The sequence below is a fragment of the Lactuca serriola genome, chromosome 3 (genome assembly GCF_051521515.1).
Source record: "Lactuca serriola cultivar US96UC23 chromosome 3, Lser_US96UC23_V15, whole genome shotgun sequence".
Lineage (NCBI taxonomy): Eukaryota > Viridiplantae > Streptophyta > Magnoliopsida > Asterales > Asteraceae > Lactuca > Lactuca serriola.
This window is the reverse complement of record NC_136410.1, coordinates 118,451,812-118,523,900: the sequence shown is the minus strand read 5'-3', so window position 1 is coordinate 118,523,900 and position 72,089 is coordinate 118,451,812. Positions and strand designations below refer to the sequence as shown.

At 39.1% G+C, this 72,089-nt stretch overlaps 2 protein-coding genes across 2 annotated transcripts; both read left to right on the top strand.

The window, feature by feature from the left end:
• The first annotated feature begins 22,537 nt into the window (after window positions 1-22,537).
• LOC145093095 (LOB domain-containing protein 41-like) lies at window positions 22,538-23,873 on the top strand. The gene is made up of 2 exons (XM_079031141.1): window positions 22,538-22,956; window positions 23,046-23,873. The coding sequence occupies exons 1-2, from the start codon at window positions 22,767-22,769 to the stop codon at window positions 23,699-23,701; spliced, it is 846 nt and encodes a 281-aa protein (XP_078887267.1). The 5' UTR covers window positions 22,538-22,766; the 3' UTR covers window positions 23,702-23,873.
• Window positions 23,874-34,181: 10,308 nt separating this feature from the next.
• On the top strand, window positions 34,182-35,185 carry LOC145095659 (uncharacterized). Its single transcript, XM_079033500.1, has 3 exons — window positions 34,182-34,264; window positions 34,369-34,734; window positions 34,813-35,185. The coding sequence occupies exons 1-3, from the start codon at window positions 34,182-34,184 to the stop codon at window positions 35,183-35,185; spliced, it is 822 nt and encodes a 273-aa protein (XP_078889626.1).
• Window positions 35,186-72,089: the final 36,904 nt, after the last annotated feature.

Genomic DNA, 72,089 nt, shown 5'->3' with positions numbered 1-72,089 from the left:
CTAGCTTTCAGCATTCACGAGGTGAGTCTTCTCACTATACTGTACCCGGAAGGGTTTGACTGTGTGACCGGAAGGTCGGATATGATATATGATATGTATGCTATATGTGGTAAGTTATTTGTTATATGTGCTATGTATGTTATGGGCCGGAAGGCGATATGTTGTGTGATGGACCGGAAGGTCGGCGTGGGTAGGACCGGAAGGTTTACCCAGCAGGGACGGAAGTCCCCTGAGACACATGGACCGGAAGGTCAGGGCCTGGAAAGGCGTATGTGTGTAAGTTGTATATTGGGGAACTCACTAAGCATTTATGCTTACAGTTGTTGTGCATGTATTTCAGGTACTAGCGAGGACCGTGGGAAGGCGCCGGCGTGATCGATACACACTGAAGAATGCTTTTATGATCTTGGGATTTTGATTAATCGTATTTGACAGAATACTTAAACTACTTATGCCTTGTTTTGAATGGAAATAAATATATTTTTAAAATGAAAAATTTGTTGAAAATTTGCGTTGTTACAAGATAAGACGAAGGTTTGTGTTGAGTTTGTCTCCGTATACAATTAGGGTTTTGCGATTTGGAAGGTGAAGGCGAACGGCCTTCTCGTGACACATAATCTCAGCATGGTGGGGGCTTAACCAATCCATGCCAATAATCACATCAAAACTCCTAATGGAAACAGGCATTAAGTTTATTCGAAAGACGTATTGGTTCAAGTTTAGGTTACATCCGATATAGATTTCCCCAGTGGATTCTGTTTTCCCATTGGCCATTTCCACCGTAAAGTTTTCATTAAGCTTTTGGGGTTGTTATTTTAACAAGTGTTTAAATTTATTGCTCACAAAGCTTCGTTCTGCTCCGGTCTCAAATAGGATGCATGCATAAGTATGGCTTAGGAGAAACATATCGGTGACAACAGCGAGCTCCTGAACCACTTCTCCCTGACCCATGGTCAACACTCTTCCTCTTCCTCCATTCCCAGGGTTGTTGTTGTTGGGGCAGTTCCAACGGAAATGCCCAGTCTTTCCACATCCATAGCAGGTGTGGCTCGGTCCTGCATTGTTGCCGCTGTTGTTGGTGTTGTTGTTGTTGTTGTTGTTGTTGTTGTTGTTGCGGTTGTTGTTGTTGTTGTTTTCTTGCTGCTGATTCTGCGGAGGATAGGTCCTTCAATATTTTGCAGTGTGACCCTTTCGATTGCAACTAGTGCAATTCATCTCTCTGCATTCTCCATTGTGATGGAGACTACACTTGTTGCACTTTGGGAGATTATCGGAATACTGCCTAGGAGCACTTGGAGCAGCTGAGACTGGAGCATGTGGTGCGGAGGGAACCTGGGTGGTTGCAGCATTGACTGACATTGTTTGTTGCTTCTTGGACAATTCTGAGCCTTGGTGTCCCTTCCTCTTATTATTCTTTCCCTTCTTGTTGTCACTCTCCTTTTTGCCTTCAGCCTCCACCGGTTTCTCGCCCTTCTTGTTATTGTGGTCGTGCAATTTCTTGGCCAATCTGTTGGCACTGTCGAAGGTTTCAGGATTTGCTGCTATCACATTTCCTTGGATTGGGGAGGTTAATCCCCAAATGAATCGTTCGGTTTTCTTTCCCTCCGAAGTAATCATGCCAGGGCACAACAGAGACAGTTCGCTAAATCTTGATATGTATACGTCAATGTTGGAATTTCGGACGGTGAGATTCCACAATTCCTGTTCCATCTTCTGAATTTCACCTCGCGGGCAGTACTCGGCCATCAGCATTTCTTTCATCTCCGCCCACGGCATAGAGTTGGCTACGGGAAGAGTCATGGCTTCTACGTGTCCGTTCCACCAAGTGAGAGCTTGATCAACGAACGTGCATGCGACAAACTTCACCTTCATCTCCTCAGGGCAATCACCTTCTCAATCCATCTTTTCAGGGTTATCATTCCCCCAGTGCCATTAAAGGTTCGTGGCTTGGAATTGGTGAAATCTTTGTAGTAGCATGTCTTGGTTGGTCCTTGATTTATCCCGTTGTTCGAACTTCCAGCCCCTTGTCCATTGACTCCACCATTGTTCCCTTGGTGGATTTGTGCCATGGCTGCAGTAACCGAAGCAGATACAGCTGCTTGGAATGCAGCTGAGTTGACTTCAGGTGGGGTTGGCCCAGGGTTTCCGCAGGTTGGTCGTTGAGGCATCTTTCTGTCATGAAACGGAAAGATGTTGAGTGCCTATGGTTTTTGTGAGATTGTGGTCCTATAAACTAGGTGTGTGGCACGAACTTAAGTAGTTTTACAAATTAGCATACAATCATGGATATATAACACATAGAAAATTACAACATCACAGTAGAACACATAAAATTTTCAATTAATATTATCCGCATTTTGATACATGAAAATTTGCTCGAAAGAGCATACATAAGTGGTGCAAGTTCGGCAGCTTAACGACTCTATGAGTGGTGTAATCACTTAAACATAGGGTCGATGATGCCTATCATAGATCATAGTAGCATAGTACTAAAGACGTATACAACTAGTCCTAGTCATGGTGGGATGTGCCAGGGGGTGGTGTCGAGGAAGTGGACGCTCCTGAAGGCGAGCCACCTGTCGTTCCGGATAACCTATCGCGTGGAACTCCCGGATAACCTCTCGTGTTTCCTGCTCTGCACGCTTGACCCTAGTCCGCATCTGGTGCATCTGATCGGCGGTGCTCTGAGCTAGGTCGCCAGTGTTCCGCAATCGTCTCACCATGATCGGGAGTGCGCGATCAGCCGGTCCTCCTTCCCTCAAGTCATAGAACTCGCGTGACATGCCGAACGGGGGTCGATGTCCCTACTGTCTACTCGACCTCCAAAGGTCGATACCCCGGGAGGGTGTAGGACCAGTGGGGCTCATCCGATAAGCGCGCACCCTAATCGGATAAGGGGGGTTGATGACTTCGGACTCCGCGTCCGAATCACCATCTTCGTCATCGTTGGGTTCCTCCTCGAGACCTCCTTCGGCTTCCTCTTCTTCCTGGTCCACCACTGGCTCAGCAGGTCCGCCCTCGACTTCCGCCTCAGGTCCCCCCTTCAGATTCCTCCTCGGGGTCTTCCTCGGATTCCTCTTCAGACTCCTCCTCGGGGTCCTCTTCAGGTTCCTCTTCGGATTCTTCCAACCATCCGTTATTCCCCTTATTAGGGAAATAAGGATCTCCAGGGTGATGGAAACCAGCCATGCTGTCTGCGAGAGTGTATAAATATGCTAATATTATTCCTAAGATGTTTTTAATTATTGTATAATTTGAGTTGATGTTCTCTTCTTGGTATTAAAGGGGTTTTTTTAGGTTTACCAACCACCCCGATTTCCTCGGGGCATGTGATAGTTGTACCTCAGAGGAAATGTAGTTGATCAGGCTACATTCACTCCTTAATACGACTATGAACAGTCCCGGCTTCACCGAGATGCTAGCATTATCTTATTTGATTTGGTATTATGTTATTTTTCCTATATCATACAAGTAAGGGTGTTTTATCGTTGTGTTTTATTTGTTTTGTTTTGTTCAGAGTTGTTTTGTTCCTTTTTGGTTTATAGTTGTATATCAATGTGTGGTTAGGTATGCTAGTTCACTATAAACATAGCTCTGATACCAACCTGTCACACCCCCGAACCAAACGGCGGAAACGTCCGAGGCCTCGCGTGACTTAAATTGAATATCATCACAATGAATATACATGAATCATAACATAAACATCACCATGCATCAATATAGTACAACTGACATTGTTCCCATCAAGTGCATTGTTTTAACATTACAAATCCATACCATAAATTGTTTGATAGTTTTCAAAAGCACAACACCCTAACATACTTGGTACTACTCCTCACCTTACCTGTTACCTGAAAATACAAGTTATTTTGAAAACGGTCAACATATGGAATGTTGGTGAGTTCATAAGCAGGTTTGATATGAAAATGTTTTGTGTAGTTTGAACAAAAACAACCTAGAAAATCCGATATTTTCTGAAAATACCATTGTTTATAAAAAGTGTGAAGATCCGTAAATATATGCATGATGATTTCAAAACGTGTATAATTGAAAAACTTTGTATTAAAAGTACTAGTGAAAAATGTTGAACTTCCCCGGAAAACCCGATGTTTTCCGAAAATAAAAATATCATATAACGGTTCGAATTGTTATCCCATCACGTGAATGATTTTGACTTACCTTGATTACTTGATTTATATTGGATTTATTCATGTGAGTCATTATAACCATGCATGATAATGACTAGTTCGTCTGCCTTGGTACTCTGGTGAACGCCGAAATTAATCTTAAGATTTTGTCACCCTAGACTGGTCGAGTCTAACTGTAGCGAATAGCTGAGGTGTGGGGGAGTCACCCCCGTATAGATCTATACACAAACTCTCACTCTCCCTCCAGGAGACTTTGATTATAACTACAGACCATGACCGACACACGTTGGTGCCACCCGTTATTACCCACTAAATCCCAATTGACTTTGATTACTATTGATTATCGACTTGTATTTGTTTACTTGGACCTTACTAGCAATACTAATGGGCCACTAAGGCCCAATAGCACTTAAAAGCCATTAAGGGTCCCTTAAATATGAAATTGGGTTGTAGAAGGCCCAATAACATTTATTATTATCCCTTGGGCCCAAAATCATGTTAATGGGTCACAAAGGCCCAACAAGCATGATTGGACTTTCAAGCCCAAAGTTTTGAATGTTTACTTGTTTTAGGAATTGTATAATTGTTGGAAGGTTTGATTGAACGATTGTTATTTTTGTATTGACCCGAGACCGGTCGATTTGTTTATAACGATATTTGGATTATACGTATATTCATCTCTCTATTTTCATGAATTGTAACTTTTGGTATTTTTGACTCAAATATCTTAAAGATAAAATAATTGGTTCAAAATGTTGGTTTGACCCCTTTTTAGCCCTTCTTTAATAAAAATAACCTTCTTTGGTCCTTTATATAAAAAAAAGACATTTTAAGCCCTTAAATCATTTTCTTGACACATTTGACCTATAGACATACTCAATTGATATTATTAGCACAAAACTTATTCTTTGGCAGTTTCAGCCCTTCCAAAAAAGTGTTTTTCGGTTAAAGCCCAAACTTTTGCAACTTTTACAATTTTGGCCCAAACTCCAAAAAGTTTACATTTTTGATCCTCTTTGGAAAAGAAAAGCATTTTAACCCTTGAAATAGTTTTGTTTAACTTTTCATCCCCTGTTTTGAGAAATTTATCATTTCAGCCCCTTGAAAATCTTGCTTTTCGCAATTTTTGGGCTTAGTGGGCCGAAAAGCCCAAAAATTGGCCCATTAAGCTACAATTTACATTTCAAGTCCTTTGAAGAGCATATTATTCATAAAAACATCTATCGTAACTGTTTTGACTCTTTTGATCCTTAAGAAAAACTGTTAATGGCAATTTCAACCCAACTTTTGTTTATTTGACAATTTAAGCCCAAAAATTGGTTTTATGTTGCAATATGTTGATTTAAATCTTAGAGGGTACTTTTCTTGACTTGTTTAGTGTAGTATACATTAGATGATGTTTGTTTTCCTTCTTATGTCATAGATCTCGAGATTTATTTCCTTTTTGTTTACATATTCAACACATAAGCACATAAATTCACACCTACATACATGAAATCATACATAGCATACACATACACATAGATCTACACATTTTACTTGTACTCTCCCCCCATAAAACTTGTAAAAACCGAAAAGAGAGGGGTATGAACTCACCTTGAGGTTTGGATTTGGTTTTGATGAAGATTTGAGGGAAGATTTGGCCTAACAAGCTTCTTTAGAAGTCCTTGAGCTTGGGTTGCTTCTAAGGAGTATGATCATGAAGTTGAATGAATTAAAAGATGATTTTTGATGAGGTATAGAAGTTCAACTTTGGATTTAAGTAAGAACTTACCAAGATTTGTAACTAGAAGTGATTTTTTTTGAATGAAAAACTCCTTGGAAACCTTCTAATTCTCGAAAACTTGGATGAAAAGGAGAAGAGAGTTCTTATGTGTTTGAGAGATATTTTTGAGAGAGAGTGTGTGTGTGTGTGTGTGTGTGTGTGTTTTTCCTTTGTAGTCTCGGCCAAATTAAGAGGAGAAGAGGGGAGAGAAGTTGCATGGGAACATGAGATGCCCTAGATGCATGAGATGTACTATACCTTGATAACCTTTGAGTAATAATGATGTGTCAACTTAGAAGTCAACTCCATTAATCTTCTCTTTTTTTTATGTTGGCCGAGAATGGGCTAAGGAGAACAATATGTTGGGCCTTTTTGATTTTGAGTCCATAATATCGGCCTAATTTGATGGTTTTTGGCCAATTGGCCCTTTTAGAGAAATTCACGGCCCAATATTCATCAAGTATGAGTTTTATGGCTCATTAGGGCTAATTAGGTTAGTTATGGCCCAATAAGGTCCATTAGGGTATTTTATTTCATTGTAGGCCCATTATGGCCCAAAATGTCAAAATAAATGAAAGTGGGTCCAATAAGAGCCCATTTAAAAGTTCTAAGCCCAAAATAGTCAAATTGGAAGCTTATTGGCCCCTTAGGCCCAATAAGGAAATCCTAGTCCACAATGGACTCAAACCAGGGTTTCTAGGATTTCCAATTCTTTGTTAACTATTTAAAGTGCTTGCATAGAGAGTTTGATGGAAAATTTGTTGTTATTAAATAAGCATCATACATGTTTTTACATGTTTTGCCCACAATCTTATCATTGTTGTTGTTACATGTTATAGAATTCCTAGTTGTGACATCCGAAGCTCGCTCCAGCTGCTGCGTATACCAAGCCTCGTAGCCTCGCACCACCTGCCCTCTCCCTCTCGCTTCGGATCCGAACCTCGGCCCTATATAAGGGGTGCGAGACCTCCCGGGTAAGTTTAGATTTTTGCCACTTTTTCACCCCTTATTCCATATTTTGGCCATTTCGACTTCCCCCGAAGCCCCGATATTATTTTTAACACCCGAAACACGCCCCGAAGTTCCCGAGAAGCCCGAAAAATTTATCTTTTTGGTTTTGAAGCTCTACCTTCGCAGAGCTCGGTTATCAAGAAAAATCCCGATTTTCAACGAAGAAAGTTATATTTCGAGCCGAAGTGCTGCCCAAATTAATATTTTAGCCCCCGGTTATTTCACGGTGAGTTCAATATATATGAACAATTGTATGTTATGTGTTATATGTGCTATGTGCTTTTCAGTGTTATTATTCCGGGTTATTTTTCCCGTGTTATTTTTATTCATTATTTTTAATAGCAAAGAAATACCTTTGACCATGTGATCAGTGTAAGAACTTAGATTCACGTTGGTACTGGTATGTAGCCTCTGGCCATGTAGAACATGTCTCCGTAAGAGAATGATTTCTATTCTATGGTATTGGCAGAAGGTTAGACAGGGCTATAAGCCCGAAATCTACCAAAATGTTAATCAGAAGTTGTATGTTTTCTGTGCCATTTGGGCCAAAGATTTATTGATGTATATCAGCTAGGGAAATTGTTATGTCTCATTGATTGTATATCTTTGAATCAAATCAATGATTGATAAGAAAAGTTTGACACATGATTCACATATGCCCTTGTTGTTCCTTGTTCCTCTTTGCTTCTGCCATATTGAAGTATATATGGCATAACGATATATTGTATGTATTATTGAACTCACTAAGTGTCACCGCTTACCCTCTCAATGTTTAACAAATTGCAAGAGATAAGCATCCAGTATAGTTATATACTGGTAGAAGATATTTGAATAGTTTGAAACTATTGTATTGATAGAAGCTTATGAATAGTTTGAAACTATTGTATTTTGCACTCCCATATGTATAAAATTATAGAATCCTGGGAAGTTATGTAATATATAACACTTTAAAATAGTCGGTTTGTATCCAGTAGTTTGTAACCTCTTTATCAATGTAAAATATTGTTTTTATGAATATGCAAGTAGCATGTTTTGGAATAACTATATTGTCAAGTATGAAAGTTTAGATCTTTTGAGGGTCTTTCATTCACCCTCTTCGGTCTCTTTCAACCGGTATCGGGTCTATTCAACCGGTATCGGGTCTATTTCACCCCTTACCACGAAGAATACAACCAAATCAGAAAGAGTCAAAAAGACAACAAGAACATACAAGCATAAAATTAAGTGTCACAAAGGAAACTATCATCCTACACATATAGTCCAGTAGGCCGACATTGGTGCCTTTGACCCACAAGTGCAGTGAAGAAACTCACCTCGATCCACTGATAAACAAATAAAACTCGGGATGAACTGGAAAATCCCCGCACTAAATCAAAAATAATAAAACCCTAATTAACAATTAGGCCATAAACCATAACCGAGAGTCTAAATCCTTAATTCAGACTCCTAGGGTAAAAGACCATTTTACTTTTCCCTTATTGAGCCTAACTAATCACTGACCAAAACAAAAAATGCCCCAAGGCCTAGATATAACTGATGGGTTTGAGCCATAAGAACTTTCCTATGTGCACATGAAAACCCTAATTGCTTGGATCTAGGTTTCTCTAATTGAACATGCATGTATCCAAGACTTTCATTCATAGATCTAGTGTAAACAAACAATTCATAACATATGAAAATCAGATCTAGAAGAATACCTTGAGTTGCTTGTTTGATACTTCTTCTTCTTGGAGCTTAGAGTCACAATTGTCACTCCTCTAATGGCTTACAAACACCAACTAGCAAGAAGATGATTTGAGAGAGAGGAAGGAGGGTGAGAAATCGGCCCAAGGGTTTCTTGCCTTGCATGAGTGTCGATTTCCCTCAACCTAGGGGTCTATTTATACTATGGGATACTAGGGTTTCACCTTTAACCCTAATTGAATAACTTAGGCCCTAAGTAATCCAAGATCCTCCTAGATATTAGGCTTGGACGATTTTAAGGTTCCCAAACCCTAAATTTCGTCCAGCCTGTTATCTATAAGGATACAAAGCCCAAAACATAACTATCACACATTTGACAGTTTATGCCCCTTTATTCAATTAACCTTTTTAAGTCACCAAATTAATTCTTAATTATTATATGACTTATATTAATCAAATAATATTATTAACCCTTTAATATATTATTCTCATAATATATTAACAATAATATTTCTTCTCTCTTAACGAATCATCCTGTCAAGTTGCTATGGTGAAGGCAACCCAAAAGGATCATGCTCAACCGGGTTAAGTACTTACCAAATATAGTTACAGCCTTAGACACTAATCCAACAGTCTCCCACTTGGATAAGTCTAGTAACTATATATGCAAACACAAATCGATTAGCAATCGTAGCTCTCAAAGACGCTGTCAACTCTGATCTTATCAATGTCATGTCCTTTAGATAAGGGATCGTACGGTCCTCTGTTTAGATATTATGCTGACAATTTTATGGAACTTATTTTCCAGCATTTGGTTTCTCGATCTCAAATTCATTTGACATAGAACTCAATTGAACACATCAATTCAGTCCTGACCGGGCCCGGCACATAAGTCAAATCAAATCATCGAGCGGCCGAGATATCGCTTTTATTCTCTTAGAATGAAAGTAACAGATAAACTTCGACTTATAGGCATTTACTATTTACTAATCAACTATACACAACAATGCGTTTTATGACATCAATTTACTGATGTGGATTCGCATTGTCAATGCACAACCAATTAATAAACAACAAACCATATATCTTGGTTTTAAGACCATATGATATTATCGTCTTGCGATCACTTGTGTCACATTCCATAAAGTGATTCCAGCAAGCACGGGTTTATTCCAATGCTTAAAACTTGTTCATAAGCACTCATGAACGTTGTAGCAAACCTTTTCTATGTCTAATACTCTTTTAGACAATCTACACACCAATTCATGACAATCTTCATTCATAGCTACTTCCAACATATGAACAATTGTGGGCCATTCAAATAATTCGATTATTCTTAATAACTTAATTATTCAGGAAGTCAAAACATGCAAAGTGAAACAATAGTTAAACAATTAACATAAGACAGTAACTCTACTTATAAATAATACTCTTTTATTTAATCATCAAATGTCAATTACATTTATCTATTACATGTTTCAAAACTACCTAATCTAAACTAGTATCGTCTTTCAGCCCAATGCTCCTATCGTGCTGCAAATGCTTAACCCTACTCAATCCCTTCGTAAGCGGATCTGCTGGGTTATCCTCTGACGATACCCTCTTCACTACGAGGTGTCCTTCTTCTACTCGATGTCTAATAAAGTGATATTTTATGTTGATATGTCGAGATCTACCATGATCCCTTGGTTCCTTGGTCAAGGCAACTGCTCCTTCATTATCACAGAAAATTTCCATAGGCTCTTTTATAGCAGGCACAACTCCAAGGTCACCAATGAAGTTCTTCAACCACATCGCCTCCTTTGACTCTTCGCTCACTGCAATGTATCCTGATTCACACGTTGAATCAGCTACGGTCTCTTGTTTGGAATTTTTCCAAGTCACTGCTCCTCCATTAAGGGTAAAGACCCAGCCCGACTGCGAATGGTAGTTGTCCCTGTCGGTCTGGAAGCTGGCGTCACTATACCCTCGCACCTTTAAGTCATCACTCCCTCCGAGGACTAAGAACCATTCCTTGGTCCTCCGAAGGTACTTAAGTATATTCTTGACTGCAATCCAATGAGCTCTGCTAGGGTTCCCTTTATATCTACTGACCATGCTCAAAGCAAAGGCCACATCAGGGCGAGTACAAGTCATAGCGTACATGATTGAGCCAGCGGAAGCGTATGGTACTCGGCTCATCTCAGCTATCTCGTCTTCGGTACTCGGACTTTGAGTCTTACTCAACTTGGCATTACTTTGTATCGGTAGTTCTCCCTTCTTTGAGTTTTCCATACTAAAACATTTTAGTACTTTATCTAAGTAAGTATTCTGACTAAGTCCTATTAGTCTCTTACTTCTTTCTCTCACCATCCTTATTCCCAAAATATAGGAAGCCTCTCCGAGGTCCTTCATAGCGAAGCACTTCCCGAGCCATGATTTAACCTCCTGCAAGGTCGGGACGTCGTTTCCTATGAGCGGTATGTCATCAACATACAAAACGAGGAAGCTAACTATACTCCCATTGGCCTTGACATGTACACATGATTCATCTTCACTTCGTACAAATCCAAACTCTTTGACTTTCTCATCGAAGCAAAGATTCCATCTACGAGACGCTTGCTTAAGTCCATAAATGGACTTCTCAAGCTTGCACACTCTATTGGGATGCTTCGGATCGACAAAACCCTCTGGCTGAGCCATGTAAACATCCTCAGCCAACTTCCCATTAAGGAAAGCAGTCTTGACATCCATCTGCCGTATCTCGTAATCATGAAATGCAGCAATGGCTAGCATCACCCTAATAGATTTTATCTTAGCGACTGGTGAGAAGGTCTCATCATAGTCAACTCTGGGAGTTTGAGTAAAGCCCTTCGCCACTAGTCGTGGCTTATACGTGTGCACATTCCCATCCACATCGGCCTTCTTCTTGAAGATCCATTTGCACCCAACCGTCTTACGTCCGGGCACATTGTCAACCAAATTCCAAACTTGGTTGTCATACATGGACTGAATCTCGTTTTCCATTGCCTCTTTCCATTTAGCAGACTCTGAGCCTACCATGGCTTCCTTATAGTTGTTAGGTTCATCTAGATTTACTAGTGTACTTTCACTAATATACGTATCCCCTTCGGTAGTAATATGAAAGCCATATAACTGGGGTTGAACTCTAACTCTTTCGGAACGTCTAAGAGGTAAGGACTCGGAAATTGGTTCAACTGGAGCTTCCTCCTCGGGTTGAGCGCCAGCGTTAGAGGTTCCTGCATCGCTCGACTCTTGAATCTCTTCAAGATCGATTTGCCTCCCACTGTCTCCTTGGCTTATGAGTTCTCACCCTTGGAAAACCCCTCTCCTCGCAACGAAGACAACATTGTCACTCGACCTATAGAAGAGATATCCAAAGGATTTCTGCGGGTAGCCGATGAAAATACATCGCTCACTACGAGGTTCGAGCTTGTCGCGAGTCTCTCGTCTTACAAAAACTTCACAACCCCAAACCTTGATATGTGCTAACGAGGGAGCTTTCCCTGTCCACATCTCGTGAGGAGTTTTGGCAACCTTCTTTGTAGGGACTCATTTAAGGATATGGGCGGCAGTCTCTAAGGCATACCCCCAGAATGAGATAGGTAGTGAAGCACGACTCATCATAGAACGAACCATGTCTAACAGGGTTCGATTACGCCTTTTTTGCCACACCATTCAACTGCGGTGTCCTAGGTGGCGTCAATTGCGAAACTATTCCGCATTCCTTGAGATAGTCGTGGAATTCAAGACTTAGGTACTCTCCTCCTCGATCGGATCGAAGCATCTTGATTTTCCTGCCCAATTGATTCTCCACTTCATGTTTGAATTCTTTGAACTTTTCAAACGTTTCTGACTAGTGCTTGATTAAGTAGATATACCCATATCTACTATAATCATCGGTGAAAGTCACATAGAAGTGGTTCCCATCCTTTGTAGTAGATCTAGAGGGCCCACACACATCGGTATGTATGAGATCCAATAAACCCTCACCCCTCTCACAAGTGCCAGTGAAGGGTGACTTGGTCATCTTTCCAAGTAAACAAGATTCACACGTGTCATCTTCCCTAAGGTCGAATGACTCCAACACTCCATCCTTTTGGAGTTGGGCTATACGCTTCTTGTTGACATGTCCAAGACGACAATGCCACAAGGATGCTCTATCCATACTATTGGAAGAATCCATACACAACACATCAGTTCCTAGGTTATCTACAATCATAACAGTTTCATAAATTCCATTACAAGGCATTGCTTCAAAATATAAAACACCATTTAGATAAGCATAAATCGAACCATTCTCATTATTAAATGAATATCTAAATCCTTGTTTAAACAAACCATGAAAATAAATGATGTTTCTTGCCATATCTGGCGAGTAGCAACAATTATTTAAATCTAAATTCAATCCATTACTAAGAACTAAAGAATACACTCCAATCTTGGTAACAGGCGACGATCTTCTGTTCCCCATGATTAGATTTATTCTGCCGAGCTCCACATCCCTACTTCTTCCTAGTCCCTACAAATCAGAACAAATGTGGTAACCACACCCTGTATCAAGAACCCAAGAAATAGAATAGGATGAATCATTAGATTTAATTTTGTATATACCTGCAAAAGATGGCTTGATCTTTCCATCCTTGATGGCTTGCAGATATTCCGGGCAGCTTCTCTTCCAATGCCCTATTTTGTGGCAATGATGGCACTCTGCCTCTTTTGGGTTAGGGTTGGGCTTAGTAGGATCAACTTTGGTCCCACTAGAAGAGGAACCATCTTGGGACTTTCCCTTGCGGTGGTTCTTCGAAGAAGCCTTCCTCTTCTTGCCCCTTCCCTGCCCAATAGCCACAACAGGAGCAGCAGACGGATTGGGAGATGGTGCAACAGACTTGTCCTTAAGGTTGCTCTCAGCAGTCCTTAGGAGCCCTTGGAGTTTGCTTAGGGTGACCTCTTCCTTGTTCATGTGGTAGGTCATCCTAAATTGGTTGTAGCATGAGGGCAAGGACTGGAGAACAATGTCGATAGCCAAATCTTCCCCAAAGTTGACATTCAACTTGCGAAGACGATCGACATACCTTTGCATCTTTTGCAAGTGCATGGTAAGAGATTCTCCACTTCCCATCTTAGCAGTGATCATATTCGTTATGATCTCATAGCACTCTTGCCTCACGCTTTGGTGGTATCGCTCCATCAAGTCTAGATGCATCTCATAAGGATACATGTCCTCATAGGACTTTTGGAATTCGGAGTTCATGGTGGCTATCATGATGCAATGGACTTTCGTTGCATCACGCTCATGTGTTTCAAACACAACCATTTCTTCAGGAGTGGCAGTTTCTGGATTGATCTTCTCGAGCTTCTCATCGAGAACATACTCCTTGTCCTCCTAACGCGCGATCGTGCGAATGTATCTTATCCATTCACTAAAGTTCGATCCATCGAAAGTCACCTTTTGACAAAGGCTCATTAGCGTGAATGAGCTAGCAGCAGCGTTGTCTGCGTTAGACATCTACCAATAGAAAAGAACAAAGTTGATTAGAGTTAAGTCCCTAATTAACACCCAAAATGGAAATTTAGGGCTAGGACCCAACAACATTATTTACACATTAGAAAAGGGATACCGTAATCCAACATGCAAATAATTTGGAGGTAAGTGAATGACGATTCACTAATTCTTCACCATGAAAAATATAAGCTTTAAGTTTTAAATGTATTGAGAATTCCTAGATTTTGAGATTCATTGAACTTTGCAATGGCATGTTTAAATCTCGTTATGCACCTCTAGTTTGTGACTGGGATATCGAGGATCACAAAGAGGGTGTGAATAACCATGCAAATATACATGGTGCCTTCATTGTTACAATCACTTATTCGATGTGCCGATAAACCACACACGCTCCATCGAACTATGACAAACAATGAATCACCCTTTGCCATCTTTGCTTAGAACCAATTAGTGTGCCGGTTAACCACACACGCTCCACTAACATCTAAACAAGGGTGCAAAGTGCAATTTCATGTGATTACATCAATTCACTTTTCCTAAAGTAACTAAGATTGGGAATTTTATAAAATAGTTTAGTTACTCTATAGTTTCATTATATTTATTAATGAAAAGAGGTTTGCCCTATCCTACCCGTTCGGCTAACGACCCTCCACCAGTCAAGCAAGCGGTAGGTGTGAGTGTACACCCATTAAGCGCAATTTTATAGGCAGCAACCTTATACCCATCTTATAGACCGGCTTCGTGAATGAGGCCTAATAACGGTAAGACTAAAATATTTAACTCATACATATATATATATATATATATATATATATATATATATATATATATAAAGCTTGTAATCATATAATAGTATAGGGTTGAATCTTAAACTTGTAAAACTCTAGGGTTTGAAATTTAAATTATTCAAATTAAACTTTTAATCACAAAACTTAAATTTCAAAAACTTGAGGACAAGTTTTAAACTTTTCAAAACACAAGGATCAAATAGCAAATAATGTAAATCAACAATTAGATTATCTCAATTTGATCTTATTCAATATTACTTGCAAAACAATTCACCAATTCAATTCAAATAATCAATTATTATCACATAAGGAAATTATTATTTAACTAATTGGTAATTATCTTTTGTTTGGTCAAGAATATACTCATATATATATGGTAAAAATCGGATTTTAATGACCCAAAACAGTTAAGGCAAGTTTCCTCAAGTAAAAAAGTAAGAAATCCCGAAACTCCCTCTTTCTGACGCTCGAACTCACCGAGTTCCCACTATGGACTCGCCGAGTTGGAGCTACTCGTCGAGTCCACAGTGGAACTCGCCGAGTTCATTAGGCAGAAGACCGAAAAATGAATTTTTCAAGCAACAAGCAAATAACCAATGCATCAATTCAATAGAAATCAATCAAAGCTCTGATACCACTGATGGGTTTGAGCCATAAGAACTTTCCTATGTGCACATGAAACCCTAATTGCTTGGATCTAGGTTTCTCTAATTGAACATGCATGTATCGAAGACTTTCATTCATAGATCTAGTGTAAACAAACAATTCATAACATATGAAAGACAGATTTAGAAGAATACCTTGAGTTGCTTGTTTGATACTTCTTCTTCTTGGAGCTTAGAGTCACAATTGTCACTCCTCTAATGGCTTACAAACACCAACTAACAAGAAGATGATTTGAGAGAGAGGAAGGATGGTGAGAAATCGGCCCTAGGGTTTCTTGCCTTGCATGAGTGCCGATTTCCCTCACCCTAGGGGTCTATTTATACTATGGGATACTAGGGTTTCACATTTAACCATAATTGAATAACTTAGGCCCTAAGCAATCCAAGATCCTCCTAGATATTAGGCTTGGACGATTTTAAGGTTCCCAAACCCTAAATTTCGTCCACCCCATTATCTATAAGGATACATAGCCCAAAACACAACTATCACACATTTGACAGTTTATGCCCCTTTATTCAATTAACATCTTTAAGTCACCAAATTAATTCTTAATTAATATATGACTTATATTAATCAAATAATATTATTAATCCTTTAATATATTATTCTCATAATATATTAACAATAATATTTCTTCTCTCTTAACAAATCATCCTGTCAAGTTGCTATGGTGAAGGCAACCCAAAAGGACCATGCTCAACCGGGTTAAGTACTTACCAAGTATAGTTACAGCCTTAGACACTAATCCAACAATAACCCAAATCCATAAAGACCTAAGGCCCAACAATGGACTAACCCAAAAAAGACTTATGGACCAACAATGGCCCAAACTAGTTCAAGGCCTAAAAGCCCAGCTGGTGAGTATGTGGAGCGTACCACCATATTATACCCAGCGTACAAGTCAAAACAACGATGTAGAAAATGGGACACAAACCCAGTACATGCAGCGTACTTAGAAGTACGCCCAGTGTATTGGTCGGTAGCTTTTTCTCATCCACATGGCTTAATCCCTTAACACCTTAACGTCCAAACCTCATATCTACTTCTAAATAAGGTCTTAATCCATAAAGTGGGAAGCTTTCAGCCTTTTCATGTCTCTAAGAGGTCCAAATACTAGATCTAGCATTCTTTCTTCATAAAATGACCATAAACTTTTGCAATTTTGGTCCTCAACCATCAAGATGCAAAATTTATCATCAAGGAACCTCAGAAGCATCAAAATAACAACTCAAGACCTATGGAGTATCATTCACTCACAAGAATCATCTTATGGGACCAAAGGGCATAAGATTTTACCCACAAACAAGATCTACACTCAAGATTCATAAAGTATAGAGCTTTATATCTTCTAAGGCTTGTAAAGATGTTAAAGATTCTAGATCTTCAAGCTCCAACTCAACCAATGCTTCACCACTTAGCTCCTTCTTCTTCTAGGTACCCAAAAACACCACAAGATCACAACAAAGGCTCAAGAACACTTAGATGGAGACTATGGTTTCGTGGGAATCTTTTTAGGGTAAGAGTTTGATGAGGGGGTAGCCTCACAGTCCATAATGTTGCTTAAATAGGGACCCAACCCTAAAAATTAGGTTTTGTGTTCTGAGAGAGTACGCCTAACATACGCTAAGGTACACCTAGTAAGGAAGCTATGTGTCTGACTTAAAGAGAGTACGCCATGCATACTGCAAGTTACGACTAGCGTAACAAGGACCAAAATGCTAACTTTTAAAATTTTAATACCAAACTGGAAGATACTTGATAATTGAGTGTCACATGATGGCGGTGCTTGAACCTACATATGTTCTTTGTTCTCTGTTGGACCATTAGTCCTAACCTTCGACTTACAACTCAATCTTCATTTAAGGCTCCTACTATTTCTCTAATTGGGTCATAGACTCAACTAGAGCTGGCAAAAACTGACCCAACCCACCAACCCAAAATTAGCAGGTTGGGTTGAGATTTTCAACCTATTATGTTAAATGGGTCAACCCGTCTAACCGATTTAATTATATAGGTTGGGTTAGGTAAAAATATCAACCCGTTTTCAACCCACCAACCCATTTAACTTTAATTTATATTAAATTTAATAATTATTAAAATATTATCATGTATTAATCTAAGTATTAGTTTATAAATTACAATGTTTGTATTATTATTTATGTTTTAAAAAAAATGAAGTCCTAATTTCTACCTTTTTTTCTTGGCATCGACAACACTAGCCACTCTAAAAAATCTCTTAGAAATTACATATATTTAATGCTATTTGAATAATTTCTTTGTATATGTGAATTGTGATTGTGCTTTTGTCATACTTTGAAATTTTATTTAAGTCTATAACTAATTTAAGTGGTGTAATCCTTAGTTAATTTATTTATTTTTTTTATTTTAAATGGGTCAACCCAAATTTAACCAATTTATTTAATAGGTTGGTTTGGGAATTACATAAACGGATCAACCCGATTACAACCCATTTATCTGAAAGGTTGGGTTGGGTTGGTAATGTCAACCCATTTAAATAAACAGGTTGAGTTGGGTTGAAATTTCCAACCCAATTAATAAATGGGTTGAACCCGAACCCAACCCAGGTCGACCCATTGCCACCTCTAGACTCAACCCTAGATAAGGTATTTACTTTGGCTATAGTAACAAACCGAATGGACACACTCTAATGACCTTTCATTGCACGACGCAACAGATGCACAACGAACTAGACTCTTGTTTTCATGAGTCAAACACCCAACATGGAAGGCACCTTCCTTCATGTTCTAATGTAGTACAACCACATCATCACACGTAGCATCGCTTAGCTACCAACTACTAAATCGAAGGCCGCATTTCTACTGTCTATCACCTCGATCATATCCTTTTTCAATCTCTGACTAAAGTCATTTACTACACAGGTTGTGGTTCTCTGAACCAATCAACTCGCTTCACAAATCTATATTAATCAGACTCGATTATTTATGACCACTAGGGTTAGAACAAAAATCATCTTCCTAGTCATCACCAAAACGATGGTAATAACAGAACAGACAGAAAAAAACTCAACTACCAATGCCTTAGTAACCTTCTGACTCTTCTTGATCCAATTGTGAGTCATGTGATTCAAGTAGTATAGGCCTCTACTACCTTTCACACATACTCAAACTTGTCCCAAGAATTGCTTTGTAGTTTTCCAAGTCACTACACATAATAACCACAAAGTAAGTTAACACATATAAGTGTGTCTAAACAAGCACATAAAGCAATTTTCCTAGACTCTACTAGGATCTCTTTTACGTATATGTCTGGTCTAGAATATTTTATTTTTGTGCTCATTTATTTCAAAATCAGTAATTCGTAATATCATCAAAGAGGTCTTTAGGAATGTCTTTACTTAGGATGTTGTCTTTTCAAAAACATGTCCTCCTTTATTTTTATTTTTTTGATTGTTTAAGACAACATCTCTTCAACAACGATGCCACTCCCAAGCTCTTCGCATTAATTCTTCCTCGTGTAGTGTCCGGTTAGCATGACACAATACATACAATTTTACTCTGGTGGTATGGAGACAAATGTTTCCCAACGACTTATACCACCTCTTCACTTCATCTTCCTTTCGTAACATTTGCATTCCTTTATAGGAGTTGATCTGCATCTCAACACACTTTACTAGCTTCAGTTTGGTCCTTTGTCATTCTTCACACAAATAGCCTGCTTCATGCAATACTACAGAGATATTACTACTTCAGCAAAGCACTCTAGCACACTAAACAAGTAAGTAACTTAGCATTTCACCAAATCATGACAATTATTCACCATCCTAGTCTTATATGTTAAATTTGGCTTATCATATTTAAGGAACTCTCGTAAGGACGTGATGGAAGTCAATCTTCATTCAAAGCAACATGTATAGGGTACAAATCAGCTCTTAACTCACTGATCAAGTTGCATACTGCCTCGCATAAATAGACAAAGTCTCGGCTTATAGAGTCTAAAAACTTTGTCAAACTTACCCTGTTTGTCTTTCTTTAATTCCCCTGAATTCCGCACAACAACTCATATAACCTCAACTTCGGTACCACTAGAGTATTTATCACCATTTTTGGTTCCTCTCTATCCGCAAGCAATCATTGCTTCAATCGGGTCGGTGGTGGAAACGCCTTGCAATGGGACGACTTCATGGATCATGAAAAAAATCATTCATCTTGGCAAATATACTTCGAATGTACAACATTCTTCCAAATGTAGTATTATTTCATCAAACGTACTCTATAGGTTCAATACCATGCTCTAGGTATCATTCACGATATTGCTTGATATGTATCGTTCATTATCATAAGTCTTCTTATCTGCTCAAAAACTTATATGTCAGTTCTAATACAGTAATTAAACGTTTAGAATCCTGAACACATAAAATTTCCTCCTCCAAACCAAGGTTGCCAATAGACCTTAAATCTCTACAAGTAATAGCATTCTAGGTAAGCAACCTAAGGCATGCTATATTACATAACAATTAGCACATATTAGCATATAAGGCATCTCTCCTAAAGTATGTTAGTGTATATCATAGCAAGTAAGGTATTCAACCTAAGGCCTTCTATAAAATAAATCTCATTATCACATAATATCAATTAAGGCCTACACCTTAAGGTATTCTAGTGCTTGTGTCTATTTAGGTTTACAACCTAAAATATTTTAGACACACATCTCACCATCATCACTTATCATCCAAGTTTAAGTCGAGAAATTCTCACAATTCCTAGTTCACTTAAACTAATGCTCTGATACCAATTGCAACATCCCTAATTTTCATAGCCGGAAAAAAAAAGTTCTTTACGCTTTCAAAAATCATAATATCTTTATTTGCGGAAAAGGCCAGTAATGTACAACATTTTGAGTACAAATAAATGTCTCAAAATAATAAAACTTTAAGGATGTCATAATCGATAAACAACATATGTTACAGTGTAACCACCTAACGATCATGAACACTATTGCAGGTCTTCTTTTCAATCACTCAACATCCTATTCAAGTCTACAACAGTCTAAACACCGGTTCCTGTGATGCATATAAAATGAGTGGGTCAGGTTGGGAAACCTGGTAAATTACATAGGGTTTTCAAGCCCACAATAACTTAATCATATATCACAAACCTACAAAACCAATTGTTATTATCAACATAGATATTTCATATCCATAAGACAATCTATCCCATCACATCGATCCTCACACACTGATCCTATGCAATGACCTCATGAGATTTATCCAGAAGGATTACTGTGAACAACTAGATGCTTTGGGGATTCCTTAGTAGCAGACAAGGATAAAAAAGACAATATATTAGAGGAATGGAATAAGTCACATCGTTGAACCTTGGTTCATACCCTAAGATAGTTAATTAGAGGAATGGGACTCGACGAGTGCTAGAACGGACTCGACAAGTCCAAGACAATCTTTATAAGGATGAAGATGAACTCGACGAGTTGTTCATCAACTCGGCGAGTCGAGGACAGAACTTATTCATCAGATGAAGATGAACTCGACGAGTTGTTCATCAACTCGGCAAGTCGGATGAATTTCATGTGATGTTCATATGAGAGAGAAACTCGTCGAGTTGATGGCCCAACTCGACGAGTCAGGTCATGGATGAGGGCGAGTAAAGGGTAAGGGACTCGGCGAGTTGACGGCCCAACTCGGTGAGTCGGGTCAACTTGAAGTTGACTTTGACTAGACTTGGACTGACCCTGTCTAGGGTTGTACTTGATGAGTGTTGACCTGAAGGTTATCGTGTAGGGATCGAGGAGTCGACTTGTGCGCCGAGGATAATTCAAACACTGCACAACATTGAGGTGAGTTACCTTCCAGTAGGGGTGGGTCTGAGGCCACAATGCCGGTCCACCAAAAAAGGGTATTTAGAAGATAATGGTCTTCGTGATAATTATCTTGGTCTGGTTATGTGTATAGTAGGGATTAGTTTCCCTAACAGTGGTCCGTAGGACCCAAGGGTAGGTCAGTACCCGGATATGCCTAACTGTATGTTTATATCGGTAGATTGTATGCTAGTGGTAGGGGTGAAATAGTCCCCAGTTACAGGTTGAAAGATACCGATGTCGGATACCGGCTGAAAGATACTGATGTTGATTACCGGTTGAAAGATACCGATGATGGTTATCGGTTAAAAGATACCGATGTTGGTTACCGGTTGAAAGATACCGATGTAGGTTATCGGTTGAAAGATACCGACGATATTGTATGGTATGTGGTATGATGAGGGAACTCACTAAACTTTGTGCTTGCAGTTTTGGTTTTGGTTTCAGGTACCTCTTCGTCGAAGGGGAATGAGCCGGCGGTGTAGCATCGCATCACACACACACACATGGTTTTCCGCAAGGAGTTTTTGGGACTGTACTCTGATTTTTATTACCTTGACATTATGGTTTGGGACACAACAATATGATTTTGTGACGTGTTGTTTATTCGACAATATTTGGTAAAAATGTTTATGGAATTGTTAATTTAAAAATGAAATTTTCGGCTTGAAATTTGGGTCGTTACAATATATCACACTAAACCTAACATTATACTTAGTGTTGATGAATAGTATAACACTAAATATATTATGATACTATTTAGATACACTATAAAAATTGAATTAAATAGAATATATTTTAAATATTATTTTACCATTAAGCATACTATACTATAGTTAGATAGTATATAGTGATTGTATTTATAACTACAATTATAAATTTAATGTAAAAAATAATATTAAAGTTTTAAAGGTTTAAAATTTGGACATACTCTAAACAAACAAGTCACCACAAAGTAGGGTTTGGATTAGTAGCTAAGGAGTGATCTTACGCGCCGCCCGTTGAAAGTGGTTAGAATTGTGTTGCTTTTGTTATTAAACACAAGTGGGTTTGTACGGGCAATGTTTTGACATTTGAATGCTACAAAGAAAGGATCATTCCATTTCCACAGCATTACATTTTTTATGTTCATGAATGTGGAAAACCGGTTGTTAACTTAAACAATACCAGTCTTTTGGAAACAACTGCGCCCTCCCAGAAATCCAGCGGCCATTTTTGCACATATATATATACACCCACCCACCACCACCACCTCCACATATCTAACTTTCAACCCTCTTCTTCATCTCCCGCTCTCTCTCTCTCTAAATCTTTCTTCAAACCTTCTCTCTCTAAAACCTGCAACAATGAGAATGAGTTGCAATGGATGCCGGGTGCTTCGAAAGGGATGTAGTGAAGACTGTAGCATTAGACCTTGTTTGCAGTGGATTAAAGATCCGGAATCACAAGGAAACGCCACCGTGTTTTTAGCTAAGTTCTACGGCCGCGCCGGACTCATGAACCTCATCAACGCCGGCCCTGAACACCTCCGTTCTGGTGAGTACTTCATTTTTCTTGATTTACAAATCTTTGAAACTACAAACATTGAGATCGAAAGTTTGATGAAATTTCTTTGTGTATTACAGCGATATTCAGGTCACTTCTATACGAGGCTTGTGGTCGGATCGTGAACCCGATATATGGCTCTGTCGGGTTGTTATGGTCTGGAAGGTGGCAGCTTTGTCAAGATGCGGTGGAAGCGGTTTTAAAAGGGTCTCCGATCGTGCAGATATCTTCCGACACGGAGGAGCCGAACAACGGTCCGCCGTTGAAGGCGTACGACATTCGTCACATATCAAAGGACGAGAACTCCGGTGGGTCCAACGAGCTTCACCGGATCAGGACACGATGTCGTTTCAAGAGATCAGGATCGAAAGGAAAAGCAAAAACTAATCGAGTTTGTGTCGGGTCAAGTGATCATGATCAAGAATCAGGTCACGATGAAGTTAACAACAGGTCGTCTAGTCATGAGTCTACCCTGAGTCATCAATCTGAAGCGGCGCATGTGGTGGAAGGTGAAAGCCACGAGACGGCGGAGGAAAGCTTGGTGTCTGTAGAAACAGCCGAGGGTTCCGCCGCTGCTCCGACGATGCAGGATAAGAAGGATGAGATTGAACTGGAGCTGACTCTTGGCTTTGAGAGGAGTCGAAGTCCTGAAAGTTTGGGAAAAGCGGCGGAAGATTCGGATAACTCCGGCGACACAGTTTATAGGATGGAACTGGGATTAGGTTATCCAGTGTAACCGGATTGTATGTATCTAGTGACTTGGTACATTAGTTTTGACGCTTCAGATCAAGTTTTTTTTTTTTGTTGAATTTTATATATAATTTTTTTGGCAAAGAAAGGTTATATTACTTAAGATTTCAATGTATAAAATGCAAATTACATAAAAAAATATATCATATTTTGGTGTTTTTGTAGTTTGCTATACAAAGAATTGTCAAAGTTTATGATAACAAAATATAGTATTTAAATAAAAAAATTAGTAAAATAATAGCTTTTAATTTATGTCAAAGCTGGTTATTTTTTGTTAATAAACTGAATCATAAAAGTTATTTAAATAATAGTTTTATATATTTTACCCGTATATATATAAATTATAAAATGAAACTTGGTGTTTTAATTTAATTTGAATCCTAGAAAAGAAATTGTAGTTAAATTTTTATTTAATTATTAATTAGATTAGATTTCTTGAATATTGGGATAAGAATAAGATAAGCGACATTTCGATGTGGTATATGGCCCATGGTATTTGTTACTTTTCATTCCGCCCACAGACATGTCCTAGTTTTCTCCAAATACCAGAAACCGGACATTTCTTTTTGTGTTTGTTGCTGACTCACTACTTTTCCCGAAAACCAGGAGATTAAACCAGGTGGGCCACTCCTTCTTGTGTGGCGATTCGACCCCCACACTGACAACCTTTCACGTGTAATCCACGCGCATCTTTTCTGTGCTTTTCCGCGTCTCCAAGCCTCGTCACTTTAACACTTGTCTGCCGCTTCTTAAACTCTCACCACCACTTACACCATTCTCTTCTTTAAAGAATCTTTTATTACAATAAGGGTTAATGCCTACTCTTTGGAATTTTTAGGTTTAGTAGAGTTGGAGAAGATATTCTTTTTTTAAGGCGGCTAATGATATTTAATTAATTTTGTTCTTCAGGAATCAGGATTAAGTATAGATTTAAATTATGGTCGTTGCTTGTTTAATGTAATGTTTGCTTCTTTGTATTATGCTTTTAATAGTTATGAGACCCGTATATTATACGGGTTAATTAAAACAAAATGTTAATATAAACGATTAAATGAAAATTTTATTTGAATTTGAAATTCAAAATAACTGAAAATTATGAGAAAAAAACATACAAAAAATAAATAAATTAAAATTATGTGTTTAGTTATCAAATTTGTGTACTAAATGGGTAAATTATAACAAAATGTTAAACACAAAGGTTTAAACTGTAAATTTATTTGAAATTGAAATTAAAATTTAAAATTTGAAATTTGAAATAAATAGTCATTATTGTAGGTTTAATTTATGGAAACTAAATTAATGATATATTGGAAATGAAAAATGAAGTAAATGACAAGTGGAAAATAAATATATATCTCAAAATTATGACAAAATGACATGTGGCCAATTGAATGGGAGAATGACAAGTGGCAAAATCATTTTTATTTATTAGGGAAGATTCTAGCGTCTTTCTAGTTTGTTACCAAATCTGTCGTTCAAAAAAAAGTTGGAGGTTTATAATTTTTTATTTATTTTTATCATTTTTGCAGGTTAAGCAGATTACTTGTTGGTCACTTGCACAAGTGGCACGCCCTATGTGTTGAGAGGGTTAGTTTGGCTGATGTGGCAGCTGACATGATATGCCGCGTTAGTTTGACATTTATAAGAAAAATGAAGGCACCATGAAAGTAACGAGCTGGTTGAGAATCAAACTCGTGACCTCTTAAAGAAAGTGTCAACACCTTCCAAAAAAGACTGTCAACAACGTCAACATCAACATCAATGTCAGTGCCTGTAAGTCCCTAATTTGCCTGTGTATCAGTCAAATCCGTTTGATGGTGCGGAATCCCAATCAAACAGATGATGTCGGATAAAATAAGAAGAGAAGGAGAAGAAGAATATTATGAATCTTGAATGTATTAATGATATGAATGAAATTCCTTACACAAGATTCACACACACAAACGTTCCTTTCTCTCTGGCCGTAAACTCTCTAGGGTTCACCAATCTTTACTCCTCACCCTAACACCTCTATTTATACTAGGGAACATGGGCCGGAAACAAATGGGCCGTAAATGAGTTTACGGCCGTAAACTCAGCCATAAACATGACCAAAAACTCCACAATTATTACACAAAAATACAAATGCCCATAAAAGCAAAGTATAAACCATATTTTGACCCAACAATCTCCCCCTTGGTTTATAGCTTTCTTTTCTTAATTGACCCAACAAGCTCCCCCTAAAAAGTAGTTGACTTTCTTGATAATCTTCATTGGGAACTTGGCTTCAGCAATAATCTTCAAATTCTTCACGACTTCAAGATGAACTTTATGAATCTTCAATGAATGAATTCATCTTGAGCAGTTGGGCTTTTCTTCAGAATTTGGCATTGAACGCACATTGGGTGAGGAGGCTTGACGTACTGATTCTTGAAAGATAGTGCTTTCAGCTTGAGAATCTTTAGAGAGAACATCAGAGAGAACAAATCTTCTGGATCACTTCAGCAGGTACAAAGATAGCAGCAGACTGATTGAGGAGGCTTCAATGCAATCCGTCACATAATCTTCAATTGCAGCTTCACCTTGCTTCTGGGGTTGAAGGATTGAATGTTGAAAGAATAATCTTCATTTCTTGCTCATTCGAATGTGAATTCTTCGATGCTCACGGACGAGGCTTTGACTCAGAAATCTTCAACACAAACTCCATGAGTCTTATCTATACCTGAAATCACTATTCAAGACAAAACAAAACTAAAAGAAAACTTAGCACATAAATTAAAATAGAAACAAAAATATTTTTGGATTTTTGATTTTTTTGAACAAGAAATAAAACAGAAATAACACTATTTTTGGATTCTAATTTTTTTTTTATTTTTCTTCGATTTTTGATTTTTTTTTGTTTTTTTTATTTTTATTATTTTTAATTTTTAATTATCCCCTAATATTTAAATTAGAAGAAACTATGACAAATTTAACAAAAATAAAAATGATATCTAACTTTAAGAGTGATTTGGGATCAAAGTTTTTAGACAACCTTTATCCACTTGTCGGTACCTTTCATATTCACATCTTTGTCTGGTCGATCGTCGGTATTGTTGTCCACTTAAACACGAAAAATTTGTGACAGATTTAGGACATACTATTTGTTACAAGACATAATGAACTTAAAAAGCTAAAATTCATATCTGATTCTAATTCCTTAGATACTATATCTTAAGGACCATTCATCTGACGACGACCAGGGATATTGTTGTCCACCTAAATTGAGCAGCGAGATCTACAGACAATTTTGTATGAGTTCAATTTTAAGTGTACTGGAACGTGTTTCCCGCTTCCTGATATGCCCCAGCCATCAAGAACTTCCAGAGTACTCCTTACACCGGGTGAGCAGACAACCATTCAGAGAGAGAAAAGATTCAGAATTCTATTGCTAACTACTTCAGAGGGGTTGAGAAGAAGAAGGTTGCATATGCTGTGTACCAGGTCGGATTAGAAGTCGCGCAAAGGAGACAGCATATGGCTAACAGATAAGAAGTATTTCACACATTTATATATAGCCTGCAGAGAAATAGAGTTGCATATGTTGTGTACCAGGTCGGATTGGAAGTCACACAAAGGAGACAACATATGACTAACAGACGGAAAGAAAGAAAATGATATTCTACAGACCTAATTTATCGGAATTTACCAGTCGCCCCATCCAACCGGAATTAAGGACAGAATCCGCACATCGAGGAAAAGTTAAACCACGGTTCCAAGTACGGGTTCATTTAATGTGACGAGTAGATTCCCATATATATCTCCCTGCTCAACCTATCCGAGCGTCGTATTGTCAGGCTGAATGGATCTAACTAGGTCAAGATTTGTCAAGTCTATAAATTTCCTAAGTTCAAATCTCCCTAGTCAAGTCCTTTTAAAAATTTTCGTGCCTACCGACGCATCAAACCAGAGCATAGACCCTTCAACTTTGGGTACGTTACGCAGACTCAGGTTGCATGTTATCACATGATCATATGACTTCCCAAAACATCTCTTACAAGCACATTCCATTAACATTATATTTTGTTTTTTTTTTATTTTCTAAAGTTTTTTTTTTAATTTTCTAATTTTTGTTTTGTTTTTATTTCTCCCCCTAAATTTGTGCATAGGAGAGAAACAAAAATAAATGCGCAAATTTAAACTATCTTAAAACAAAAATTAGTCTTTAAAGCGAATCAGGTTAAGAAAAACTTAGGAGTATAGAGAAGAAAACGCAAACCGTAATTCACCGATTGAATCTGCATCCAAAAGGTCTGAGAACAGCACGCATAATCTCAGAACAGATCCGAAAATTCTTCATATCATTAAGCTTTAACCCCATGTGGTCCCTTCTTTTCTTCCTTTCCCGCAAAAGGACACATGTTCTCAAACAATGTTTTGAGTGTTGTACAGTTGAGAGATGTCTCCTATCATGTGCCTGGAACAACCACTACCAACAAACCGAAGTCTGATGATATGCCTCCATAGCTGCTCCGACACAGAGCGGGATTAGTTGGTCTTTGGAACCCAGTCCATTTTGAAACTGGGTCGACCTTTGTCATCAACGCACGATACTCTCTCCCATGACATATCCTGTTTATCACAAACAAAAGATGTAGAAACGTTAGAAGCATTAGGAGATTTGGGAGAGTGAGCCTTTGGAACCCATTTGTAGTTGGGTTTAACCCATTTCTTTTTCGATCCTATGGGTGGCTCAGTACTTGATTTGGAACTTGAAGCCGACTGCCGAGATGACTTTGACCTAACCGGTCTTGGCTTCACAGGAACATCTCTTGAACTGGGCTTGTTGGCCGGCATTCCCTTCTTGCCCTTGGGATTCAAATTCTTTGCCTTGTGGGTTGGATGCTTGGCCTTGGGAGTTACATTCTTGGCCTTCTTGGCATTCCAGTCGTCAATGTCTGAACGTGACCTTGAGGGGTTTCTTTTGGAGTATCTCCCTCTTGGCGCGTTCTGCCAGCCTTGCGCATAGTAAGGAACGTATGCGCGATTTGGACAATTTCGGGCAATGTGACCAGGTGTTCCACAGTGAAAACAAGTCCTTTTCTTCACTAGGAAATTGTTTCTTCCTGCCCCTGGTGGCGTATCTTTGCCTTGTTTCTTATTGTTCCCACATGCACACTTGCGACAGGTACTCTGTTGCGCTGGAATTGGAGGCCTGTATTTACCAACGGCAGGTTTGTTAGAAGCAACAGATTTAGAGTTCAAGGGGTCGTTTGTTTGTTCAGAAGAACTCTCCTTGTTCTCATCCTCTGCTAGTTTACATGCACAAGAAGTAGCAACATTAGTATCTTCAATATTAATAACTCCTCCTGACACAAATCCAGCTGGTTTTCCGTATTTAAGATGTGCCTCCCTGTCAATCTCTTCTTGTTTCATAGGGATGGATGTGTAGTTATGATTGTAAGGAGGAGGTACACTATCATACCCTAGACCCTTGTGTTGATTCCTTTTAAACTGCATGCTTTGGTCTATCATATTTGCAACCACCTCACTTGAGAAATCATATTTTCTAACATCAAGTTTGGCGGTTTCAAAATTTCCTTTCAAAGATTCAACTTCAGCCACTAGCTCAACATTTTGTTTGACTACATAATCATAGTTTTCACATTTGTTACTCTAGTCTTCCTGAAGTTTCCTAAAGTCCTTGGTTTTTGCTTCCAACTCAGCCTTCAGGGGTTTCTGTCCTTTCCTGAGTTGATATCCTTCATATCTCAGGTCCTCAACTTCTCTTTTAAATACATCAATTTGTTCTCGAATAAACTTAATCGTATCTTCACATGATTGAGAACAAGAAACTTCACATGAATGAGAACATGACACTTCATTGATCGGAAGGTTTACAGAACTCTTTAAAGCGTCAAGCTCTTCAATTACTTCAGCAATACTAAGACGATTGAGATCTTTTGTCTTCTTGATGACAACTACGTTTATATCCCACGATTTCGGAAGTGAATTTAGCAGCTTTTTGTTTATCTCTGATTTGGACAAGAAGATCCCGACTATATTCATCTCGGTAATAAGTGTAGTGAATCGCTGCAACTGAGCTTCGAGGGTTTCTCCAGGGATATAATCGAAAATGTTAAAATTTTGTCTTAACATCTCCTGACGACTCTCTTTCATGTTTTCAAATTCCCTCGTAGACCTTAAAATCAATTAAAAAAAACAACTAGAAGCTAAGATAAAAATCAAACGTCAAATTTAAAATGCCTTTATTTATTTATTTATTTATTTTTTAAAAAACAATCTTAAAAGTCAAATTTAAAAAATTAAACTCAAAAGTCGAACTTGAAAATTCAAACTTAAAAGTCAAACCAAAAAGCTAAATTTGAAATTTTAAAAGTTAAACGAAAAAGTCAAAGTTTAAAATCAAAATTTGAAATAAAAAGTCAAAAATAAAAGAGAAAAAAAAATAAAAACAATTTATTATTATTATTATTATTTTAATTTTGGATGAAAAAGGAATTTTAAAATAAAATGAAATTGAATTTGGGCTGAAAATGACAAAGATGCGAAAGATTGGTGCGACTGGGAATGGTTAAGTTTAAAGTATCGGAATGAAATCAACAAGTGATCTGTTGGAGGAGTTGGCAAGGCGCGTGACTGATTGTAGAATGGATCTAGGTTCGATCCTTGCAGCCTTCAAAGTTGTTCTCCTTTTTTATTGAAGCCCTTGCAGGAGCCGCAAACCACTGAGCCGAGCCGAAAGCGTTCGATCCGCAAGCCGCCGAGCCGAGCCGCAAACTCCGGAAACCCTAGCCGTAAACCTGAATCCCGCCGCCGGCCGTGAACTGTTTCCGGCAGTAAGCTCCGGCCGAAAACCCTTCAACAATTACGTGAAAAACATCGATTTTTCGACTTTGAAGCTCCAAAACTCAATCAAAAACCCCTTTTTTATAAAAACACGAAGAACAAACCCCCCTTAATTTTGCGAGATCTATCCAAAAACGCAAAAATATTTCGAAAATAAGATCAAATAATGCTCCAAAATAGAGTTTACGGCCCAAGAACTCGGTGTTTACGGCCGTAAGCTTGGACCGTAAACACAGAATATTCGATTTTTGGATGAAACAATAAATCCTTTTGACTGATACAACTTGGCTTTGATACCAATTGTAAGTCCCTAATTTGCCTGTGTATCAGTTAGATCCGTTTGATGGTGCGGAATCCCAATCAAACGGATGATGTCGGATAAAATAAGAAGAGAAGGAGAAGAAGAATATTATGAATCTTAAATGTATTAATGATATGAATGAAATTCCTTACACAAGATTCACACACACAAACGTTCATTTCTCTCTGGCCATAAACTCTCTAGGGTTCATCAATCTTTACTCCTCACCCTAACACCTCTATTTATACTAGGGAACATGGGCCGAAAACAAATGGGCCGTCAATGAGTTTACGGCCGTAAACATGACCAAAAACTCCACAATTATTACACAAAAATACAAATGCCCATAAAAGTGAAGTATAAACCATATTTTGACCCAACAGTGCCTCAAGCCTTATCAGTGTCAACGTGTAGATAATAATCTTATGTAATCTTTGTATATTAGCTAATTATACGGATATTTATAGAATATATAGCAGATCCGATATTTTGGTGATACAGATTGGTTCTTAGTATAGTTTAGTATATATATTCAACATTAGGTTAAAACCCTAATGTTAATGTCTTGGTGACTATCTTTGTGACAACCCGTTTCTTAGTGAAAGACAATCTTTGATTATTTTGTGCTCTTTACTTTTTATGTTCTTTATTTGCTTAGTTAGTTCGTTCCTGTTTATTATACTTGAAGTGTATCCGATCGAAACAAACCTTCATTTAGTATCAAAGTAGGTTTTTGATACACTCAAATAATTATTTCGACCTCTTACAATCTCAAATCAACTGCTTGCAACAAGATCCTTCTCTTTGATGAACTCAACTTCATTGCTTGGAAATAAAAGGCTTGGATGCTCTCGAGATCATGGACTTTGACATGTTCGACATCATCAACAAAGTTCCCATCGCCGTTATGCATCAATCATCTAATGATGGTGCATCTGATAGTAAGCTAAAGAAGAAATATGTAGCAGGATACAACAAGGAAGAGAAAAGGATGTTGAATCTCGATGTGAATGCGAGAGTTTCTATTGGAAACTCATTCCCTTATTTTATCTATTGTTTGGTTCAAAACTGCTCAACTGATCAAGAGATGATGATCATACTATCATCTTCTTTTGAAAAAGAAAACTTCTCAGATGACGAAGCTTCAAAAGGTAAGTGTCTCATGGCCCAGATCATTGAATCTCACGCTGACACATCAAATGACTGCGTTGGCACTCTTGACCTTGATCCTTCTCAAGCTGCTAGAGACTTTAAGTCAAAATGGGACGCAACCTCAGCGTATTAGGTAAAAAAATATTGTTAACTACTCTTATGTCGAAAACATCAAAAAACATGACACGATTGATCTCTTACGTTTCGATTTATCTGTTTCAAACAAAGAAAAATCTTCTCTCAATATTGAGCTAAAAAACTCAAAGAAAAACTCTCATTCTTCGAAAAATCTCTTAGGAAAACACTTGTATCTCGCTGAGTAACAATTTTCTTCACTCTGAAAAAGAAAAATATGTTGATCATGCTAGATGCATTCAACTTATTTTTAAAAAATTGGGCTTCTTCTCACTATAATGTCACAAGAATTATTGATGGTCAGGTTCCAGATCAGTGTGAGAAAGTTCTTGAAGGCGATATAGAAGGTGTTGTTTACTTAACAAAAGGTGTTGAGACTAAACAAACCTTCTATAACGTCGATTGTTTAAAAAAAAAGACTTTAAGAGTATATTTGTAAGTACTTATTTTATAAATCAAACTTTAATTGATACTCATTGCTCCATTGACTCTAATGGTAACACCAAAAGTGTTTCTTAATTATCTGATCCTTCTTGTCAACCTTCTCATCGTGATTATGTTCTACCCTCCACTAAGATTTTGCTGAAATTTCTTATATCTAGTGGTGAAGTTCATTCGGTAAATGAAATTCTTAGCATTTTTCCTCAGTGCTCCATTAGCAACTTTGAACCTGGAGATCTATCAAAGTCTTCTATTTCAGATGACTCTTAAATATCTCATGAGCCTCATGACAAGGTATCATCTGAGCATACCATCAATGACATTCCTTGTTCCATAACTAAAACAAGAACTCTTAAATCAAATAATCAAAGTTCTTCGAATTCAACATTTGAAAAGAAATTAAAATCTAATGTTAAAGGAAAGAATCCTAGAATCAAAGTTTATTATCAATGTGGTGACGCTTCTCACAAAGTCAATGAGTGCACTTTTGAAAAGAGCTCCATTCACACTGATAACATCATGAATCGAAATGATAAGTGGATCAAAAAGGAAAGCTCTGTAAATTGTCTCCTTGATGATTGTTATAATATATTTTCTTAAGTGACCCATTGCAAGATGGGTCAGTGTATATTAACTGTATATTTTAGTTTCAGGGTAAAGAACATATTTGGTATCTAGATAGCATGGTATCTAGATAGCGGTTGCTCAAGACATATGACCAAATTCAAGTCTCTTCTGGAAGATTTCATAAATAAGGATGGTCTTACTGTTACATATAGAGATAATGGCAAGGGAGCTACTAAGGGATATGGATCCATCAAGTGCAATTTTGTTGTATTCAAGAATGTCTCTTACGTGATAGGTCTTCAGCATAATCTCATTTCGATCAACCAACTGTGTGACACTGGCTTTGAAGTTCCCTTCAACAAGAGAGAAGGAAAGGTTGTTGATCAAAAGAATGTCATTATTGTGACTTCAAATCGACAGAATGACATTTATGTTTTTGATATGTTTTCTGATGAGAACTCTCTTCATCGCTGCTTCTTCCCTCGAGTTCAGTCTCAACTAAATTGGTTGTGGCACAAGAGGTTATCTCATTTGATTTTCAAGAACATATCAAAGATTTTCGAGAATTATCTTGTAAGAGGAATTCCTAAGATGCAATTTTTCAAAGATAAGTTATGCTCAACATGTGAAAAGGAAATAAAATCAAGTCTTCCTTCAAGCCATATTCATGTTCTTCCATGATCAAACCACTCCATCTCCTCCACATGGATCTTTTTGGACCGGTCCTGATTAAGTCAAGAGTTGGGAAGAAATATACTCTTGTTATTGTGGACGGATTTTCAAGATTTACCTGGGTAGTCTTTTAAGAAAGAAGATTCATGCCGCTGATGAAATCATTTCACTCATTAAGTAATGGGGAGTTGTTGATGATCATATAGGCAGGCAATTACATAGTGATCATGGAACTGAATTTAGAAACTCCTCTCTGGAAGACTTTTGCTCAATCTCAGGAATTTCTCATAACTTCTCTATTGTTAGAACTCCCTAACAAAATGGAATTGCTGAAAGAAGAAACAAAACTCTCATTGAAGTTGGAAGAACTATGGCCGTTGAAGCTATTCTTCCTTTGTCATTTTGGGTTGAAGCTGTCAATACAGATGTTATAACCAAAACCGGTCTATCATTGTTAAGCGTCATGAGAAAAGTGCCTATGGGATACTTAAGGGAAGGGAATCAGACATCACTTACTTTCATATATTTGAGTGTGTTTGTTACATTTTAAATCAAAGAGATCAACGCTCTAAGTTTGAATCTAAAGCTGATGAAGGAGTGTTTCTAGGCTACTCTAGTGTATCCAAGGCTTTCAGGGTGTTCAATCTTTCAAGGCAAACTGTTGACGAAACCGCTCATGTCACTTTCCATGAAGACTCATTCATTCATGATCAGATTGATCATCCTTCATTAATTCTGAATGAACTTACTTGCAATCCTTCAGACCTTGTTCCTGATTTCTTGCCAAATGACACTCAACATGTTGTTCCCATTGTTGATCAAATTATCAACTCTCAGCCTATCTCTGAAGATCAGCTTGTCATATCAGAAGAAGTTGAGCCATCTAACCAGGAAGATTATGTTCCAAATAATACGAATGAATGGTCTAATCCTAGAATTCTTCAAGATTATCCTGAATATCAAATCATTTGAGAAGTAAATTCTGGGATTCTCACTTGTAGCAGAGCCAGCGGCAACTTCTGCATGTTTGTGATTTTTGTCTCGATGATTGAACCAAATAATGTCGCTGATGCCCTGAAAGAAGCTGTCTGGATCAAGTCTATATATGATGAGCTGAATGAATTTGAAGGTCACCGTGTGTGGACTCTTGTTCCGAATCCTCAAGGAAAAACTATCATTGACACTCGTTGGGTATTCAGAAACAAGATGGATGAAGATGGGATCATCATAAGAAACAAAGCAAGACTTGTGGCTCAAGGTTTTTGTCAACTAGAAGGGTTAGACTATGATGAAACATTTGCTCCTGTTGGTAGACTTGAAGCAATTCATTTGTTTCTTTCGTTTACTTCATTTAGGAACTTCAAAGTATATTAGATGTTAAGACTGACTTGTTACATGGAGATCTTAAAGAAGAAGTCTTTCTAAAGCAACCTCTAGGGTTTGAAAGTGAAGAGTTTCCAAATCATTTATATCGTCTAGATAAAGTTGTCTATGGTTTAAAGCAGACACCTAGAGCATGGTATGACACATTGTCGAGCTATCTTCTTGAAAGTGGATACAAACGAGGAAAGATTTACAACACTTTGTGTAACATCCCGTTTAAAATAAATAAATAATAAACCCTAAAATCTCGAGATGTATTTTATATATTTATTTTATTTTATACCTAAACCCGTAATAATTTATCAGACTGTTAGCCACAAGGAGTTAAATGTTATAATTTCTGGAATTTTGGGTCTATTTTGTAACAATTAGACTTGAAATGTAAAGAATTTCATAGAGCAGGGGTTGTTTTATGGATCTAATTTGAAAAAAAAAATTGAGGAGAGACTGAAGTGTAAAATGGATATAAGTTTGTATGAAGGAGTCGGGGCTAAATCCTGTCACCCCTCATTGCCTCCCGTTTTCTTCCTAAAACCCTAACCCTATTTTCTTAAAGATCCAGCCACCACATCGTGTTCTCTAGCTGCCACCACCCCATTCTATTGCTATTCTGATCAACCAAGACCACCATTAGACCTCTGTTGTTGGCGAAATCGTATACATTCGAAGGATCGAAATATCATGGTCGTTGTTGCTCTTCTCGGTGAAGGGACGCAACCACCACCTCTCCGCCACAAACACCCTCTTTCTCCATCTGCTTTCGTTGAGACCCGTTGTTAGCCGTCGCCGCCACCACTCAAACGACTCCTCCTTTTTTTGCTCTAGTCGTCGTCCACCGCCCCGAAGGAGGTTGTTGTGAGCACTCGTGTTTGTGTGTGTGTTTCGCATGTATGTATGTGTTATGCTATATAGCTACTTGTCATGTGCGTTTTGTTGGCTGGAAAACGAGAAGAACCACCATGGAATCCAACCATGGTGGTTGCCGTCTTGCTTCCATTTTCTGCCACCACCAGCCACCGTGTGTGTGTAATATTGTGTAAATGTGCGTGTTTTAATGGTGTGATGTCGTATGAACATTTCTTGGTCGGAGAATCGAAGAAAACCTACCACCACCACCATGAGGTGGTGGCTGCCACCGTCTGCCACCATCTTGGTGGCTATTTTGGGCATTTTTGTATTCTTTTAGTGCTAGTGTGTGTATGTATGATGTAGGAACTTTTATGTGTGCTTGGTTGTTGGATTTATCACTCGAAACTGCCACCACTGCCATGTGTGGGTGGTTGCCTCCTCGAACTGCTGCCGACCACCACTGCCCGAGGTGGTAGTGGGTGGTGCCCGACTTATTAAACACTAAATTATCTAAAATTTAACTTTAGTCTGAATGGCATGTGTTTGGGTTGGAAACCCTAATTAGGGTTTATAAAACCCTAATGTCAGGAAAACCCTAGTTTTGGAGTTTTGTCGGGACCCAGGTTAAAATTGTAATTAAACTTTAAAATTATACTCGGTAATGCCCTACGATTAACTTAATGTAGTATTTGACTTAGTGAATTAAGTGTTAGAATAGTGTCTAAGGCTGCAACTATATTAGGCAAGTATTTGACCCGATTGTGCATGGTCCTTTTGGGTTGCCTTCACCATAGCAACTTGACAGGATGATTTATTATGAGAGAATAAATATTATTAATATATTATGAGAATAATATAAAGAATAATAATATTGTTATTTGATTAATATAAGTCATAAATTAATTAGAATTAATTTGGTGACTTAAAGAGATTAATTAAATAACAGGGTATAAACTGTCAATTGTTTGATAGTTACACTTTGGGCTGTAAATCCTTCTTGGATACGGTTGGACGATTTCTAGGGCTTGGGATAAGCCATAAATCGTCCAAGGACTTATCATGGAAAGGATTTGGATTGCTTTGAGTAAAGATTATCCAACTAGGGTTTAAGGGTGAAACCCTAGGAGCCTTACAAGTATAAATAGACCCTTAGGGCAAGGGAAATCGGCACCTCTGCTAAAGCAAAGAAACCCTAGCCGATTTCTTCCCTCTCCTCTCTCTCAAATCATCCTCTTGCTAGTTGGTGTTTGTAAGCCATTAGAGGAGTGACATTTGTGACTCTAAAGCTCCAAGAACAAGAAGATCAAACAAGTGTTTCAAGGTAAGCTTCTAACTCTGATTTTGTATTGTTCTTATACTCTATTAGCCATTAGAAGTCTTGGATGCAATGCATGTTTAATTAGAGAAACCTAGATCCAAACATTAGGGTTTGCATCTGCACATAGGAATGTTCATATGGTCAAAATCCATCAGTGGTATCAGAGCCTAGATTGGTTTCTATTAAATTGATGCTGTATTGTTTGTTTCTTGCTTGCAAAATTCGAATTTTGTGTTTCTGTGTCATGAACTCGACGAGTCCCATGGTGGAATCGACGAGTTGGCCTGACTCGGCGAGTCCGAGCGTTAGGAAGGGCCAAATTCGGGATTTTTTGATATTTATCTTATGGAAACTTGCCTTTATCATATTAGATCAACCCTAATCCGATTTTTTGATATATATGACTATAATCTTGATATGTTTAAAGATATTTATCAATTAATAAAATATTTAATTTCCTTATGTGATAATTAATTAATTATTTTAATTAAATTGGTAAATTATTTTGCAAGAAATCATTAAATAAATCAAATATGGATAATTATGGAATTAATTGTTAATTAAGATTATTTGTTATTTGATCCTCCATGTTTTAAAAGTTTAAAACTTGCCCTCAAGTTTTAAAATTTATGTTTTGTGATTAAAAGTTTAATTTTGACAATTTTAAATTTCAAACCCTAGAATTTTACAAGTTTAAAAAATTCAACCCTATACTAATATAATATTACAAGATTAATATGTATATATATGTATAACTAAAATGCTAGTCTTACCGTTAGTAGGCCTCATTCACGAAGCCGATCTATAAGGTGGGTATAAGGTTGCGGCCTATAAAATGGCGCTTAATGGGTGTACACTCACACCCACCGTTTGCTTGATCGGTGGAGGGTCGTTAGCCGAACGGGTAGGATAGGGCAACCTCATCCTCTCATTAAAAGTATAATATGAAATACAAAGTAACTACATGTTTTTTTCAAAAAATTTCCCAATCTTAGTTACTTTAGGAAAAGTGAATTGATGCAATCCCATGAAATTACACTTTGCACCCTTGCTAAGAAGTTAGTGGAGCGTGTGTGGTTTACCGGCACACTAATTGGTTCTAAGAAAAGGTTGCAAAGGGTGATTCATTGTTTATCATAGTTCGATGGAGCGTGTGTGGTTTATCGGCACATCGAATAGGTGATCGTTACAATGAAGGCACCATGTGAATTTGCATGGTAATTCACACCCGCTTTGTAATCCTCGGTATCCCAATCACAAACAAGTGGGGCATATCGAGATTTAAACATGCCATTGAAATGTTTCAATGAATCTCATCTAAACCTAGGAATTCTCAAATACATTTAGAACTTAAAGTTAGGTTTTCATGGTGGAGAATTAGTGAATCGTGATTCACTTACCTTCAAATTGTTTGCATGTTAGATTACGACATCCCTTTTCTAATATGTAAATATTGATGTTGGATCTTAGCCCTAATTTTCTTATTGGGTGATAATTAGGGATTCATATTCTAATCTATCTTTGTCCTTTCTATTTGTAGATGTCAAACGCAAACAACGCTGCTACTAGTTCATTCACATTGATGAGCCTTTGTCAAAAGGTCACTTTCGATGGGACGAACTTTAGCGAATGGATAAGATACATTCGAACTATTGCTCGCTATAAGGACAAGGAGTATGTCCTCGATGAGAAGCTCAAGAAAATCAACCCTGAAATCGCTACTCCGGCTGAAATGACCGCTTTTGAAACTCACGAGTGTGATGCAACGAAGGTACATTGCATCATGATAGCCACTATGAACTTCGAATTCCAAAAGTCCTATGAGGACATGTACCCGTACGAGATGGACCAAGACTTGTTGGCGAGATACCACCAAAACGCGAGACAAGAGCGTTATGATATTTTCACTAACATAATTTCCGCTAAAATGGGTCATGGAGAGTCTCTTACCGTGCACCTGCAAAAGATGCAAAGGTATGTCGACCGTCTTCGCAAGTTGAATGTTGACTTTGGGGAAGACTTGGCGATCGACATGGTGCTTCACTCTTTGCCTCCAAGTTACAATCAATTTAGGATGACCTACCACATGAACAAAGAAGAGGTCACCCTAAGCAAGCTCCAAGGTCTCTTGAGGGTCGCTGAAAGCAATTTCAAGGACAAGTCTGTTGCACCAACTCCCAATCCACCCGCTGCTCCAATTTTGGCTATTGGACAAGGAAGGGGAAAAAAGAGGAAGGCTTCGTCTAAGAACCATCGCAAGGTTAAGTCCCGAGATGGTGCCTCTTCTAGTGGGACCAAAGTTGATCCTGCTAAACCCTGCCCTAACCCAAAGGAGGCAGAGTGCCACCACTGCCACAAGATAGGACATTGGAAGAGAAGCTGCCCAGAGTACCTGCAAGCCATCAAGGAAGGAAAGATCAAGCTGTCTTTCGCAGGTATATACACAATTAAATCTAACGTTTCATCTCATTCTATTTCTTGGGTTCTTGATACCGGTTGTGGTTACCACATTTGTTCTAATGTGTAGGGACTAAGAAGAAATAGAGACGTGGAGCATGGAAGAATAAATCTAATCATGGGGAAAAGAAGATCGTCGCCTGTGACCAAGATTGGAGTATATTCTTTAGTGCTTAGGAATGTTTTATCTTTAGATTTGAACAATTGTTGCTATTCGCCAGAAATGGCTAGAAACATCATTTCATTTCATGGTTTGTTTAGACAAGGTTTTAGATTTTATTTTAATAATGAGAATGGTTGTATTTTGGCTTATCTAAATGGTGTCTTTTATTTTGAAGCTATACCATGTAATGGAATTTATGAAACTATTATGATTGTTGATAACTTAGGAAATGATGTTTTGAACATAGATTCTTCCAATGGTATGGATAAAGCATCCTTGTGGCATTGTCGTCTTGGACATGTCAACAAGAAATGCATAGCCCAACTCCAAAAGGATGGAGTGTTGGAGTCATTCGACCTTAGGGAAGATGACACATGCGAGTCTTGTTTACTTGGAAAGATGACTAAGTCACCCTTCACAAGTACGTGTGAAAGGGGTGAGGGTCTATTGGACCTAATACATACCGATGTATGTGGATTATTTAGATCAACCACGAAGGATGGGAACCGCTTCTATGTGACTTTTACCGATGACTATAGTAGATATGGGTATATCTACTTAATCAAACAAAAGTCAGAAACTTTTGAAAAGTTCAAAGAGTTCAAGAATGAAGTGGAGAATCAATTGGGCAGGAAAATCAAGATGCTTCGATCCGATCGAGTAGGAGAGTACCTATGTCTTGAATTCCACGATTATCGCAAGGAGTGTGGAATAGTTTCACAATTGACGCCACCTAGGACACCACAATTGAATGGTGTGGCAGAAAGGCGTAATCGAACCTTGTTGGACATGGTTCGCTCTATGATGAGTCGTGCTTCACTATCAATCTCTTTTTGGGGGTATGCCTTAGAGACTGCCGCCCATATCCTTAACCGAGTCCCTACTAAGAAGGTTGCCAAAACACCTCACGAGATGTGGACAGGGAAAGATCCCTCGTTGGCACATATCAAGGTTTGGGGTTGCAAGGCTTTCGTAAGACGAGATACTCACGACAAGCTCGAACCTCGTAGTGAGCGATGTATTTTCATCAGCTACCCGCAGAAATCCTTTGGATATCTCTTCTATTGACCGAAGGACAATGTTGTCTTCGTTGCGAGGAGAGGAGTTTTCCGAGAGCGAGAACTCATAAGCCAAGGAGACAGTGGGAGACAAATCGAGCTTGAAGAGATTCAAGAATCGATAGATGAAGGAACCTCTACCACTGGCACTCAACCCGAGGAGGAAACTCCGGTTGAACCAATTGACGAGTCCTTACCTCTTAGACGTTCCAAAAGAGTTAGAGTTCAACCCCAGTTTTATGGTTTTCATATTACTACCGAAGGGGACATGTATATTAGTGATGGTACACTAATAAACCTTGATGAACCTAATAGCTATAAGGAAGCCATGGCAGGCCCAGAGTTTGCGAAATGGAAAGAGATAATGGATAGCGAGATCCAATCCATGTACGATAACCAAGTTTGGAATTTGGTTGATAATGTGCCCGGACGTAAGACCGTTGGGTGCAAATGGATCTTCAAGAAGAAGACCGACGTGGATGGAAACGTACACACATATAAAGCGCGATTGGTCGCGAAGGGCTTTACTCAAACTCCCGGAGTTGACTATGATGAGACCTTCTCACCAGTTGTGAAGATAAAATCTATTAGAGTGATGCTAGCGATTGCCACATTTCATGATTATGAGATTTGGCAAATGGATGTCAAGACCGCTTTCATTAACGTAATGTTGGCTGAGGATGTTTACATGGATCAGCCAGAGGGGTTTGTGGATCCAAAGCATCCGAATAGAGTGTGTAAGCTTGAGAAGTCCATTTATGGACTTAAGCAAGCATCTCGCAGATGGAATCTTTGCTTCGATGAGAAAGTCAAAGAGTTTGGATCTGTATGAAGCGAAGATGAATCATGTGTATATGTCAAAGCCAGTGAGAGCATAGTTAGCTTTCTCGTTTTGTATGTCGATGACATACTACTCATAGGAAACGACATCCCGACTCTGCAGGAGGTTAAGTCCTGGCTCGGGAAGTGCTTCGCTACGAAGGACCTCGGAGAGGCTTCCTATATTTTGGGAATAAGGATAGTGAGGGAAAGATGTAAGAGACTAATAGGACTTAGCCAGAACACTTACTTAGAGAAGGTACTAAAACGTTTTAGTATGGAAAACTCGAAGAAAGGAGAATTACCAATACAAAGTAATGCCAAGTTGAGTAAGACTCAAAGCCCGAGTACCGAAGCTGAAATAGCATAAATGAGCCGAGTACCATACACTTCCGCAGTTGGCTCAATCATGTATGCTATGACTTGTACTCGCCCTGTTGTAGCCTTTGCTTTGAGCATGGTTAGCAGATATCAAGGGAACCCTAGCAGAGCCCATTGGATTGCGGTTAAGAATATCCTTAAGTACCTTCAGAGGACGAAGCCATGGTTCTTAGTCCTCGGAGGGAGTAATGACTTGAAGGTGCGAGGGTATAGTGACGCCAGCTTTCAGACCGACAGGGACAACTACCGTTCGCAGTCGGGATGGGTCTTTACCCTAAATGGAGGAGCATTAACTTGGAAAAGTTCCAAGCAGGAAACCGTAGCTGATTCAACGTCCGAATCAGAGTACATTGCAGCGAGCGAAGCGTCGAAGGAGTCGATATGGTTGAAGAACTTCATTGGTGATCTTGGAGTTGTACCCGCCATAAAGGAGCCCATGGAGATTTTCTGTGATAATGAAGGAGCGGTTGCCTTGACCAAAGAACCGATAGATCATGGTAGATCTCGACATATCGACAGAAAATATCACTTTATTAGACATCGTGTAGAAGAAGGACAACTCGTAGTGAAGAGGATATCATCAGAAGATAACCCAGCAGATCCGCTTACGAAGGGACTGAGTAGGGTCAAGCACTTGCAGCATGCTAGGAGTATTGGGCTGAAGGATGATATTAGCATAGATTAGATAGTAGCAGAAACGTGTAATAGATAAATGTAATTGACATTTGATGATTAAATAATAGAGTATTATTTATAAGTAAAGTTACTATCTTATGTTAATTATTTAACTATTGTTTCATTTTGCATGTTTTGACTTCCAGAATAATTGAATTTATTAAGAATAATCGAATTATTCAAATTGTCCACAGTCGTTCATATGTTGGAAGTAGATATGAATGAAGATTGTCATGAATCGGTGTGTAGATTGTCTAAATGGTATTAGACATAGCAAAGGGTTGCTGCAACGTTCATGAGTGCTTATGAACTAGTTTTGAGCATTGGAACAAACCTGCGCTTGCTGGAATTACCTTATGGAATGTGATATAAAAGGGTGATCGCAAGACGGTAATATCATATAGTCTTAAAACCTAGATATATGGATTGTTATTTGTTAATTGGTTGTACATTGATAATGCGAAAACGCATCAGTAACTCGGTGTTATAAAACGCATTGTTATGTATAGTTGATTAATGAATAAGTAAATGCATATAAGTCGAAGTTTATCTGTTACTTTTATCCCAAGAGGGTAAAAGCGATATCTTGGCCGCTCGATGATTTGATTTGACTTATGTGCCGGGCCCGGTCACAACTGAATTGATGTGTTCAATTAAGTTCTATGCCGAATGAATCGGAGATCGAGAAACCAAATGCTAGACAAATTATTCCATAGAATTGTTGGCATGATATCTAACAGAGGACTGTACGATCCCTTATCTAAAGGACGAGATTGATTAGATCATAGTTTGACAGCGTCTTTGAGAGCTATGATTGCAAATCGAATTGTACTTGTGCATATAGTTACTAGACTTATCCAAGTGGGAGACTGTTGGAATAGTGTCTAAGGCTGCAACTATATTAGGCAAGTATTTGACCCGATTGTGCATGGTCCTTTTGGGTTACCTTCACCATAGCAACTTGACAGGATGATTTATTATGAGAGAATAAATATTATTAATATATTATGCGAATAATATAAAGAATAATAATATTGTTATTTGATTAATATAAGTCATAAATTAATTAGAATTAATTTGGTGACTTAAAGAGATTAATTAAATAAGAGGGTATAAACTGTCAATTGTTTGATAGTTACACTTTGGGCTGTAAATCCTTCTTAGATACGGTTGGACGATTTCTAGGGATTGGGATAAGCCATAAATCATCCAAGGACTTATCATGGAAAGGATTTGGATTGCTTTGAGTAAAGATTATCCAACTAGGGTTTAAGGGTGAAACCCTAGGAGCCTTACAAGTATAGATAGACCCTTAGGGCAAGGGAAATTGGCACCTCTGCTAAAGCAAAGAAACCCTGGCCGATTTCTTCCCTCTCCTCTCTCTCAAATCATCCTCTTGCTAGTTGGTGTTTGTAAGCCATTAGAGGAGTGACATTTGTGACTCTAAAGCTCCAAGAACAAGAAGATCAAACAAGTGTTTCAAGGTAAGCTTCTAACTCTGATTTTGTATTGTTCTTATACTCTATTAGCCATTAGAAGTCTTGGATGCAATGCATGTTTAATTAGAGAAACCTAGATCCAAGCATTAGGGTTTGCATGTGCACATAGGAATGTTCATATGGTCAAAACCCATCATTAAGTCCTTAAGGGGTTAAGTGTGGAACACTAACCCTAGTAATGATTTTATGTGGAAAACCCTAGAATCGTGGAGCTCTATTTTGGACAATGATCAGGCGCGTATTTGGGATATTGGTTGGATTATTATTACACTCGAGAATGACTAAGTCAAACCTTAATCATCTCGACCCTTAGGTGATTAAGTCCTTAATGAGTTAAGTGTTCTTACTTAACCCTAATCGTCATTTTATATGGAAACCTAATCGTCATTTCAAGTAAAATAGTCACCGTTGCAATTGATTATGACATGTGATCGGGTATTGACTCTAGTATCTTCATGTAGGTGATTGGAAGTGAGTTGAAGAAGGTAGAGTTCTTCATTGCTATAATGGTCACCTATGCACATATCAAGGTGATTTTGCATCACTGTACCCATGGGTCAAAGGCACCAATGCCGACCCACTAGTTTTGGTTATCTGTTAGCAGAGGGATGCCTTAGGGACTATATATAGTCGTGTAGGATAGACTGAGGCTCTTGATCTAAGCTCTCTTACATGTTCCTTATTTGGTTGTGGTTGTTGAGTAGGATCACATGTTCGGGTGACTATCTTACCTCTGAGAATATACGGCCATGCATTTCTTGGATTTTTGACATTTAGTATGTTTTAGTGATCTGTTAGATCTGTGTTCTGGCATCGAGTATGTTGCTATGTTGTAGTGATCTGCTAGATCGGTGCCCTGGTATCGAGTATGTTGTTATGTTGTAGTGATATGTTAGATCTATCTCATGGTATTGAGTATGTTACTTTGATGTAATAATCTATAGAACTGTGTGTTATTTATTCTTGTTGGTTGTCATATATGGAATGCCCTTAGGGATTGTGTGTAGTCATGTAGGATAGCCTGAGAACTCTTGGTCAAGGCTCTCTTGCTTGTTCCTTGTTTGGTTGTGGTTGTAGAGTAGGATCATCTGTTTGGGTGGCTATCTCACCTCTGGTTACTTATGGTTATGTATTCTATGGAGGTTAGATGGTAGAGGGACTTTATGTTATGAGAGGACTAGTAGGCGGTAGTGAGTTGTATGATTGTTGTTTGCTTGTATTGTATGCCTACTTGATCCTGATTTTTTATATGTTGACATGATGTGTTTGGTTTGGATTAAGGTGGTCCTACTTTATGTTGTAAACCAAGATACCCGGTGCGGGTCGGTTGTAAGCCTTAGGCATGGAGGCTCAATAAGTGCGGTAGGTGTCACACCCCCAAACCAGGACAGCGGAAACATCCGGGGGTGGATGACGTCATTGTATAGTATCATCACAATTGAATATAGATGGACATAGCAACCCACACAACATACATTAAGAGATACCAACATACATAGTTTACATATTGTATTTTTTCATCAATTACACAAAAGTGACATAAAGTAAGAAATTCCAAAATGCAGCAAATTCAGTTCTTAGGTACCTGTTTATTGGTTCCCTGAGAATACAAGTCATTTTGAAAATCGTCAACATTGAATGTTGGTGAGTTCATAAGCATATTTGTATGAAAAGATTTGTAACATATTTAATTGTAATAATTTGTATGACTCCAGAAAATCCGATATTTTCTATGAACATTGTTTGTAAGTCTCGTTCCAAAACTGTGAATATATGAATGCATGTCCTTTGTTTTCTTTTGTTTGTAAATGTAAAGCGTATGTTCCCAGAAAATCCAATATTTTTGTTGTATGTAAAATTGTGGTCTTAAACCCTAGACCAGTAGTGGAAACAATAGTGTACCGAGAGGAAAAATGCAATTTCATTTTATAAAATCGGTAAAGTGTAAGCTTTCGATAAATCAAGATAGTATTGTTAATCCCTAAGTGAGTTATTATAACCAGCTTGATGTCACTGTTATGCATGTACGACATTCTTCAGGCATCGGAATAGGTAAGATATTTGTCACCCTAGACTGGCTCCATCTAGCTGTAGCGAACAGCTCAGGTGTGGGGGTGTGAATCCCCATATAGATTTATACACAACCATCTTGCTCTCCCTCTAGGAGACTCTAGTTATAATACAAGACTTAGAATGTACACTAGGGAGATACGGTGAAGATAGTGTCTTACTAGAGCCTTAACGTATTTACGCGAACTTTGACTTCCATGTTGAATAATGAGATGGCATTACTAATGTGAATTTATGACTGAATTTTTATGACACGCGTTTTACAGATTTTATGACATACAGTTTATTACTCATGCTTTAAAAGCTTTATGATAGGCGGATTATGACACGCGAATTTTTGTGTCATAAATTCTGTTTTGTATACCATTTTGGTTAAATTATTTATAATACTTTTTATAAATAATCATTAGTGAACATGTCTAATTGTAACATATGTTGTGAAAATAGCATAATGTCTTAGGTTTTAAGCCATCAAAATAGTGACGACATAGTTACGACTATTTTACTAATAAAATTATTTTTAGCAAAATATCAAGCTTTGTAGTTTGTTTAATACACCATAACCGGTTTGAAAGTTTTGTAACACAAAATATTCTATTTTTCCTTGACTCTAATAAGCCACAAGTTTTACAAAAACACATATAATAACCTTAAGATTTATTATATTCAAATATTTGTGTAAAGTATAAAAGTTGAAAATGAATATGACCAAGAGTTAAACATGTTTGGGCATAACACTAATATTTTCGCCATTTTTGAGTGTACAATCATGACCACGAAACTTCTATATCACAAAGATGTTATCAACATTCTCACAATTTTAACACATGTTAAGAACCTAAGAACTTGTTCCATTTTCAACCCATAACTATGATGCATGAAAATGCAATTATCAAAAGGATAAACGAGACTTGACTTGTATTCCCCCCCCCCCCCCCCCAAGAAAAAAAAAGTATGAAAGACACAAAAAGATGCGGGGTATGAAGCTCACCTTGTTGATTTCGTGATTTGTAGGAAGGAGAAGAAAGTAGTTTTCAAGCCAAGCTTGAGTCTTGGAGAGATTCTCGAAAAGGTTGATGTTTCTAAGAAGCTACACACGAAAGTGTTGTGTAAACATGGATTTTTAGCTTGAAGTGGTGCAAAAATACTTGAAGTTTACAAGAATACTTACCAATTTATGATGAGTTTTTGGAGAAAAACCCTTGAAGATGGCACACAAGAAATGAGAGAGAGAGAGAGAGAGAGAGAGAGAGAGAGAGAGATGGGTGGAATTCTTGAGAGTTAAGTGAGTGGGAAACTTTTTAGTGTATGTGAGGGTGTTTGCGGCCGAAGACACCTTAAATGGGGGGAATTGGTTGACTTTTTGTTATTTGGTGGGTAATTAACCTAGAAGTATGGTGGTCATTAGTATCGTTGTATGGATACATGATGGTTAATTACATTGAGGTTTGTGGGATATAAGTGAGGTATCATCCTTTTTGGTATTTCCTTTTCTCTTTTTTTTGTCTTGGCTCCCAACCAAAATCCTAGGAGGTTTTCAGCCTTAGAGGCTTCTCAAAGGGTTTTCGGTTTTAGGGTGGCCGAAAACACCTTATATTCTCAACTGGGTTTTCGGTTTGGAGTGTGTATGAGCTTTTGGACTTAATTGGGCCCAGTAGGAGAGTTTTCGGTCCAATAAGGCCCAAAGGAAATGGGTTTTCGGCCTAGAGTTTTTGGGCTGAGAATTCTTGGGTCAAGGCCCAAAATTGATTGGGTTTAACTATTGGATCAAGTTTTGGTCTTGCATGAGGCTACTTCAGCTTGATTCTAAATGTAAGTTCATATGTATTTAAATAATAATGTAGTTTCAATTTCACTAATTTGATGTTGCATGGTTACATGGAGGAAATTGCTTTGTACATGAATCGCTATTTCAACCCTAAATTTGCTAGTTGTGACATCATCCCCCCGTTAGAAGGAATTTCGTCCCGAAATTCATTCTAAACTAGACTTCAAGAACTAGGGAAAAGATAGGGGTACTTCTGCATCATTTGGTCTTCGCGTTTTCAGGTGTACTCCGGTCCTCGCTTCGCACTCCATCGTACCTTTACAATGCGAATGCGGCTTTGCTTTGTTCGTTTCACTTCTCTATCCATAATTTCAACCGGTTCATTAACGAAATGGAGATTTTCATTCACCTCAATTTCATCAAGCGGGACAATGAGAGTCTCATCAGATAAGCATTTCTTCAGGTTTGACACATGAAATACAAAGTGTATATTGTTGAGTTCTGGTGGAAACTGTAGCTTGTAAGCCACCAGACCAATCCTGGCAAGGATTTTGAATGGTCCGATGTATCTTGGTTCAATTTTACACGATTATCAAAGCGTACCATCCCTTTCCAAGGAGAGACATTTAGCAATATGCGATCACCCACTTCAAATTCCAAAGGCTTTCGTGTTTTATCCGCGTAGCTCTTTTGTCTGTCCTTGGACGCTTTTAGTCGTTCCTTAATCTAGACAATCTTCTCAGTTGTTTCTCTGATGATTTCAAGACCGGTTAGAGTGTTGTTGGCTACCAGTCCCTTTTCCAATTGTGTGTCTCCTACCTCCTCCCAACAGAGAGGTGATCTGCATTTTTGTCCATATATGGCCTCGAAGGGAGCGACCTTGATGCTCGTGTGATAGATATTGTTGTACAAGAATTCAGTCAGTGGCAAGTGGACATCCCATGCCTTTACGAAGTCTATCACACATGCCCTTATCATATCTTCTAAGGTTTGGATGATCCTCTCACTATGTCCATCTGTTTGGGGATGGTAGGCGATGCTCATATCGAGCTGGGTCCCCAATGACCTCTGAAGTGATTGCCAAAATCACAATGTAAATCTGCTATCTCTGTTAGAGATAATATATTTTGGCACGCCATGCAGTCGCACAACCTCCTTTATGTACATTCGGGTCATCTTTTCCATTTTATATGTTTCCTTTATTGGCAGGAAATGGGTGGATTTGGGCAACTGATCAACAATCTCCCAGATGGCATCTAGTCTGTCTGCCGTCTTGGGCAATTTGGTTATAAAATCCATTGTTATTCACTCCCATTTCCACTCGGGTATCTCCGGTTGTTGTAGGAGACTCGAGGGTTTTTGATACTCTACCTTAACCTTAGCACAAGTAAGGCACTTGCCCACGTAGGTAGGAATTTCGGCTTTCATATTCGACCACCAATAATGTTGTTTGAGATCCAAATACATTTTGTCGAAACCCGGATGGACGGAGTACTTTGTCTTGTGTGCTTCATTCTTGACCACGTCTCTGAACCCACCAAATTTTGGGGTCCAAATCCGGTCCATGAGGTAGTAGGCTCCGTCCTCTTTGATCGTAAGATTCTTGTCCATCCCACACAATGCTTCGGTTGCGATTTTTTTCAGCTTCAAGGCTTCCAGTTGATCCTCCTTGATTTGTGAAGACAAGTGAGAGTGGACGGTCATTGATAGCGTTCTTACTCGACGACCCGAGTACTCTTTCTGGCTCAGGGCATCAGCCACCACATTGGCTTTTCCCGGATGGTTCAGATCTCGCACTCATAATCGTTCAGCAACTCGACCCATCGTCACTGTCTCATGTTTAGTTCCTTCTGGTTTAGGATATGTTGGAGGCTTTTGTGATCTATGAAGATGGTGCACTTTGTACGATAAAGGTAGTGACTCCAAATCTTTAGCGCAAACACGATTGCTCCCAACTCCAAGTCATGTGTGGTATAGTTCACTTCATGGGTCTTTAGTTTCCTTGACACATAGGCTATAACCTTTCCGCACTGCATAAGTACACAGCCTAATCCTTGATTGGATGTGTCTCAATAAACCACGAAGTCTTCTGTCCCTTCTGGCAGAGACAAGACAGGGGGCTGCATAAATCTTGTTTCAAAGTTTGGAAAGCAACCTCTTGTTTCTTCTCCCAGGTAAAGGGTACACCCTTTTGGGTTAAAGCGGTAAGCGGCTTGGCGATTTTTGAGAAATTATGTATGAACGTCCTGTAGTAACCAGCGAGGCCTAAGAATTGTCAGATCTCTATTGGGTTTCTTGGGGTTGCCCAACCTTCAATTGTTTTGATCTTGGAAGGGTGCACATGTATCCCCTCCCTACTGACTACGTGATCCATAAAATCTACCCTACGAATCCAAAACTTGCACTTGGAGAATTTCCCATACAACTTCTCCGCTCTGAACGTTTCTAGAACCTACCACAGATGTTGACTGTGTTCTTCTTTACTTTGTGAATAGATGAGTATATCATCGATAAAAACGATCACAAAGTTGTTGAGGAAAGATCGGCAGACTTGGTTCATCAAGTCCATAAACATCGTGGGTGCATTTGTCAGACCAAAGGGCATTACCACAAATTCATAATTCCCGTAACGAGTTCGGAAGGCGGTCTTTGGAATATCCTCCTCTCGAACCCGTAACTGGTGGTAACCAGACCTCAAATCTATCTTCAATAAGTAACTTGCTCCTTGCAGCTGGTCAAATAGATCATCGATCTGGGGAAGAGGTATCTGTTCTTGACGGTGTGCTTGTTGAGCTCACGGTAGTTGATACACATGCGAAACGACCCATCCTTATTTTTCACGAACAAGACCGGAGCTCCCCAAGGTGAGAAGCTTGTCCTTATGAACCCTTTGTCAAGTAGTTCACTTAATCGACTGGAAAGCTCTAGCATCTCTGCAGGAGCTAATCTATATGGCGACTTAGCAATTGGTGTAGCTCCGGGTATAAGTCGATCCGAAATTCGACTTGCCGTTCGTGAGGTACTCACGGAAGGTCTTCAGGAAACACGTCGGGAAAATCACGCACTTCCGGGATGTCCTTGATGTTCCTTTCTTCTTTCTTTTTATCCACCACGTGGGCTAGGAAGGCATGGTTCTTTTTGTGTAAGCACTTTTGTGCCTTGATACACGAGATGAGACAGAGGTTTGCACCAAGTTTATCACCGTAGATAATTAGGGTTTCATCGTTGGGTAGGTGAAGGTGAACGGGCTTCTCATAACACATAATATTGGCACGGTAGGGGCTTAACCAATCCATACCGATGATCACATTAAAGCTTCTAATAGTAACCCACGTTAAGTTGATTTAAAATGAGTGATTATTTAATGTTAATGTGCACCCTATGAATACGTCGTTGGTTGTTTCTGTTTTTCCATAAGCCATTTCCACCATGAAAGTTTCGTTCAATCTTTGGGGATTTTGACTAAGTAAGTGTTTAAATTTATGACTCACGAAACTTCTTTCTGCCCCGCTATCAAATAAAATGCATGCATAGATGTTGTTGAGGAGGAACGTACCAGCGACTACCGCCGGATCCTTTACAGCATCCTCATGTCCTATCGCTAAAATCTGCTTATTCCCCCTGCATTTCGATTATTGGCCTTGCGATAGTTTCTTTTCAAGTGGCCAGTCTCTCTGCACCCATAACACGCTTGACTTGCCCCAACGTTGTTGGGTTGGTTGTTATGTTGTGTCGGCGACTTGCAGTATTGGGTAGTGTGCCCTTTCTTGTTGCATGTTGTGCATTGCATCTCCTTGCAGGCTCCGTGGTGGTGGAAGGGGCATTTGTCGCACTTTGGCAGATTACCAACATATTGCTTTGTGGGAACTGATGTGGCAGGAGTAGTAGCGGCGTGAACCGCCAATATTTGTTGCTTTTTGTAGGATTTATGAGTTGGTTGTCCTTTCTTCTTGCTCCCAAACTTCCTCTTGTTCTCATTTCCCTTCTTCGGTTCCGTTGCAGGGGTCATCATGCCCTTCTGTACCCCATGGTCTATAAGTTTTTGGGAAAGGCGCTTGGCGTTGTTGAACGTTATGGGGTTTGCAGCAATCACATTCCCTTGAATCAAGGGAGATAGTTCCCAAATGAATCATTCTATCTTTTTGCCTTCCGATGTGATCATTCTGGGGCACAAGATCGCCAGGTCGCTAAAACTGGCTATGTATGCTTCGATGTCGGAACCTTCCATAGTAAGATTCCAAAGTTCATGCTCTAACTTTTGGACTTCACCCCAGGGGTAGTACTCGCCGAGCATCAGAATCTTGAGGTCCTCCCAACTCATTGAATTTGCCACTGGGAGAGTCAGGGCCTTGACATGGTCGTTCCACCATGTAAGGGCCCTATCTACAAAGGTGCAAGCTGCAAATTTCACCTTGCTCTCTTCGGGGCAAGCACATATTTCAAACACCGATTCAATTTTCTCAAACCACAGCGTTAGGACGATAACTCCTCCGCTTCCGTTGAAAGGCTTAGGCTTGCAATTCGCAAAATCTTTGTATGTGCATTCTTTTGGTTGACCTCGGTTATCTCCCTGGTTGGAGCTACCTATATTATTCCATCTTTCGCCTCCATTTTCACCGCTATTGTTAATATGTGCCAGAGCCGCAGTGACTGCAGCTGAAATCGCTGCATGGAATGCGGCCGAATCCATTTGTGGTGGTGGCGGCGGTAGCGGTGGTGTTGTCTCATTGTTCTTTCGGTGGTTCTACCTTCGGGGCGGCATTCTACTGCCACAAGTGGAATTTGGTAAGTTTTTAATAAGGCTGATGATGTGGATACTATTGTAATGAAACATCGTGTTTAGATATGCCAGGTATAGTGATTATCGGATGTTATTTTGTATATACAATTAAAATATTGTTTTACCAAATAAAAATGAATAGATAAGACATAGCAGATAACAACATCCATAATAAACACATGTTTGTTTCATTAACAATAAATTTTGGTACATATCTTTTTGGAAAATTTGACCTTTATAAGGTCAACAATACATCATGGTAATGATCTGACAACATAATGACCCACCGAATAGTGTAATCACTTAGACGTAGGGCCGGTCCTACATACAAAATAAAAGAAAAGGGGTAGAACTAACGCATACCCAAACATCTAGTCTACCAACTGGTGAGTAGGATAGATCCTACTCACATCGATTTGTCCCCTGTGGTGCATGGGATGATGTAGAGGCGCCCTACAACTCGGCCAAACGACACTCGGCTACTCGCATCCTCTCCTCTAGGGCAACATGCCCCTCCTAATATTCCCTCACTTCAGCTCGCGCGATAGTAAGGTCCTCGACGAGCCGATCCATAGGGTAGTAATCCCTTTGTAGGTCTCGAGTGCGTACGACTGTGATCTCCATAGCAGCCCTCATCTCCATGACTAGGTGGGCTATCGTCCGAGCCTAGTCTCCGATGTCTGTAATCCTCTGGACCATAACAGGAAGGGCTTGGTCTGCGGGCCCTCCATGGCAAAGATCATAAAACCCTCGCTCCATCCCGAAAGGTGGATGCTGCCCCCGATGCGGTTCCACCTCTCAAGATCATATGCCCAGGGGGTGGAGGGCCATTGTAAGCCCATTGATGCGCTGGTGCCCTCGCCATGTAGGAAGGGTCAATGACTTCGGTCTCCTCTTCTTCGAACTTCTTCATGATCTCTTCCGGATTGTCACACCCCAAAACCACGAACGGCGGAAACGTTCAGGGGTGTAGGACGTCATGTACAGTATCACAACAGTGTAATATAATAAACAAGCAACAACATCATCCATTGCATTATAAGTAAAGTTTTATACATGTGTGTTCTTTCATTGTAATAAGACACCAAAAATATACAATCAAAATAAAAGACGAGACTTGTCTGCTGCGTCTTCTCAAAACCTGTCCTCCGTACCTGTCTACTGGCGACCTGAGAATACAAGTTATTTTGAAAGAGAGTATCAGCTTTAAAGCTGGTGAGTTCATAAGTATATAAGTGTCATTGCTTTGTTTGTGAAAACCTGCTATGAATGCCATGAAAACCTTTAAGTGAAAATGTTGAGGTAAGTATGAAATCCCTAGAAAAACCCTTATTTTCTATAAGTATGAAGTGTAGTCTTCTACCAAGACTCGAATGTTTTGTATGTATGAAGTGCAGTCTTTTACCAAGACTCGAATGTTTTGTAAGAATGAAGTGCAGTCTTCTACCAAGACTCGAATGTTTTGTATGTATGAAGTGCAGTCTTCTACCAAGACTCGAATGTTTTGTATGAATGAAGTGCAGTCTTCTACCAAGACTCGAATGTTTTGTATGAATGAAGTGCAGTCTTCTACCAAGACTCGAATGTTTTGTATGTATGAAGTGCAGTCTTTTACCAAGACTCGAATGTTTTGTATGTATGAAGTGCAGTCTTCTACCAAGACTCGAATGTTTTGTATGAATGAAGTGCAGTCTTCTACCAAGACTCGAATGTTTTGTATGAATGAAGTGTTTTTCCTTTGCGTAGACTAGTACTAAAAGTGCTTAGTCTAACTCATCGTTTATGTGAATGTATCACAGAATAAAGTAAACAGGAAGAATATGATATGGTAAGTGTTGTCACTGGGTACTAGGACCAACACTACATCGCATGAAGCGAAAGATAGACCCTGAGGAACATCCGAAGAGTGTCCCCTCATCCTCTGTAGCAGCAGCAGGATGGAAGGAGGGTTAGTCCCTGCATCGATCTCTTGACGTAGATCGTCAACTTAATGATCCTCCGAAGATTCACATCTCGTCCACTGTTGCAACAGCGGGCGGAGGGATAGTTAGTCCCGTCACTGACCACAAATCAAGTGACTACCTTAGACATCCGTAGACGCCATCTCTCACTGGCGCTAATCAGTGAGATTCGGAATGGTAAGTCCCGCTGAAAACATCCCCTCGAACGGGAATAGGAAAGACAATTTATACAGTAAATACTAATAAATCATCCTCTTAGATCTAGTTCAAGTATCCAAGGTAAGTAAGTACAGAATAATGTACTTATTAAGAATTGTCCCTGTCTAGAATTCATGTAAATGTGTTCATGTAACAGGTAAGTATATGTAAACATATTCATGTATCATAGAATCCTAAGTACATGTAATCATGTATCATGTAAGGCATTAGTATAGACTCATGAATGAACTGACTCTTGTTTGATATTCTCTGACTATCCCTATGATAGTTAACTGGAAAGTATGTTGTTGTTCAAGTAGGTTTATGCAAGGTATCTAGGAGCTTTGAACAATAATATAAAGTGACTTGAAGTCATTATACAATTCAAAACTAATACTTCTGTTGTCCAAGTATTTTAAGATAGAAAACCAATTCACGTGACTTCTTTTAAAATATGTGAAATCTACTGAGTGAAAACATAGTTATAAAATACATGAAACTGATTTAATAACATGTTTGTTTCTACTTGTATTCCCCCCCATTAAAGCATTTAAAATCCTTTAAAAGATTGATTACGGGGTATGAACTCACCTGTAGTTGGTGATTGGAATGAACTGAACGGTATCGGATTGCTAGGTGTCAAGCGAGGACTTGTGCACACACTACGATCCTAATGAACATATAATCACACATATATGCACTCAATTAGACACAAAAGACTAATTGATAATGTTTAAGACATCTTAGATATAGATAACACTTTATGTAAGTGTTTTAAGCCGTAAGGACTCCATCTAAGCTATTGTGGGACAGGGTACTTGAGTTTAGGGTTTCCAAAGGACCCCATATGAGAGCTTACTCTCCATAAACCATCACACATGGAGTTTACGGTTGTAAACTTTTGAGTTTACGGCCGTAAACTCCCAAACATGTGTGTTTGGTGTGTTTTGAAGTCCAATATGCTTTCTAGAATTATTCTAACCTAGTGGCTATGTTCTTGGAAGGGTTTAAGGCCTAGAAGTACTCCAAATAGGAGTTTACGGCCTAAATGACATTTCCCCTTGGAGTTTACGACCGTAAACTCCCTTGGGGTGATTCCTTGGTTGTTTTCAAGCCTCTTGTACTAGTGGGATGTGTTCTAGACTTTTAATCCTAGCATGTGAAGGCATTAGGCACCACTTAGTGCCCTTTATAGGAGTTTACGGCCCAAGAGCCATGTCTTGGCCGTAAACTCATTTATTTAAGTGATTTTGGTGTGGTTTGGTCCTTCCATTTAGTGGGTACAATTTCTTGTAAAGGGTTAGGGCCTTAGGTGTCATGAAAACACCCTTTGTGACCATTTACATGGAGTTTACGGCCTAGGAGAGTTCTGGGCCGTAAACTCACTTTCATTTGTGTCTTTTGATGTGTTTAAGACCTTAAGCTACATGGGGAATTTACCTAGATGCAAGCCTTAAAGTCCTTAAGTCCAAAAACCACCATTTAAGCCTTTGAAATGGAGTTTACGGCCTAAGAGAGTTCTGGGCCGTAAACTCCCAATCTTGGGTGGTTTTGTGTGTGATTTCATGTCCCTAATGTGTTTACCTAATGTCCTAAGGCCTTATTCTAGCATCAATGTCGGTTTTGGCTTTGTTTTGGGAGTTTACCGCCCAAGAACACCTTGGGGAGTAAACTCCTAGATCTCATGATTTAGCCCACTAAATCATGTTATAAGCATCAAATATGTAATCTAGCACTACTAGAAAGAGTTACTCACAATCTGGGATAAAAACCCGAAGATCTGTCAGAGAGAAAATGGCTTTTCTCTAGTTGGAATTGTGAATAATGAATTAAATAAATTCAGAAAACTATTTATAGTCCTGAAATATTTTGACAGAAAATATTTTTATTCTTGAACTTAGGCTGTAACATTATGAAACTTGAAATGTCCAAATTTCACAAACTCAGGAGCATCCACTCTCCTGATATCTCCTAAAGTGTAAACCCTAAGGTACACTAACTTGTTCGGAAAAAGTCTGAAAATCATTGAAATTGGACTGACTTCTATTGAATAGATATTGTTCGTACAAATGGAAATTTCGGGTTGTCACATCATCCCCCCGTTAGAAGGAATTTCGTCCCGAAATTAGAATGTAAGCAATTAAGAAATTACAAATAATTAAGCAAAAAGGTGAGGGTATTTCAGTTTCATCTGATCCTCACGTTCCCAAGTGAATTCCGGTCCACGCTTTGCGTTCCAGCGCACCTTCACTATCGGGATACGGCTCTGCTTTGTTCGCTTGACCTCTCGGTCGATGATTTCTAATGGTTCCTCCACGAAGTTGAGGCTCTCGTTGATCTCGATCTCGTCGAGTGGAATAACAAGAGTCTCGTCAGATAGGCACTTTTTCAAGTTTGACACGTGGAAGGTAGGATGTACGTTACTGAGTTCTTTCGGTAGATTGAGCTTGTAAGCCACAGGGCCGATTCTCGCGAGAATCTCGAAAGGCCCTATGTATCTTGGATTGAGCTTCCCACGCTTTCCAAAGCGTATCAAGCCCTTCCAAGGTGAGACTTTCAGTAGGACTCAGTCGCCCACCTGGAACTCCAATGGTTTCCTACGCTTGTCGGCGTAGCTTTTCTGTCGGTCTCTAGAGGCTTTTAGTCGTTCACGAATTTGAACGATCTTCTCTGTCGTTTCCCGAATGATCTCCGGACCCGTGAGAGTGCTTTCGGGAACGCGTCCCTTAGCTAACTGGGTATCACCCACTTCAGCCCAGCACAGAGGGGATCTGCACTTTCGGCCATAGAGGGCCTCGAATGGAGCTGCCTTGATGCTCGTGTGATAACTATTGTTGTAGGAAAATTCAACAAGGGGTAAATGAGTATCCCAAGCTTTTCCAAAGTCTATCACACAGGCGCGCAACATATCTTCTAAGGTTTGGATAGTTCTCTCACTTTGCCCGTCGGTCTGTGGATGGTAGGCTGTACTCATGTCCAGCCTAGTTCCTAGGGAATTTTGTAATGACTGCCAGAACCTCGAAGTGAATCTACTATCTCGGTCTGAGATGATAGATAAAGGAACACCGTGCAGTCTTACAATCTCCCTAATGTAAGTTCTGGTAAGTTTCTCCATCTTGTCTGTTTCCTTGATCGGTAGGAAGTGTGCAGACTTGGTCAGTCTATCGACGATGACCCATATGGAATCAAGTCCACCCGTCGTCTTGGGCAACTTGGTTATGAAGTCCATAGTGATCCGCTCCCACTTCCATTCTGGTATTTCCGGTTGTTGTAGAAGACCGGAGGGTTTCTGGTATTCGACCTTGACCTTTGCGCAAGTAAGGCATTTACTCACGAAGGTAGCAATATCTGCTTTCATGTTAGGCCACCAGTATAGCTTTTTAAGATCCAGATACATCTTATCTGAACCCGGGTGGACGGAATAACGAGTGTTGTGAGCTTCCGACATGACCAAGTCTCTGAAGCCACCGTGTTTCGGTGTCCAGATCCGATCCATGAGGTATAAGGCTCCGCCACCCTTGACTTCCAAGTTCTTATCCATCCCTCTAAGGGATTCACCCGCCACATTTTCAGGTTTCAAAGCGTCGAGCTGAGCCTCCTTTATTTGTGTGGACAAGTGAGAATGGATGGTTAGAGTCAAAGATTTGACCCTACGACCAGTATATTCTTTCCGACTTAGGGCGTCGGCTACTACATTGGCTTTACCCGGATGATAACGAATTTCGCATTCGTAATCACTAAGTAGCTCGACCCACCGTCGTTGTCTCATGTTGAGCTCTTTCTGGTCAAAGATGTGCTGTAGACTCTTATGGTCTGTAAAGATCGTGCTTTTGGTACCGTATAGGTAATGTCACCAGATCTTCAGAGCATACACAACTGCTCCTAGCTCGAGATCGTGGGTTGTGTAGTTAACCTCATGTGTCTTCAGCTGTCTCGAGGAATAGGCGATGACTTTACCTCGCTGCATCAGAACACATCCGAGTCCTTGATTGGATGCATCGCAATAGACAATGAAGTCTTCTATTCCTTCGGGAAGGGATAGTATCGGGGCGGTGCACAAGGCTCGTTTGAGCGTTTGGAACGCTCTTTCCTGTTTCTCCTCCCAGTCGAAGGCCACGCCTTTCTGGGTCAGGGTTGTAAGAGGTTTCGCTATGCTGGAGAAGTTCTGAATGAACCTGCGATAGTAGCCAGCTAGACCTACAAATTGACGAATTTCGGTAGGTGTCTTTGGTGCTGACCAGTTCTCGATGGCCTTAATTTTGGAAGGGTCCATGTGTATACCTTCTTTGCTAACTACATGGCCCAAAAATTCGACTCGTCGAATCCAAAATTCGCACTTCGAGAACTTTGCGTATAGCTTCTCCGCACGCAATGTTTCTAAGATTTTTCGGAGGTGTTGACCATGCTCCTCCTTACTTCGAGAGTAGATTAGTATGTCATCAATGAAGACGATGACGAACTGATCCAAGTAAGGATGACACACCCTATTCATCAGATCCATGAATACTACGAGCGCGTTTGTTAATCCGAATGGCATCACTACAAACTCGTAGTGCCCGTAACGAGTTCGGAAGGCTGTCTTGGGAACATCTTCCTCTAACACTCGTAGTTGGTGGTATCCGGATCGCAGATCTATCTTCGAGAAGTAGTTGGCTCCTTGAAGTTGATCAAATAAATCGTCAATGCGGGGCAAGGGATAACGATTTTTAATGGTAAGTTTGTTGAGTTCTCTATAGTCTATGCACATGCGAAACGATCCATCTTTCTTCTTGACGAACAAGACCGGTGCTCCCCATGGTGAGAAGCTTGGTCGAATGAATCCCTTCTTGAGAAGTTCGTTAAGTTGACTGGAAAGTTCCTGCATTTCAGCCGGTGCAAGACGGTAAGGAGATTTGGCTACGGGGGTAGCCCCTGGCACTAAGTCGATTCTAAACTCGACTTGGCGTTGTGGTGGTAAACCGGGAAGTTCTTCTGGGAATATGTCGGGAAAGTCACGTACTTCTGGGATTTTCTGGATGTCTTTCTGTTCTTGGCTGGTATCGACGACGTGTGCGAGAAATGCATGGTACTCCTTCCGCAAACATTTTTGTGCTTGAATGCACGAAATGATGCGAAGGCTAGTACTAGGTTTGTCGTCGTAGATAGTTAAGGTTTCGTTGTTAGGAAGGTTAAGACGGACTGCTTTTTCGAAGCACGTAATGTTGGCACGCAGAAGACTCAACCAATCCATACCGATGATAACGTCGAAACATTTAATGGTAACTGGCATAAGATCTATCTTGAAGGTATGGCTATCTAAAGTTAAAGTACAACCTATGTATATGCAGTTTGTACTCTCTGTTTTCCCGTTAGCCATTTCTACCGTGAATGAACTATCTAATGCACATGGTTTTTGTTTAAGCAGGTGTGCAAATTTGTGACTCACAAAACTTTTCTCAGCTCCACTATCGAAAAGTATGCAAGCATAAGAGTTATCAAGGAGGAACGTACCAGTAACTATCGTTGGATCAGCTACTGCTTCCTCGTGGCCTAGAGCCATAACTCTTCCCACTCCGCCAGCCATCCCCGCCTTAGGGCAGTTCCTCCTGTAATGGCCTACCTCGCCACATCCGTAGCAAATTTGGCCCATCCCGGTGTTTGGGACCTAGGCGGCTTGAGTTGTTGGAGCCTTGCAGAAACGGGCGGTATGCCCCTTCCTGTTGCAGTTAGATCACTGCATCTCCTTGCAAGGTCCGTGGTGGTGGTAGTTGCACTTGGTGCACTTTGGAAGAGTTCCAGCATAAGTTTTTGCTGGAAAGGGGTTCGCAGGGACTACAGGAGTCACTGTGGCAACATTGATCGCCACATGCTGTTGTTTATTGGAGGATCCTTGCGGAGCCCCTCTTTTCCTTTTGTTCCACACTTTCTTAGGGTAGTCGGGGTTGGTCTTCTGTGGTACAGGTGCAGGGATTGACGTGATCTGGGGTTTCCTGTGATCGATGAGGGATTATGCTAGTTCCTTGGCACTATCAAAAGTAATAGGCCTGGAAGCGATCACACTTGACTGGATCTGGGGCGACAGTCCCCAGATATACCTCTCAATATTTTTGCTCTGGAGAGCAACCATGTCGGGGCACAAGTTTGCCAAATCACAAAACCTATTTGTGTAGGTAGTGATGTCAGATCCAACCATTTGTAGACCCCAGAATTCCTGCTCGAGTTTTTGTATTTCACCTCGAGGACAGTATTCCTTCATCAGCATTTCTTTCAACTTTTGCCAGCCAATGGAATACGCCACCGTCAGAGTTAGATAGTTAACATGGCTGTTCCACCATGTTAGTGCTCGGTCAGAGAAGGTACAAGCTGCGAACTTGACCTTGCTGCCCTCCTGATAGGCACAGATTTCAAAGACGGATTCCATCTTTTCAATCCATTGCCTCAACACCATAACACCCCCAGTCCCATTGAAGCTGCGGGGTTTGGCGTTAGTAAAATCCTTGTAGGTGCATTCCCGAGGGTGTCCATGGCTTTCGCCGTGGTTTGAGGGTGGTGCACCTGTTCCTGATCCACTAGGGGCAGGAGCGTTGATTGCTGACACAGCAGCGGCAACTGCTGCTGTGAAAGCTGCCTGGAACATAGTGGCATCAAAAGGATTTGGTGGTTGGAGAGGTACAGGTGGTGGTGGAGGTGGTGGTATAGGTGCTTCGTTGTTTGGATTCCTCCTAGGATTCCTGCGTGGCGGCATCTTTAACTATACGTTTAAAAGATGACCACATGGATAAGAATAAATGATAAATGAATGTGTCTCGTGGACTAAATCGCCATAGTCCAACAACAGAAAGAATAACATGACTAAATGAAGAAGAGAACAGTTGGATAATAATTTCCATAAGATTAGATATCTGTCAATAAAACTGGAATTACAGATGTAACATGTTCGGGAAAATGGCCTAGAAGTAGGCCTTACATCAACCAAGATGGAAAATTTTGACAGACTTAAGATTAAACAAAGACCTAACAGTCCTAAGATTTATATAGACAGAAAATTAGACCATAGTTTTACATAAACTAGGTTATATCCAAAAGATGAGATATCGATATTCTATCGGCGACGAGAACTACTAGCATGAGTCCTTGATTCCGACAGTAGACGTTCGATGTCCCTTATACGCCTGTCCGACCTTGCTTGTTGAGCTCGGAGTTTTCTAACTTCGGCTCGGGTTTCAGCAAGTTCCCTTTGCAGATTTGCATTACGGACCAGAGTCCTTTCATGAGCAGACTCTAGTTGGCGAATGTGGACAGTGTTAACACCTGAGTTGGCGTCAACTTCCAAGACTTGATTGACAGCCGCCTGGGCTATTATCGAGTTCCTAGACATCCTACGCACCATGATTGGTAGGACTCTATCGGCAGAACCTCCTTCTGTGAGGTTGTAGAAACTTCGGTCTCCGTTGTAGGGAATGGGCTGACCCTGTTCATGACTCCATGTTATCAAGTTAGTGGCCCACAGGGGTGTGGGTCCTTGAAACACAGGGCGAGGGTTCAGGTTTGGGTTTTGAGCAGCCGGGGGTAGGTTATTGACTTCTGGCTCCGAGTCGGAACTATCGGAAAAGCCCTCAGCATGGTGATCATCCAAAGGGATTGGGTGATCATCTTCTGGCTCTGCCTCTAGCCAACCAGCATTGCCTTGGTTCGGAAAGTACGGATCGCCGTGGTGAAATCCATCCATCTTAATCTACGTGAGAAAAGGGATATAAGAGATAGCTAAAATAGACGAACTAACTAAGATAATTACAGTAAGATCAAATACCCATATGGTATTTCTTTGTGGTTGTGTTGGTAAGTTTCACTACAAGAAAAAAGGCCTTTTACGACGCTCATTGCGCATCGTAAATGGCTCAGACGACGCGCAAATGCGTGTCAAGGAAGGCCATGTCATAAAGATAGACGACGCGCATTTGCGCGTCGTCTAGAGACGACGCGCATTTACGACGCGCATTTACGACACGCATTTACGACGCGCGGTTACGACACGCAATGCGTATCAAGGAAGGCCCTGTCATAAAGGAAGACGACACGCATTCGCGTGTCGTAACCTTACGACGCGCGTGTTAATGACACGCAATGCGTATCAAGAAAGCCCCTGTCAAGAAAGGCCATGTCATAAATGAAGATGACACACATTTTTGCGTATCGTAATTTTAAATTAAAAAAAAATTATTTATGGATTTACTTATTTTCATATTAAATTTGCATTTTATGTCACATAATGGAAAATAAAATACCATATACAAATAATACAATGCATTGCACAAAAGTTAATGTTATACAAATAATCATTCGGATAGTAGACAAATGTAATACTACAAATAATCATTCCAATAGTAGACAAATGTAAGATTTCAACATTTTTTATATAATTAACTAAATTATTAGCCAAATTTCCTAAAATACCAACATACTTTTCTATGAAGAGCATTAACACTATTCTTTTCCATCAAAAACTTCAAAACCTGCATAATTAATTTAATGTTTAATCAGCTACAGGTCAATAAGGTAGGTTTAAGCAAAAGAGGTTCATAGTAGTAAGATTTTACTTACCACTGTTGTTAATGACATTGAAAGAAGCAGTCCAACAAACACCCCCTTAGAAGGATTATTACTAAATGAAACCACAAACAAAGTTAAAAAGTCAAGTATTTTGTGACAACCCCGGAACCAGGGGCAAGGTTGTTTTTACCCATGGTATGACCTAATACATGATAATAAAGACTTGTTTAACAAAAAGAAAAATGATTTCTCACGTGACATCACTATTAAGAATTGATGAAAGAGGGTACTCCACACTATATTGCCAATAAGCTTGACACCAACACCTAAAAGCTGGAAAAAACAATAACAGAAATAAAAATAAATGTAAGATTTGAGATAACAGATGCATAATTCCCATGTCTACTTTTACCAATTTATTTTATGCAACATATATGCAGCTGACATGAATGAATTATACAACAAGTTAGGAGTAAAATAAGGGATGGTTGCATATTTAGTATGATAAATAAAGAGATTTGTGGCATAAGGGTGCATAAATAATAAAAAGCAAAAAGGAAGAGGAAAGCTGACTTAAATAATCAGCAAATTTCTAAATTGGTGCTTTTAACATAATACATAAGAGTGGTCCCGAAGGGATAGCTGGCAGCAAAAAATCTCAGGCAAAAAAAATTCCAGGAGAAAACAGTTAGTACCTCAAAAGCAAAGGTTTTATAGGGTTAGGCATGCACCAGCAAGACAGGGACTAAGATTATAAGTGATGTGAATGGGACATAGTAATTAAAGGAATTTTTGTTACCATTGTTCCATGCATAGTGGTTGGGGTAGAGTGTTTTTCCATCATTGTTAACACGGAAGGGTCCAAGTTCTTCCATGGCTCCATATCCAAACAACAAGCATCCTAGCCCAGTAGAATACCTTCATTAATAGTGGTTCGATCTTACTCTAAATTTTGGTGCATTTGGATGATGATCTTTAGAATCTCCATTCTGATTCATGAATATTCTAATTAATTTGGTATTGTAGAATGTAGATTGGTATCTGCATTATTAAAGTTCATAGGACTTACTACTGACTCACTTTTCTTTTTTTAATCATTAGCCTTATGCAGCTCTCAAAGCTAGAGAATATCTTGATAAGCCTGCAATACATGAGACAATGGTGAAGGTATGTAGATTATATCTTATATTTCCTACACAAATATAGACAACTGTATGCTGATGTCATTATGCAGGTTAGCGCTTATCTGCTTGGAGAATACAGCCATATTTTGGCCAGACGACCTGGGTGTAGCCCAAAGGACATTTTTGTCATTATACATGAGAAGCTTCCTACTGTATCGTGAGTATTTCTATTTCTATACATCTATGTTTTCTTTTGTGATCATCATCTATTTTTTTTTTGTTTCTACAGGACTCCAACAATATCCATTCTTCTCTCAACATACGCAAAGATTTTGATGCACTCTCAACCACCAGATCCTGAATTACAAAACCAGATCTGGGCAATATTCAGCAAGTGATTTTATAATAAATAGGAGCTACACTTTTTTTTTGTATATGCAAAATTTGATAATATTTAATTTCACACACATTGACAGATATGAAACATGCATTGATACTGAGATACAACAAAGAGCTGTACAGCTATTCATTTTCAATAGCACACTTGCAAAAATTTTAAACTTTTAAAACCCATCTTAGAAGGACTAAAGGTTAGAAAGGAGAAGTAATGAAGCTATGAGTTGAGAAAAGAGTAATCACAGCAAGGTCTCTAAAACAGACATGCTGTTCAAAACGGATTTACTCCAAAATCTAAAACAGAAACATAGCTTTAACTAAATTTTATAGAAAACTATGATTGTTCAGGATTCCAGAACTATAAAGAACTCCTTCTAACTCCAAAGGATGAATTAAATATGAATTTTACAAAAAGGTGTATCACTTCTATCTCCAACAAGACAGTCAAGTGAGGTTGGCCAATTCTACCCAACTTGTGAGTAGAATTCGTCCATACCAAAATTCAGAGAAGTAAAGGACATACAAATGAAAGTCTCAGAGTTGGAATTGAATGAAAAGCATTTCCCAAGCTCCGGATACAAATTTCACATTGTGGACAATCACAACACTAGTAAAAGCTGGTGACTGCCCACTGATCTGGAGTCTGGATCAATTCTAACCAATTTATAATTGGAAATAACACCCCATCTGCTCCAGATCTTAAATTCAGAATATCAGGAACATATAGAAACTTGGAATCACTCTGGATCCTTTTCCAAGCCTTATAAATGATGAAAACAAAATGACATATCAGAACAGACCCGGATCAGACCTAACAGCAAACATTCCATTCTTGCACATAGATAACGTCCTTACCAGTGAAGTTGGGCTGCTTAAGAAAGTTAGCCAACTCAATTTGTGAACTTTGGGAACTAGTTTGGGGTCCGTTTGAGTTCTATAGCTCAAGGTATGATTTTTACAATATGACTATAGATCTGATGGAAAACAGAATCATAGCCACCCGTGATTCCTTTTTGGCTTATCCATCCTTCTCCATTGTTAAAAAAAAGTTCTACTAAGAACTGATACAGATACAAGACATGAAATCTAAGTAAACCATTGAGATGAACATGTAGTCAACATTTCATAGATGTAAACATGATATCCCATGCCTCTAACATGGAACATGATATACACATATCAAAACTTTTAATTGAATTTACAAATACATACACTAGCCAAAATCAAGGGATATCAAGTACCTTAGTTGATGACTTGAGTAGTGAACTACAGTCATTTTCTGTGCAATCCATCATGTAGATCATTGGAACTGGGTAAAAGAAGAATAAAAACCAATGAGTGGACAGAAAAAAAAGTAAACAGGTAAAAGGAGCTAAACAGAAAGTTATACGAAATGAAAATACAAATGCCATCTACGCCTTACCATTCCTTGAATGTCTGATATCAATATCATCAGAGAGTAGCTGGAAGCCTAAATCTTTAGCAAGTGAAAGAGGACATTTTGGGACCAAACTAAAAAAAAAACTAGCTGCACTCAGGGCCAGAAGTGTAGTTTACTATATCTTCTTTATAAACCATCATCTGGAATTAATTTTCACAAAATAAAAAAAAAACATATAAGGTTTTCTCAAGTATCAACTATAAAAAATAAAAACCAATTTCCACTAATCTCGATTGATGTTACTGCTATTCAGATGAAAGAAGAAGAGGAGAGAAGTAAAACAGAGAAAGGAAAAGAAGGAGCTACTGTGGATCTTATGCAAGTGCTTCTTGCCAGCACTAAAGAAGTTAAGGAACAAAATGATGGGTTTGTTGATGTGGTGAAGAAAACCAAAGGAAATAATGGAAATTTGTTTTCAAAAGAAGCTACAGGGGGGGAAAACAGTTTTCGAGTCAGGGGCATCAAGGGAATTTCTCGAAAAATGAAGGTTCAGGGGTTTTTGCTGGAACGGTTGACCTGTTCTTTCAAGCTCCCCATCATCCCTCTCATGCAAATCATTCTTCTGTAAAACTACATGAACAGGTGTGATTCCAAATAGAAAACAAATTGACCACAAGATTAGGAAAAAACTCATTTAAGAAACGAGTTGGGTGAAATTAAATGGAAAATAGAAAACAACTTCTGGTACATGTACAGATGAGAAATATATAATGTAAAATTTCAAAGAACATTGAGGAAGAGTAAAGATTAGTGAGAAAAACCTACCTCCAACGATGGATTTTCATGTGCATTCATCTTTTAGGTCACCTATTTCAATGCACTCTCATTTTAATTTTTAAAACCTGTAAGCACATACAAATTAGGGTTTTTTCGTATGGAGAAAGAGGAACGGTAGTGGTGGTGCGGTGTGCATTGCTAATGGTGATGGTGTAGTGGCTGGTGTGATGGTGGTCATAAATGAGCATTTTAGAAAGAGAGAGAGAAGGGTGGTTGCAGTGGTTTAAGAGAGGAGCAACAATGACGATTTGGAGTGGTAAGTGGGTCTAATGGTGGCGGTGCGGTCGTCTGACGTGTGAGGACCGACAATGGTGAGGGAGAGAGAGAGAGAGAGAGAAGAATGATTGAAAGAAGGTAGAGGAGAGCATGGCGGGGTTTTTAATTTTTTCAGAATTTCATTTCCCCCTTTCCCCCACTATTAAAGGATGGAACGCGCGTTCCATTAAAAAATATAAAGCGACATCCGTAGACGACGCGCATTTTATTATAGGTGCCCTCCGTGTTTTTTTTAGACACTAATTTAAGGGCGCGCAATAATGCGTGTCTTCTATCCTTAAATTTTTTGAAGAGATGACATTTTTCTAATGTCACTCTCCTTTGCGTAACATAGATCAATGAGCGTCGTATTTTGCGCGTCGTAAAAGGCCTTTTTTCTTATAGTGTTTTTAGACTTGTTGCCACATCACAACCATTCTTGGGCATATGCTAATCACTCCTTGGACCAGCATAGTTGATCAGGCCATGCCATTCCCAAGACTGACTATATATCCCCAGGCTTACTTGTGATATCTAACAATCGTAATACTTTTGTTCTTGTCGTTGTGACACTGATTTTAGTATGAATGCAGGCACGTATACTTTGTTAAATATTTTATTATTTAAAAGTATAACTCTTAGACAGAGTGTTTTAATCCCATGTATTTATAGTTAGTATATCTTTTATGGGTTGATATATTATATTCACTATAAACAATGCTCTGATACCAATCTGTCACACCCCAAAACCACGAACGGCGGAAACGTTCAGGGGTGTAGGACGTCATGTACAGTATCACAACAGTGTAATATAATAAACAAGCAACAACATCATCCATTGCATTATAAGTAAAGTTTTATACATGTGTGTTCTTTCATTGTAATAAGACACCAAAAATATACAATCAAAATAAAAGACGAGACTTGTCTGCTGCGTCTTCTCAAAACCTGTCCTCCGTACCTGTCTACTGGCGACCTGAGAATACAAGTTATTTTGAAAGAGAGTATCAGCTTTAAAGCTGGTGAGTTCATAAGTATATAAGTGTCATTGCTTTGTTTGTGAAAACCTGCTATGAATGCCATGAAAACCTTTAAGTGAAAATGTTGAGGTAAGTATGAAATCCCTAGAAAAACCCTTATTTTCTATAAGTATGAAGTGTAGTCTTCTACCAAGACTCGAATGTTTTGTATGTATGAAGTGCAGTCTTTTACCAAGACTCGAATGTTTTGTAAGAATGAAGTGCAGTCTTCTACCAAGACTCGAATGTTTTGTATGTATGAAGTGCAGTCTTCTACCAAGACTCGAATGTTTTGTATGAATGAAGTGCAGTCTTCTACCAAGACTCGAATGTTTTGTATGAATGAAGTGCAGTCTTCTACCAAGACTCGAATGTTTTGTATGTATGAAGTGCAGTCTTTTACCAAGACTCGAATGTTTTGTATGTATGAAGTGCAGTCTTCTACCAAGACTCGAATGTTTTGTATGAATGAAGTGCAGTCTTCTACCAAGACTCGAATGTTTTGTATGAATGAAGTGTTTTTCCTTTGCGTAGACTAGTACTAAAAGTGCTTAGTCTAACTCATCGTTTATGTGAATGTATCACAGAATAAAGTAAACAGGAAGAATATGATATGGTAAGTGTTGTCACTGGGTACTAGGACCAACACTACATCGCATGAAGCGAAAGATAGACCCTGAGGAACATCCGAAGAGTGTCCCCTCATCCTCTGTAGCAGCAGCAGGATGGAAGGAGGGTTAGTCCCTGCATCGATCTCTTGACGTAGATCGTCAACTTAATGATCCTCCGAAGATTCACATCTCGTCCACTGTTGCAACAGCGGGCGGAGGGATAGTTAGTCCCGTCACTGACCACAAATCAAGTGACTACCTTAGACATCCGTAGACGCCATCTCTCACTGGCGCTAATCAGTGAGATTCGGAATGGTAAGTCCCGCTGAAAACATCCCCTCGAACGGGAATAGGAAAGACAATTTATACAGTAAATACTAATAAATCATCCTCTTAGATCTAGTTCAAGTATCCAAGGTAAGTAAGTACAGAATAATGTACTTATTAAGAATTGTCCCTGTCTAGAATTCATGTAAATGTGTTCATGTAACAGGTAAGTATATGTAAACATATTCATGTATCATAGAATCCTAAGTACATGTAATCATGTATCATGTAAGGCATTAGTATAGACTCATGAATGAACTGACTCTTGTTTGATATTCTCTGACTATCCCTATGATAGTTAACTGGAAAGTATGTTGTTGTTCAAGTAGGTTTATGCAAGGTATCTAGGAGCTTTGAACAATAATATAAAGTGACTTGAAGTCATTATACAATTCAAAACTAATACTTCTGTTGTCCAAGTATTTTAAGATAGAAAACCAATTCACGTGACTTCTTTTAAAATATGTGAAATCTACTGAGTGAAAACATAGTTATAAAATACATGAAACTGATTTAATAACATGTTTGTTTCTACTTGTATTCCCCCCCCATTAAAGCATTTAAAATCCTTTAAAAGATTGATTACGGGGTATGAACTCACCTGTAGTTGGTGATTGGAATGAACTGAACGGTATCGGATTGCTAGGTGTCAAGCGAGGACTTGTGCACACACTACGATCCTAATGAACATATAATCACACATATATGCACTCAATTAGACACAAAAGACTAATTGATAATGTTTAAGACATCTTAGATATAGATAACACTTTATGTAAGTGTTTTAAGCCGTAAGGACTCCATCTAAGCTATTGTGGGACAGGGTACTTGAGTTTAGGGTTTCCAAAGGACCCCATATGAGAGCTTACTCTCCATAAACCATCACACATGGAGTTTACGGTTGTAAACTCTTGAGTTTACGGCCGTAAACTCCCAAACATGTGTGTTTGGTGTGTTTTGAAGTCCAATATGCTTTCTAGAATTATTCTAACCTAGTGGCTATGTTCTTGGAAGGGTTTAAGGCCTAGAAGTACTCCAAATAGGAGTTTACGGCCTAAAGGACATTTCCCCTTGGAGTTTACGACCGTAAACTCCCTTGGGGTGATTCCTTGGTTGTTTTCAAGCCTCTTGTACTAGTGGGATGTGTTCTAGACTTTTAATCCTAGCATGTGAAGGCATTAGGCACCACTTAGTGCCCTTTATAGGAGTTTACGGCCCAAGAGCCATGTCTTGGCCGTAAACTCACTTATTTAAGTGATTTTGGTGTGGTTTGGTCCTTCCATTTAGTGGGTACAATTTCTTGTAAAGGGCTAGGGCCTTAGGTGTCATGAAAACACCCTTTGTGACCATTTACATGGAGTTTACAGCCTAGGAGAGTTCTGGGCCGTAAACTCACTTTCATTTGTGTATTTTGATGTGTTTAAGACCTTAAGCTACATGGGGAATTTACCTAGATGCAAGCCTTAAAGTCCTTAAGTCCAAAAACCACCATTTAAGCCTTTGAAATGGAGTTTACGGCCTAAGAGAGTTCTGGGCCGTAAACTCCCAATCTTGGGTGGTTTTGTGTGTGATTTCATGTCCCTAATGTGTTTACCTAATGTCCTAAGGCCTTATTCTAGCATCAATGTCGGTTTTGGCTTTGTTTCGGGAGTTTACCGCCCAAGAACACCTTGGGGAGTAAACTCCTAGATCTCATGATTTAGCCCACTAAATCATGTTATAAGCATCAAATATGTAATCTAGCACTACTAGAAAGAGTTACTCACAATCTGGGATAAAAACCCGAAGATCTGTCAGAGAGAAAATGGCTTTTCTCTAGTTGGAATTGTGAATAATGAATTAAATAAATTGAAAACTATTTATAGTCCTGAAATATTTTGACAGAAAATATTTTTATTCTTGAACTTAGGCTGTAACATTATGAAACTTGAAATGTCCAAATTTCACAAACTCAGGAGCATCCACTCTCCTGATATCTCCTAAAGTGTAAACCCTAAGGTACACTAACTTGTTCAGAAAAAGTCTGAAAATCACTGAAATTGGACTGACTTCTATTGAATAGATATTGTTCGTACAAATGGAAATTTCGGGTTGTCACACGGATCCTCCACTATCCATCCCCCGTTCCCCTGGTTTGGGGGAATAGGATCTCCTGGGTGGTGAAAGTTTGCCATGGTGTCAGCACAAGAATATATAAGTACGAGAAAATAGATAGAGTGTCAAAATACCCCTATAGTATTTTATTTCTTTTAGTTTTGTTTCATAGACCCTTTTGGTTTTAAAGTTGGTAAGTTTTAGATTTGTTGTCCACCTTGACCACTCCTAAACACATGTTGGTCATATCTCGAATAAATATAGTTGATCAGGCTATATTTACCCTAGATATGATTACATAACTGTCTAAGTTTAGTCCCAGTGTC

Coding starts and splice junctions, on each gene's coding strand:
- LOC145095659 (XM_079033500.1), top strand. CDS start 34,182: ATGGCCGTTGAAGCTATTCTTCCTTTGTCATTTTGGGTTGAAGCTGTC. Junction 34,265..34,368: donor ACCAAAACCGGTCTATCATT/GTTAAGCGTCAT, acceptor TTTAAATCAAAG/AGATCAACGCTCTAAGTTTG. Junction 34,735..34,812: donor CCAAATAATACGAATGAATG/GTCTAATCCTAG, acceptor TCTCACTTGTAG/CAGAGCCAGCGGCAACTTCT.
- LOC145093095 (XM_079031141.1), top strand. CDS start 22,767: ATGAGAATGAGTTGCAATGGATGCCGGGTGCTTCGAAAGGGATGTAGT. Junction 22,957..23,045: donor CCCTGAACACCTCCGTTCTG/GTGAGTACTTCA, acceptor TGTGTATTACAG/CGATATTCAGGTCACTTCTA.